This window comes from Mesoplodon bidens (genome assembly GCF_964165515.1).
Source record: "Mesoplodon bidens genome assembly, chromosome: 2".
Taxonomy (NCBI): Eukaryota; Metazoa; Chordata; class Mammalia; order Artiodactyla; family Ziphiidae; genus Mesoplodon; species Mesoplodon bidens.
In genome coordinates this window covers 73,782,483-73,847,596 of record NC_138177.1, presented here as the reverse complement: position 1 = coordinate 73,847,596, position 65,114 = coordinate 73,782,483, and the positions used below count along the sequence as shown (strand labels likewise).

Sequence of the window (65,114 nt, the reverse complement as noted above, 5' to 3'; positions counted from 1 at the left end):
TTCGGGCTCGCAGCTTTCAGCGCCTCAGTGCGTGTTTACGTACGGCGTACGTGCGTGCGAGCCACGGCTCTCGCCGCCTCTCCCCTCTCACGTGACCCGGCGCCACGTGCTCCCAGGGGCTACCTGCGCGGGACCCTGTTTCCTGCTTTGGGCCCCTCTTCCCCTGCCCTGAGTCGCTGTGAAGGTGCCGGGCGCTTGGTGGGCAGAAAAGAAAGTGGGAGAGCTGCGGACGCCGCTGTACCGTATTTATCCTGCGCTCACACGCCTGTCCTCGGCGCAGGGTCCCTGATGCTTTGCCCCCTTGGGGACACACTGAAATGATGGGCGTGTGATTGGGGAAGGAGCCAGGGACCCGGTTACAGGAGGCTTGGGTTATCGGACGTTCCGTGACCTTGGATTAACCACCTTCCCTCAGTTTCCTCATCTGTACGATGACTTTGATGAGGATAATAATGCTTGCTTTGCCTGCTCCCAAGAATTGGATGCGAGATCACGAAGGGATCGGTGGTCAATTAATGTACGACGGGTAGACGATAGCTCACTCTTCGCGCTTATCAGATTCCTTGGGTCTGGACGAAGGGGGTGGGGAGGGACGACATGGGCTTCCTCTGCCGGATCTTGAAAGGAGAGCAGCACTAGTCTAAACCATTGGTTAATGGTTGCCTGGTTAGGCAATAAGATGAAAGGAGACCACAATCCCAGTCTCAAGTCTCACCGGCTAACACCTTGTCGCAGTGGTACTGGCATTGCCGGGAGTAGGTGGCAGTGCCTCCGGGGCCTCGCTAGGTGGCACTATCACAAAGGACAAAACTGGCTGAGGTTCCTCTGCCAAGGGCTGGTGTTAGCCCGTGGTAGGGCCTGATGGATTCTACCGAGCCAACTCGGCGCTTGAGAAGCTGGCCGGATTGCCACCTTCTCCTTTCACTTGGACTGAAATGAGTTAGCCTTTGTTGGAAGCTGACTGTGCACCTCGGTTCTTTGTGCTGGGCTATTCATTTATATTGTCAGTGGCGGTTGATAAAGGCCTTTTGCTAAGCTGGGCTCGGTATTCAAAGATGATTGAGATGTGCTCCTGGTCCTCCTGGGGCTATTTATCTCCTTTGGGAAGGCTGAACAGTTAGCTACATGTCACCTCTGTGTCTCAATGTGCAAGTTGAGGGCATAAAAGGCTGTGGTAAGAATTCCCGTTAATTGAACTATATTCAGTGTCTTGTAATAACCTATAATAGAAAATAATCTGAAAAAGATAATGATATATATCTGAATCACTTTGCTGTATACCCAAAACTAACACAGTATTGTAAATCTATTAACATCAATTAAAAAAGAAAAGAATTCCCGTTTACTGAGCACTTCCTGAGTCAGGGTATCCTGCAAATATTTCTAACCCACCCCCCGCCCCCACCCCACCTCCCAGCCAGCAACACTGCAAGGGAAGCATTTTTATCCCTGTTTTACAAGAGAGGAAGAGGATTGACCGCCCAAGGATTTACAGCTAGTAAGGAGAGTTCCTGGGCATGTCTCCAAAGTCCATGCCTTACCCATCTCTGCCTTCCTCTGATGCTTTTTCCAGAAGTTTTCACATGTCCACTGACTCTAGCCCTTACCCAAGAAAACCACAAATGCAGCCATTTGGATGATCCTGAATTCCATATTTTATAAAGAGTTTTAATTACAAGAAAACAACATGATGAAACAGTCTCACAATGTTGCACAGACTCTAAGGCCCCCAGGGAGGAAACTGAAGTCGTGGTCACTGGGATGAGCTCAGTCGCTTCCTCTGCTGGTGTGTTCAGCATTTCAGCTCTCTGGCTGGGAGAGTCCTCTGGCATCTAGAAGCCTAGTGGGGAGTCATACCTGGTGTTCTGCTGAGATGTGTAGGGCAGGCACATTAGAAATGGAAAGGAAGTTATGGATATATTAATTTAATGAACACTTGTGTGCTAGGGGAACAGGAGTGAATAAAACAAAAAAATCCCTGCCCTCGGAGCTTACATTCTGTTGGGGGAAACAGACATGATAAAGGTGGAGTTGACAAAGCAAACTCATTAGAGAAGAACAAATATGTACTGAGCATTTGTGACACGTGATGCACTGGGAATGCAGCACTGAGCGAGACAGACCCAGTCTTCACCTTTTCCATGTATTCAGGCTGGGAGGAAAGTCAGATACTTCATGAGTTGTTTGTTACACATCCATCCACTTAATTGCAGTTATGGTAAGTGCCTCAAAGAACAAGACTAGAGATCTGGGAAGGCCTCCCTGAACAAGTGATATGCTAAATTCTGAAGGTAAGTAGAATTACCTAAGGGAGGAGAGACTGGACACTGTCTGAGGCAGAAGGGGTGGCATGTGCAAAGGTACTGAGGTAGGACTGTGGCAAGCTGGAGGAATGGAAAGTAGGCCTGTGTCTAGGGTGAGGAAGAGAGTGATGCAGTTAAGCTAGGCAGGGGTTAAGTCTTGGCAGATATTCAAACCCATGTTTAGGAACTTGGGCTTTATTTTAAGATGCAGGAAGATCAAAAAGTCCCTAGAATTTTGAGAGGCTCTGGATGCCTGGGTAACTAATGGTAGTAGTGCTAACAGAGGGTAAGACTTCTCAAAGGAGAGCTAAACTTTGTGGGAAAGGTGGAGAGTTATAAACACTTTGAGTGTGTGGAGGGAGGGCGACGTGGACAATCTCCCAGACATGCAGTGGGGTGTGGGTTCTGAGTTTGGGAGAGGCAGAGCCATAGGTGTTAACGAGAGAGTCAGCTACAGCTCTCCTTTGAATTAGACCCTAAAGGGGGCAGCACAGCGAGTGGAAAGAGCATAGACTGGGGAGTCAGACAGAACTGGGTTTAGATTTGAGCTTCTCTGCTTTGGTAGCTCTGTGACCCTGGGCAAGTTATTTAATTTCTGTGAAACGCAGTTTCCTTATCTGTAAAATGGGTATGACACTCTGACTTGCAGCGTGGGTCATTGTGCCCGTGTAGATGAAATGGGATATGTAAGATGATTAACACATCTTACAATGCTGGGCACATAGTACATTGCTCAGCAAATGCTAAACCCTGCAACTGCTATGATTACTGTTACTGCCACAAAGTCAAGAGGTACTCACCATTCAGTAAACATTTATGGAGCTTTGTCATGTGTCAGACACTGGTCGAGGTATGAATATACAGCAGTAGACAAACAGTATCCCAGCTCCCATGGCACTTACATTCTAAGTGCAAGGAGTTATGAATAAAATAACCAGAGGAATATCAGACTGGTAAGTAGAGGCAAGGGATTAAAGTAGGGTCATGTGTGAGAGAATGACTGGGGGTTACTTTAAGTCCAGTAGTCAGGGGAGTTCTCCCTAGGGAGGTGGGGTTTGAGCTGAGATCTGATGAAGAGAAGGCAGGCCTGGGAGGAACTGGCAAAGAGCATTCCATCAGGGAGAGCCAACCTCCAAGACCCTGAGTGAGAACAAAGGTGGCGTGGTCTAGAAGCGGAAGCTCATGATATACCGGCTGAGAGCATGGGCTTTGAACCCCAGCTCTGCCAGCTGCTAGTGGTGTGACCCTGGGTAAGTTACTTAGCCTGTCATGCTTCACTTTCAGCATCCCTAACATGGAAACCACCCTACTTCATAAGGTTGTTGGGAGGATTACGTGAGATAACACATGAAAAGTGCTCAGTCCAGTGCACACAGTAAGAGCTCATTTTTTTAAAAAATAGAGGATCAGGGCTTCCCTGGTGGCACAGTGGTTGAGAGTCGGCCTGCCGACGCAGGGGCGTCGGATTCATGCCCCGGTCCGGGAAGATCCCACATGCCACGGAGCGGCTGGGCCCGTGAGCCATGGCCGCTGAGCCTGCGCGTCCGGAGCCTGTGCTCCGCAGCAGGAGAGGCCACAACAGCGAGAGGCCCGCGTACCGCAAAAAAAACAAACAAAAAAAATAGAGGATCAGCATAGCTTGAGTCTCATGAAAGAAAAGAAAGAGGGGTAGGAGATGAGGCCAGTGAAGAATAGAGACCACAGTAAGTTGTTGGGTTTTATTCAAAGTACAGCAGGAAACCATTGAAAGATTTTAAGCAGGGAGTGGCATGATCTGATTTCAAATATTAAAAGGTCACTCTGGGGAATTCCCTGATGGTCCAGTGATTGGGACTTGGTGCTTTCACTGCCGTGGGCCCAGGTTCGATCCCTGGCGGGGGAACTAAGATCCCACAAGGTAAAAACAAACAAACAAACAAAAATCACTCTGGCTGCTCTATGGAAAATGAATTACAGAGATTTTTTTTCTTCTCCAAAAGGTCATGTCTTATCAGAGTGAACAGATGCACTTGTTTTGGGCAGAGTGTGCAGCCTTCTCCTTTAAGTTGCTCCCAGAAGCACAGCATTCTGTCACTGACCCAACAAACGCATCCTGAGCACTTGCTCTTTGCCAGGAACTGTAATAAACACTGGGAGTGCAGAGACAAGTAAGCTCAGTCCCTGTGGGGAGAGCCTGGCTTGATTCCTGGCTCCTCACATGACAGCTGCTACTCATGTTATCATTTTTGTTGTATTTCTTACCCCTGCTCTTAGGAGCAGGTGGTAATGGATGAAGTGGAGCCAGATGTAATCAACTGTAATACAATGTGACAAATGCAATAACAGGGATGAAGGAGGGTAAGGGCCTTGAAGGGTGCTAGTAGTCAGGATTAACTCCCAAGAAAGAATGTGAAAGTAGAAGTTACTTAGATGGAAATGGGGGGATGTTCTTAAAGATGTTTTTTAAAGAACTGGCCCTAAAGTTGAAGGAGGTTGGGCAGAAATGCCTAAGACAAAGGAGGAATGACTTAGGAGAAGAGGGGAAGAGGACAAGGAAGGGGCTCAGCACAGGCAAGATCGTAGAGGTGTTGGTCATGGGTGCTTTAGCCTGGGGCCCCAGGGTAACCCTAATAGTATCAATCCTTCTGGAGGTCAGTTTAGCAATAAATGATTAAATAATCAAAAAACTAAAAAAAACCTTTGACTCAGCAATTTCACTTGGAAACTATTAAAGGTATGTGCAAACATTTACCTACAATGGAATACTATGCAGCTGTTAAAAATAGTTATCAAAGAATAATTATTGGTATAGAGAGATGTTTCAGAAATAGTAAATGAAAAAGGAAGGTTACAGAGCTATTTTACAGTCTGCTCCTTTTAAAAAAGTAAATGAGGGCCTCCCTGGTGGCGCAGTGGTTGAGAGTCCGCCTGCCGATGCAGGGGATACGGGTTCGTGCCCCGGTCTGGGAGGATCCCATATGCCGCGGAGCGGCTGGGCCCGTGAGCCGTGGCCGCTGGGCCTGCGCGTCCGGAGCCTGTGCTCCGCAACGGGAGAGGCCACAACAGTGAGAGGCCCGCATACCACAAAAAGAAAAAAAAAAAAAAAAAAAAAAAAAGTAAATGAAAATACATATATTTGTACACCAAAAACATGAACAAGAATGTTCATAGTGGTATTATTTTTAATAGTCCAGAAGAGAAAACAACCCAAATTTCTATCTGGTGGAATGGATAAACAATGGTATATTTACACAGTGGAATAGTCTACAGCAGTGAAGATGAATGAACTACAACTACATTCAACAATGCCCTTGATTCTTACTAACATAATGTTGGGGAAAAAAAGAAAGCCCACAAAAGATTACGATTCCATTTAGATAAAATTCAGCAGGCAAAGTTGATCTATGCTATTAGAAGTCAGAATAGTGTTTACTTTTTTTTTGGTCATTTTTTTAAATTGTGGGAAAATACCCATAACATAAAATGTATCATTTCAACCATTTTAAAGTGTGCAATTCCGTGGCATGCAATACATTCACAAAGTTGGGTAACCATTACCTCTGTCTAGTTCCAGAACTTCAAGCAGTACCTCTTAGGCAGTCATTCCCCATTCCTCCCTCCCCACAATGACGTTATTTTCCAAGAGGAGGGAATAATGCCTGGAGGGAACAGAGTGGGGGGCTTCTGGATATTGGTAACGTTGTCTTTTTTTTTTTAATCTAGGTGGGAGTTACACGGCTGTGTTCATGTTGTGAAAATTTATCTAGCTGTACATTTATAATTTACATAATTTTTGCATGTATATTATATCTAAGTACACATAGATAAATGTGGAGATATACTGTATATATATGAAATGCTAACAGCGATTTTTTTGCTAGGAGGTAAGATTATGAATCTAGTTTGTGTTTTGCTAACTTGTGTTTTCCAATTGCTCTTTATGGATATGTATTACTCTGGTAGTAAGTTTTTAAATTTAAAATATCTTAAAGGAAAATAACATTGTAATGCCTTTCAGGAGAAAATGTTCCTTACCATCAAAGGCACTGGGAGTGTCCTGCCAAAACCTTGCCTGGTCACTATTTTGCCTGAGGGCTGATACTCCTTTATGTATCCATCACCCTGCATGGTTCTGGACCTGTCCTCTCTCCCTGGTGGATATGGAAGGGGTGTGTGTGGGAGACATGAGGGAGTGAGGAATGGTGTTCCAGTTCTCCTCGGCCACTGAGTGGTTGTGCTCAGAGGACTCACTCCCTGCCAGGCTGGAATTAAACTTGAAATAAAAGCTGGGGAATTTGAAAAGAAAAGGTAGAGGTCAAGGTGAACAGGCTGCCCTGACTGACCTGAGAGGAGCATCAGGGAGTGACCAAGGGCTTCAAGCAAGCAAATGACTTTCCAGTCTATCAATACAGAGACAAGCAACCACTCCAGAGAGAGATTTTCATAAGAGAAGACTTTCACAGCCTTCTTCAATCACCCAGCTTCCACCAAAAGATGAAAGTACCATCTACATGTAAAGCTCCCTGTCTCTCTCTTTCAGGAGTTTGAATGCCTTTTTAGCCACCTTTGTCTTATTGGCTTTCTCATCTTTCCAATCTCAATTTTCATCTCCATCCCCTCCAGGCACTCAGGCACTATGAACCTCTTTGTCCTCTGTGCTTCCAAAGCACCTTGTTTATACTCTACTAGAGCAGCCACTGCATGGTGTAACAAGTCTTTGCCACCAAATTGTGATCTCCTTAATTGCTGGGACTAGGTCTTTTTGATCACTGCTTCAACACCCATACAGTAGATACCCAACAAACGTTGATCTGAATTACTGAAGGGGGTGTCTTCTTCCCATCTTTGACCCTTTTCCCAAGTGGAGTGACTATACACATTCCTTCCCTTTTCCTTAAGGCTTTTATTCTCTACATCTTTTGTTGGTTCCAAGATTTCTTGAATTCTTAAGAGATGATTACATGTTTACACACACACATGCCCTGGAGCTTGTGGTGCAGCTTTATGGCCACTTCCATGTGCATTATGGGGCCTGTAGTCATCCCACGTCCTCTCCAGCCCTTTGCTGATACTTGTCTTGCTTTTCCGCCTCAATTCCAGGAACTAAGTACATGTAAGTAAATTGCTTTTGGCTGAGCTTTTAGAGAGGAATTTTCCTCTACATGTTAAAAGATTACAGTCCTATACCAGCCTTTTTCCTTATTTGTTGAGCCCTCACAATACACCAGACACTGTGCTGGTTCATGATCTAGCAGGATAGACAGCCACCACCTTAGATTGATTTATTTACTCATTGATCATCCTCTGGAAACATGTAGCAGGGCACCTGACCTAATCTTTGGTCAGGCATAGCTTCCTTGAGGAACTGACGTTTCTGCCACGTGTACAAAGTAAAGTAGAAAGTGGTTGAGGGGAAATGCATGATAAAAGAATCAAGGAAACTACATGTTTAAAAGGCCCTGAAGTGCGGAGGTTGGGAGGATCTTAAAGACATTGCCAAGAGGAGTGTGGGGCTGGGGGTAGTGGTCCAGAGGAGGTTGAAGAAGTGGGCAGAGATGGAATAAGACAGTGCCTTGATGTATGATAAGGCTGCTTTAGTCAGGAATCTTTTGGTTGAAAATGACAAAAATCCCCCTAAGAAAAAAGGGAAACATTTATTAGCTCAGAAGTTAAAAGTTCAGGGCTTTCAAGATCAAAGATGTCATTGAGTTTTGACACCTCTCTCTGTCTCTGTCTCATCTTCGCTTTCCTTTGTGTTAGCTTCATTCTTGGGCTGGCCTCTGTGAAATCATCCTCTGATCCCCCCTTGTCACACAGAAGCCAAAGACTGGAGAGGAAGGGAATGTGGGTGAGAAAGACTAATTGATAAGGGCCATTTACCCTTCCACTCTTGAAGGTCACCTTCTCTTCAGGAGATGTCCACATGTCCCCACCTTAGATTCCCTGGGGGAGGGCAGGAAGCTTGGCCTTCTACGTTGGTAGAGAAGGAAACAGGTGAGGGGATCCTGTTTCCAGACTCGAAAAACTGTTTGCATTCTTAAAATAGCAAACCTACAGCCCCCTGTCTCTTTCTCTAAGGGCCTAAAATGCATTTTTTTGGCTGCATCCTCAGCCTTCCCTGGAAGCAGGATCATTTGGGCTTGGTAAGAGAAAAGAAAGAAAGTGGGAACTCCAGAAACTCCTTCCGACTCCCACCCCCTCATTCTGGCCCTCGGTCCCCGGTGCTTAGTGGGTCCTGACCTGTTTGTCTTACTCGCGCTTTCTTCCGGAGTCTTTTCAGACCCCTCCAGGGTCCTGTCCCAACTCAGGGGCTTCAGAACTCCTCCACTGTCCGGTGAGCCGCCCTTCTTCCGCCTCACGTACACCCTAACTAAGCAGGACCAGCAGAAGAATACCCAACCCAGGGACCCCTTTTATTCTGAGCTCTGGCGCTTCCGCCTCCGGGGCGGAGACTCCTCCCCCTCACCGTCCCAATTGTATTCCCTGGAAGAGCAGCCGGAAAAGCCTCCTCCTGCTCAAACGGGGATAAACGAGACGCAGGTTCCTTCTCGCAACCAGCTCTCTGAGCCCTGGGAACCGCCGTGGCGGTCGGCACTGCAGCATCAAAGGCTGCGAGCACAACCTGGGCTCAGCTCCAGCTGGGCGCGGGCGGTGCGGGAGCGGCTTCAGCACCACGGACAGAGCCCCGCCCGCGGCCCTCCGGCCTGCGGCGCGCTTCGGCAGCTTTAGGCGAGCCGGCGAGCTATGCCAGAGGCATGGCCTGGCGCTCGGGCCCCATGGCGCTGCTCCTCAGCTTTGGCCTCCTTGGGCTGTGCTCAGGTAAGGACAAGTCGCCGTGCTCTGTCTCACTCAGTCTCGAAGGTGTACGGGAGGGATCCCTAAGGCGGGGAGTCTGTTAGGGGTTAGGGGAGAGACCCCCGCACTGCAGGGAGTACCTGGGAGACTGAACTGGGAGGAGGACATACCCGAAGTGATGCTGGGAAGAGAGGGCAACCTGGGCAGGGGTGGTGGAGAGGGTGTGGGCACAGAGAGGAAGGAGGGAGGGGATCCCCAGGCTATCTGGAGTGGAAGGGAGAGTCTGATTGCAGCTGAGATGCCATTTGACTTCTTGTGAAACATTATCTCAAGACAATCTACCTGGTTCAGCACCCTCCCTTGGCTCTGCATCATTTTCTGTCCCTCATATTGGACTCCTGATTTTGCTCACTCCAAAGGGGCAAGGCAGGAGGGGGAAAGAAGCAACTTCTCAACTCTCTTGTAGGGGGGACAGGAGACTCGGAAGGGAAGAAGCTCTGCCAGGCGGAGGGCCAGGGAGGAATCTCTGAGGGGGTGGGGTGCATTCGTGCAGGGTTGCAGAAGGAGATAGAGTGTGTGGTGGGGCAGGTACAAAGGGAATATACAACGAAATGAGCTTTCCATACCTGCCTGCAATCTCATGAGAGGTGGGCTCCCGTAGGTGCGCAACTTGGGACTAAATATATGCCCTGACCCAGAGCTCAGGCAGCCCACCTCTTCTACTCCAACCCAGGACCTATGGGGGGAGGGGGTCACGGCCAGTCACATGTAGAGGCACAGAGCGTTACTTGCACACATAGATGGGCATGGACTGAGGAGAAAGGCTGTATGGTGGGGCATGAATAACTGTTCCCCTTTCACCACCCTCCAGAACCTTCCTTGAATGGTAGGTATCTTCTAGGGGAAGCCATGGAGACAGAAATGTCAATTCTTTTGAAACCATCCTCTGAGACCTTGCAGGAAGAGCAGGGTCTCCACTAATCCTTGCAGAATGGGTTCTTAGTGGGGGACTGTGGGGGGCTGTCTGGGCTCCTTGGTCAGTGATCTCAGAGAGGGACTTCTCTATGAGGGGCCTCCATGGGGTAACCTAAGCATTTTGCTATATCCTTAAGGATGGGGCTGTGGGAAGCTACAGCCTCCTGTTTGGGCCTACGTTGTACCACTTGCCTAGGGAGAGTGGGATCCTGGGTGGGACCTCCTTGCCTATGTACTTACCTCTTGCCCTCTACCCATACTACCCAGGAGTCTGTGGTACAGACACAGAGGAGCGGCTGGTGGAGCATCTCCTGGATCCGTCCCGCTACAATAAGCTTATCCGCCCAGCCACCAATGGCTCTGAGCTGGTGACGGTACAGCTCATGGTATCACTGGCCCAGCTCATCAGTGTGGTGAGTGAAGGTCCCAAACTCTCTGCCCAGCTACTGAAGTCAGCATAGACAGAATGTGTTTGTGCTTATTCTTCTGGAGTTCCCAAGGCTTGGGGAGGCGGGGGAAGGAGCCTGGGTGGTGTAGTGGGACCACAGGCTTGAGGGGTGGGGGTGGGGCACTTCTCAGCAGCTTCTCTTCTTCCCTGCAGCATGAGCGGGAGCAGATCATGACCACCAATGTCTGGCTGACCCAGGTTAGCACTCTTCCTGTCCACACCCCTGGGCTTCTCTTTCCTCTTTTTTTGGGGGGGGAGGGGCATGTGCTTTTCCCTCTTTTAATGTCCTCAAGAGAGGCAGAAATTTATAGACTTTGGAGTCCTAAATAACTGTATTTGAATTTTGGTTCTTCTACTCACAGCTCTGTAACTTTGAATCTGTTAAACTCTGCAAGATCCATTTTCTCATTTGTAAAACGTAAATTCTAATATCTTGGCTTGGCTATGCAAATTAAATGAGAAGACACTTTTGCTGGGCAGAGAAGTCACTGTGGGGATGCAATGACTTTTCAAAACTTCCTCAAGCCAGATAGGCCTCCTCTTATCCCTGTCCTTGACCTTGAGCCCCTCCCAGGGCGGAGGTTGGTGCTGCCTCCCGCTCTCCCTTTCCCAGGAGTGGGAGGATTATCGCCTCACCTGGAAGCCTGAGGAATTTGACAACATGAAGAAAGTTCGGCTCCCTTCCAAACACATCTGGCTCCCAGATGTGGTCCTATACAACAAGTAGGTGACCCTGGAGGGATGGGAAGGCTGGAGGAGACCATGGGAGTACTCAGGTCTTGGGGAAAGTAAATTAGCTCATGCGGGGGGACAGAGGGACTTTTCATTGGCAAAGATAAGTCACTACCCAGACAAACAGACCCAAACCAGTGAGGTATAATGTGGACAGCCAAGGTAACTTGGGCCATGGCCAGCTCCCTCTCAGACAATTAGGACTCCCAGTGTTTGGAGCTGCAGTGGCATAAAAACGAGGATTGACAGACCCCAGTGCCTAAACTGATTCAAGAATAGGCTTTCCAGGAGGATTGGGGAGGGTCAAAGAACTTGGAGGTCCCAGTCTCCTCCAGGTTCCAGCCCCACTCCTGAAATAATCCCTCTTATCTCGAAGACCCAAAGCCACCAGTCCATAGCCACTAGGGACCATCTCCTCCTCCCATCTGCCCCTGTCCCTCTCCATTGGTTGGGGCTCCTCATTCTGGCCTCCCTGGCTCCCCTAACTTCTCCACCTTCATGTGGAGCAACCAGCTTACAGAATGCATGACAAGTAGCAGATGTGCCCCCATCTTCATCACCCTCTTCTGTCTCTGAGGCCTTCTGACCAGGACACCTCTTCTCCTCACCAACCCACCCAGATCCCCTTCTTGCTCAATTCCTGCTCCTCCTCCCTAGACCCCTGGATGGCTACCCTCTTCCCATATATCCCTTAGGCTTTCCTCTCTTCCCACTCAGGGCTGGGTTGATGGGTGGGGTGGAGGAATGCTTAGGCCAGGGCTGACTGTGCTCATCCCTTGGCAGTGCTGACGGCATGTACGAGGTGTCCTTCTATTCCAATGCCGTGGTCTCCTATGATGGCAGCATCTTCTGGCTGCCGCCTGCCATCTACAAGAGTGCATGCAAGATCGAAGTAAAGCACTTCCCATTTGACCAGCAGAACTGCACCATGAAGTTCCGCTCGTGGACCTACGACCGCACCGAGATCGACCTGGTACTCAAGAGTGACGTGGCCAGCCTGGACGACTTCACGCCCAGTGGCGAGTGGGACATCATCGCGCTGCCGGGCCGGCGCAACGAGAACCCGGACGACTCCACTTACGTGGACATCACGTACGACTTCATCATCCGTCGCAAGCCACTCTTCTACACCATCAATCTCATCATCCCCTGCGTGCTCATCACCTCACTAGCCATCCTCGTCTTCTACCTGCCCTCCGACTGTGGAGAGAAGATGACGCTGTGCATCTCCGTGCTTCTGGCGCTCACCGTCTTCCTGCTGCTCATCTCCAAGATCGTGCCGCCCACCTCCCTTGACGTGCCGCTTGTAGGCAAGTACCTCATGTTCACCATGGTGCTCGTCACCTTCTCCATCGTCACCAGTGTGTGCGTGCTCAACGTGCACCACCGCTCACCCACCACGCACACCATGGCTCCCTGGGTCAAGGTCATCTTCCTGGAGAAGCTGCCCACGCTGCTCTTCATGCAGCAGCCGCGCCACCGCTGCGCCCGTCAACGCCTGCGCCTGCGGCGGCGCCAGCGCGGGCGCGAGGGAGCCGGCGCCGTCTTCTTACGCGAAGCCCTGGGGGCAGACTCCTGCACGTGCTTCGTCAACCACGCGTCTGTGCAGGGCTTGGCTGGGGCCTTTGGCTCGGAGCCGGCGCCGGCAGCCGGCCCCGGACGCTCCGGGGGGCCGTGTGGCTGCGGCCTCCAGGAGGCGGTGGACGGCGTGCGCTTCATCGCGGACCACATGCGGAGTGAGGACGACGACCAGAGCGTGAGTGAGACGCGGGGACTCGGGCGTGGGATGCGGGCTGCAGGGCCCTCGGTACCTGCGCAGACAGACACCGAGGAGCTAACGGGAGTGCAGGATGCGGGCAGTGAGAGTCCGGCCGGGGCCTGTGGGCCTGGGCGCTGGCGTGGCCTCTTCTCTGACTTCCGGGAGGTGGCGCCGCCTAAGTTGCGGTTGGTACAGGATGACCTTGCGGCTTCCTGAGGACCAGTATCCAGAGCGAAATGCCTCAGCTGGGGCATCGTGAGTGTCGTTAGTGTTGGGAGGGTGGCCAGGAAGTGGAAGAGGCCCTTCTGGGTTTGCAGCTGGCTCGTGGCTCTGACCCCAGACCCCCTCTCTGCCGCTTGTACTCCCAAGCCCATGTTGTTAACCTGCAGCTCTTAGCACAAATGGAGATGAGTCCTTTGTGTGCCCCGCGTCGGGGGGCAAAACTGAGGGCAGTAGAAAGTGTGTATGGGAGGGGTGGCGGTGGTTAAGAGGTTCCACCAGCTGCTGGGAAGAGCACAGAGTCCCAAATCAATATCCTTTTCCTGCTCTTCTGGGTCCTCAGGGGATGCCCTTGTGAAATATTTACAGAGGTGGGGGCAGGTGGAGGCGAGGGTTTTTAAGACCCACCCTGAGCTTTCTGCACACTGGTATCTTTCTGCAGTGACTCCCAGAAGGGGAGCACTGAGCCAGGGGATGGGGGGGTGGAAGATGATGGGTTGACTTCCCCCCACTTTGGGCTGTGGCTGGCCCCATCCGGCATCAGTCTTTGGGTACCTGGCTGGTTCCAGGCTGTGGCTCAGCTGTTGCTCTGGTGACTGGCCATGTTTCCACTGGATTGCAGCCATTCCAGCTTGGGGGATGAGGAAGGGTGGGCTCCTGCACTACCGGTTTTTTTTTTTGGGGGGGATGCTTCAGAGCCTGCTGTTTCTGTTCCCTGGGAGGGCAGGAGCTGAGGCTTGAGCTAAGGAGCAAATTATGGTCCTGAAGGAAGAAGAGAGGGACCAAGTCATGAGGAAATGGGGTGGGAGCCTCAGAGGTGGCTGAGGCCAAGTGGGAGATGCCGGTGGTGCAGGGGGTTGACCAGCTGCGTCACTGCCTCCGCCTCCCCCACTGCAGTCCACTCATGTAATGTGCATTTACTGAGTTAGGTGATGAGGATGCAGTGACCTACTTGGATGCTTCACAGGCATCTCAAACTTAACATGTCCCAAACTGAGTGTTTAATCTACATCCCCACCACCAACTTGCTCCTCCTCCAATCTCCCCATCTTTTAGTAAATGACATCACCATCCACCCAATGGTTTAGACCAAAAACCTGGAGTCATCCTTGACTCCTCTCTTTCTTACGTCCCCCACCATCCAAATCATCAGAAGTCCTGTCCTGTGGAACCAACCTCCAAAGAGATTTTCAGCTTCCTTCGTTATTCACCATCTCCATGCTGCCTCCCTGGCTGGAGGCCTCTATCAGCTCTTGCCTGGACCAGGGCAGAGACTCCTAATGGTCTCCTTGATTCAGTTCTTGTGCTTCTCCATCCAAACACACAGTGTCTCCTGTGCACTTTGTGCCATCTCTCCCCTTCTCAGGTCACTGGCTTATGGGCTCAACTGTTCTAAGCCAGCTAAGCTCTTTCCTGACTCAGGACTTTTGCACAGATTGGTCCCTCTGTTTGGAATGCCCTTCTTTTTTTTTTATTACTATTATTAATTTTTGCACTACTGTTTGAGAGTAAGTTGTGGACATAGTGATCCTTTATCCCAAATACCTCAGCTTTTCTCTCCTGAGAACAGAGATATTGTCTTGCATAACCCAGGCTCAGTGATGCAATTCAGGAAATTTAGCATCAATACAATACCTTTATCTGATATAAAGTCCATACTAACATTTTTTCAGTTGTCTCCGTAATGTCCTTTGTAGCATCTCCCCCACCTCAATCCAGGATCTTGAATTCCACTTAGTTGTTCTGTCTCTTTAGTTTCCTTCAATCTGGAAGGGTTCCTCAGCTTTGTCTTTCATGGCATAAACATTTTTGAAGGGTACAGGCCAATCGAAGGTCCCTTGGTTTGGGTTTCTCTGATTGTTTCTGATTGTCTCAGCTGGCTCCTTCTCACTTATCAGATCTTAGCTTAAGGTGTCACCTCCTCAAAGAGGCCTCCCCAGATCACACCCTGAATTATATCTCCCCCTCCATTTCTTCGTCCTTTGTTTCCATATAAGCACCCACCAATGTGTAATTATTTTTGCTAATTTTGTGTCCATCTCCCTCAGTAGACTGTAAACTGCAGGATGTGTTTGTCTTGCTCTCAGTCACATCCCCAGTGCCTAGCATGGTGCCAGGTACATAGGAGGCACAAGTGTGACACGAATGAGTCATTATTTAGCTGCTGACTAAAGGAAGGTGCACAGTGCCTCTTCCCATCCCCCCCGCTGGCTGGGCTACAGAGGAACACGTGTACAAAGGTCCAGACTCAGGCCGGAGTGGAGCAGCTCTAAGTGGAGGCCAGGCCTCCTGCAGTCCCTGTGACTGGCTCCCAAACCCACAGAGGTTATTTTCTTCTGGACGGGTTTGTTTACACCTGAGATCTAGTCCTCACCCTCTGGGGCTGTTGGATGGGGCTCCCCAGGCAGTCATATAAGGAGTGAGGCCTGCAGAGGCAGCCATTCATTCACTAATTCAACACCCGTTTACCGGGAACCCTGTGTTTGAGATGCTGGGATTACAAAGATGAATCAGATCGGGTCCCTCTAGTTTAGGAGCTCATAGCTTAAGTGGCGGGAGGCGGGCAGGGAGGAAGGAGGGGACAGGCATACAAATTGAAATGACAATACAGTGCAGTAAAAATACCGTGATAGAGACGTGTACACAGTGCTGAGGGAACCCAGAGGAAACAGTGGTTCATTCTCATCAGGGGGATCAGGGAAGCCTTCATAGAAGAGGTGACATTTGATTTAGGCTTTGAAGGATGTGTAGGAGTTCACAGGTAGAGGTAGGGAGGACTGGAATTCTAGACCAAAAGGAAACCCAAAGGCACAGGGACCTGAGAAGACAGACTGGAGTTTGGTAAGGCTGGGTCAGAGGGTGGAAGATAGGTGGCTGGCTCATATTTGTCATGGGTGGGTCTTGATTTTAGACTTGGGAGTTTGGGTGGCTGCTGAAGGCAGTGGGGCCACTGGAGGCTTTTAAGCAGGCAAGACTGGGGCCATGCTTTGGAAAGGTCACTCTGGGGTCGTGGAGTGAGAGGAGTGATGTGTGGTGGAAGCTGCTTCTACCTGATCCACTCCCCTCCTGTATCATGTGATTGATACCTGGGTCTCCTTCCTCTCCTCTGTCCAGGTGAGTGAGGACTGGAAGTATGTCGCCATGGTGATCGACCGTCTGTTCCTTTGGATCTTTGTCTTCGTCTGTGTCTTTGGCACCATCGGCATGTTCCTGCAGCCTCTCTTCCAGAACTACACCACTGCCACCTTCCTCCACGCAGACCACTCGGCTCCCAGCTCCAAGTGAGGCCCGCCCCAGCTCCATGCTCCTTCACCCCTCTGTTGTACAGTAGTTTTGGGTCGAGGAGGGATGAGTGAGCTACCAGAAAGAGGGGCGCTGCCCCCACAGACCCATCTTTTCACTTCACCTGGAGCTCGCCCCCCCGCCATCACCAACCTGGAGGCTGGACCAGCTGCGTCGTGTTCTGGCTGCTCTCCTCTTCTTGTACCAACCCAGGCAATAGTGCTGCTGGTTGAGCATGAAGGCTGAGAAGTGGAGGATGGAGTGGTTGGAGGCTTCCACCCTGAGGAAAGTGTGATGGGGAAGGGGCCAAGAAGGGGACAGAATCAACGGCTGCCTCCAAGTCATGGGAAAAGGGAGGAGCACGGGGGCGAGACAGGGGCTCCGACTCTGTGCTGGGCTGGCCTGACACAATGGCAGCTCAGAAGGGAAGAGCAAGGGGAGAGAGGCCTGGGTGTGATCTGATGTCTGTCCCTGCTTAACTGGACAGCAGCTAGCTGGGTGGGCCTCACGGCAGCCAGGGGTTCCTGCCCAGAGGTTAGCCTGGAGCTGAGGTCAGAGTCCTGAGCGAGGCTTCCAGCCCAGTCCCACAGCCCCTTGCTTCTAAGGGCCCCAGAGTTCAGCCCCAGGTCCCCTTCTCCCAGTGAAGATTCTGCCTAGACTTCCTTTCTTGCTCAGGCCAGGGTGTGGGGGGCAAGGCTGGGTATTAGGGCAGCCTCGGAGTTCTGAATCTTTGGGTGACCTGCTTGGAACTTAAGGGCCAAATTCTTGAACTGTGTGAGTTCAAATTCACAGGCTGTTGCTTGGCTGCAATTTGAACCGACTGGTCATTGGAATGAGTAAACTAAGGACATTAGCTTTAAGCAGACCCAGCCCTCTTGCCCGCAGCAGAGCAGGCCAGGCAGGAGAGGGCTGCCTGTGGAGGCCAGCCCAGCAGGGTGTGAGTGGCCAGAACTCTGCCATATCAGCATGGTTCCTGCCCCCTACTTCTGTTCCTGGCTCCATCCTTCCTGCTCTGGCTCCTCCTCTTGCCCCGCCCGAGCAAACCTGAGCAGGGTTGAAGCAGAACTTCGGAAGGACAGGTCTGCTACTGCCGGTCTGCACAGCGGAGTGTACACAGAGCCCAGCCTTCGGCTTCCTGTCCTGTGGGTCCCTGGAGGGTGTATCCCGACGCTGCTCCCAGGGGCCAGCTGGAGGCCACCTTGCCTGTTAGCCCAGGAAACAGACCTCTTCAGGGATCACCTGCCCTGGCCCCCGCCACGTGACTGGCTCTGATCTGTGGTTCCAGCCTGGGCTCAGTGCTGGGCCATCGGGGTCACAGAGGGGTCCGTCTGCCAAGCGCACCTGAGGGGACTGCCCGACACACCGTGCTATTCTCTGGAGCCTGGCTGGACGCCTGCTTCTGCAGGCACCTCGGAGGTGGGGAGACAGCACAGGCACAGAGCGCCGGACAGGGAGCAGAGTCTGAATTCTGGTCCCCGCTCGGCCACTACTCTCAGCCAACCTGAGCAAGTCTGGCTAGGCCTTAGCTTCCTCATCTATAAATCGGGGATAGTAAGGCCCTCTTCATGGGGTTGTTGTGGGGCAGGAGTGATGTTTGTGAAAAAGCCCAGGGCTGTACCTGGCGTAGAGTAGATGCTTCGTGAATGTCAAGTCTGAGAGGTGGTCAGAGTCGACAGGTATGGGCTTACCTGCCTTGTCATGTCACTCTTCCTTCCAGACCCACCCATACCCTGGAGCAGATAGCCCCCGGAAACAGGGATGGGGTCTGGGGGAGCTGGAGAGGAGCAACACAGGGAAGGCTGGGGTGAGCCCAACAGGTGGGCTGCCCTCTGGAGCCTCTTCAGCAAAGGTTCGTTCCATTCCCGGGCTAAGCTCAGGCTCCGGCCTCCCTTCTGGATCGGCTCCTCCTGACACAGGTGTGTGCCCAGGCCCCCGGGTGACCTAGTCCCGTACTGGCTGTGGAGGAACGCCACTGGGACATGAAGCCAGCAGCTGTGAGAGATGTGCCTCAGCACATTTCCCCACCTGCCGGAATGGGCTGGCAGACATCTCTTCTGGGGGGTGAGTGTCTCGGCACCATGGAGACTCCCTTCTTCTAGAACAACAAATGGAGAGTTGCCTGTATTATGGTTGGACCCACCTCGGACTCATAGCCCTGAGGAAACATCCCGGAACCTGAAACAGCTAATGAAAAGGAACCCTCCCTCTGAAGGGTAGGTGCTGGCCTGAGGCCCTCCTGCCCAGCTCTCCCGGGTTCCTTGCCAGGGTCTAGGCTGCTAGGGAGGCCCCATCAGCTGTTGCTGTGGCTGAACATGCTTTCAGTACTTCCTGCAATTGGCTGTTGTCCAAATAAGTCACCAGACAGTGCCAGAGGGGCTGCTGGAGAGCAGAGGTTGTTTGCTGGCTGACCTTGTACAAGCACTTAACTCTGAATTTGCTCATCCTCATCTGTGACATGGGGATGACAGCTGGCTGAGGGCTACAGCAAGGATGGGAGGGCCTGATCGAAGGGGTTAACTGGGCAGGGTCCCTGGGGCAGTACCATTCCCTCCATCTCTGGGTGCAGCCCCTAGGGGACCACGCCAGTGGGGAGGAGGGGAGGAGGGGAGGAGGGGAGGATGGGTGGAGGAAAGAGGGCTCAGGCAAGGTGTTACCACGTGTCAGTACAGACTGAATCCTCAAGGGCGTTGGGAAGCTTTGGAGAACCAGGTCTCTTCTACTCCTGGGTCCTCCATCCTCTTCTCTTGGTGTTGTCCGGGAAGCCTCTTGGCCCCTTCCATGGGGTGGGGCAGGGCATCTCTGGAGAGAATGGGGTACCCAACTGAGCTCCGGGCCAGGACTGAAGGCCCCAGATCTGAAGAGGGAGGGAGAGATACTGGATTGGCACCCAAGCAAGGTGGGCTTGGGAGAGGGCAGTGAGGAAACAGTTGGGATCATCTCCATCAGAGATGAGAAGGCCACAGGCCATCTGAGAACCACTTTTTGTTTGAAAAAGAGGGTATGAGAGACTGCTTTTGACGGCTGGAACTGCGGCAGGAGGAAGGCAGTCTCCTGGCAGTGAGGTGTCTAATACTGGAACAGCTGGTACCAAGTTATTGCAGATTTAAAAGCAAATAAGACATGGGCAGCCCCCAGCTGGCATTTCTGTGGAGGAAGGCTATCTGTGCAGAAAGGGCAAGGCCATTTCCCTCTAAGCAAACAGGGAGGATGTGGGGCTTTGACTCTTGTTCTGCTTCTCCCAATCCCAGTATTAGCTGCTGTGCACAGTGGCCTGCTCTGGGCCAGTTGCTTCGGATACACTGTCTTTACCCCTCACTGTCCTGCAGGGAAGGGGCCCCTGTTGGCAGAAGAAAAATGAGGCACAGAGAGACCAAGAGATAGGTGGTGAGTAGTGCTGGACCTGAAACCCAACACTGATCCCAGAGTCCACGCTCTCTGTGGCCTTTGAGGCAGGGAGGAGGAGAGCTCCTTGGGAGGGAAGTGAGGGGCATTCAGCGTCTTCTCTGAATTCTCTCCCCACTCAGTTCCAGCCGTCACCCTCTGCTTGTAGGCAGAGTCGGGCTGGTGTCACAGCATCCCTCACAAGCCAACTGGTGCTGGCCAGTCGCCCACCCAGACTAGACAGAGAATAAGCAGCCACCCTTCAGTATTCATCCCAACAGGTCTCAGAGGTCAGTGTGACAGTCACATGGTTCCTAAGGGACTGTCGGTCTAGGGATCATTAGAACACCTCACTCACCCACCGGCAGTGCCCCCATCTCTCCCACACTGGCCTCGGCTGCCCCCGTCTGTGCTCCTGGAATATTTGCACTGACCTAGCCCACTCCAGGCCAGACTCATTAGGAACTCAAGATTCTCATAAAGTTGTTTCCAAAGGTGTCTTATCTCTCTGTTACATCTTGGGGGCGGAGGTGGGGACGGGGGTGGGGGGTGGGGAAATCCTCTCGGGCCAGGGTTGGTGAACAAGGGAAGAAGGGAGAATACTGGGGAAACTGGACTCATGAGAGGTTAAACACATCGCACGAATCTAAAGAAAAGATCAGTGGTAACATCAATGATTGTGATTTGTGGCTTGATAAGTCCATTCATCAGATGGAAAAGATAGGGCCAAATGGCTGTGCCTAGAGTAGACAGAGCCCAGAAATAGCTCCTGGGAAGGCCCTTTGTAAAGAAGGGGCCCTGGAGGACAGGGCAGACGTGAGGCCCGGTCTCCTGGAGGGATGGCCGGAGACTCCACGTACAGCCCCTGCACTCTGGGAAGTCAGGGCTGTGTGTGTGGAAGGCACTCCTGCTCCTGAAACATGGGTTTGACCAGGGCCCACATCCTGGAAGCAATATTAAATGGTGAGCCCCTGAGATGAAATGTAGGGTGAACAGCAACTGAAATGCTGAGCTGAAGAAAACCCCTCTTGTGCTCCCGTGGGGTAGCCTTGCTTCCCAGCCCACCCAGAGCTGGGTGGCGGGGGGACAGTCTTAATGTCATGCACTCACTGTAAGTATGGAAGAAACGGTCCATTTTCTACAAAGCCTGGATACTACATTTCCCTCCAGGTGGGACCAGATGCCTGAGAACAGGACAGAGATGCTCAAGGCTCCAGGTACCTCACGGTAGGCGGAGACACTGTCCTTCACTGTCTGTCAAAACTGTCCAGCTCACCATGTATTGTATTTCAACAGACTGTGACCGACACCCATGCAGGGTTCTGGCCCTTATTTAATGTGCCCCCCGAACGTGTCGCTGGCCCTCCTGGCCTCAGTTGTTCCATCTGTATTCTGGATGAAGAGGGAGGTTTCACTGTGACTTAGGAAGCCTCACTGTCAAATATTTCGTGTTCTCTGGTATGGTATTTTTACAAGGTCAAGGAAGAGTCTTGTAGAAATCCTGGACTAAATTGAAATCTGGAAAGTGGTGCATTCTCTTTGAAATCAAGACGAAGAAATATTCTGGATGCCATCTACGAAGTAAAAAGCAAATGGCCTGTCTCCTAAGACTGCAGCCAAGCCAGTTCTGGTCCAGGCTGCAACTTGCACCTCCCTGCAGGCAAAACAGCTGCGAGTGGAAGGCTGTAGAAACCCCTCAAGGAGAGCTGGAGTTGCGTATGTGATTTGTGGTGTGGTCTCAAGGGACGCTTTCCTACTCTGGGCCTTGAAATCTTGCGCAGCAAGTCTCTGGGGACAAGATATTTGATGGTGGGATGTGATGGGGTAGGGGGCGCTGTGGACCTGAGGAAGTAGTTAAAGGTTGTCTGATGTACTCCAACACACCAGACGCAAGCTCACCTCCCAGGCAGGCCCTTTGAAATGGCTCCTCTCTGCTGGCTGAGGGAGACCCTCTCCTCAGGTTCTGTGTCAGATGCAGCTGGTGCTGTTGCCAGAAATCCCAGGACCACGGCTCCCTCTGTCCCCACTTTCTCACCCCCCAAGAAACCAAGACTTGAGGTTTTCTAACAATTCAGATTCTTCTTTTTTTTTATTTACGAGGAATGTATATTGTTAGTCGCTTTTACCAAGGGACACATAAAAGTGGAATCATAAAACTGATGCACCCATCGTGGCACCCAAGTCTACACTTGGGCTCTTCCCCACTCTGCTCTTGGCGTTACTACCAAGACCCCAAAAACCAGCAAAATCCCTTCAACATGAGTAAAGGAAATAGCTTGAAGCAGCGACAGTTTTTACAAGTGATTATTCAAAGAATGCACAATAGCCACAGTTCAGACAAATCAACTACAAAGATTAAAAAAAAGAGAAAAAGCCGGGGAGAAGGTCTGTCTTACTAAAAACAAAGATTGGACGAAAAAGTGAAGAGAACACTCTAGGTGGGAGTTCTGCCTCTGTCCCACGTGACTCAGAGGGGCAGGGGTGGGCACGGCTGCGCAGGGCCTGACACAGGCTTGTTTCCAGCAGATGCATGGGTACAGGGAAGCCTTGCTCTCTCCCTACAACAGAAACTGAATACTGTAAGTTCGCTAGACAAGATCTTGGGGCAAGCAGGGGCTCTGACCTTTTGAGAGCGCCTGTGCTCCCGGTTAAAGAAGAGGCAGCTGAGTCTGAGCTCTGCAGGAGATTCCAATGCCCAAGACGGTCCACAGGGGCCGAGCATGCCGAGGAATCCGTAGGTGGTACCCTCTAGCCTGAAGAACTAGGGAGATGAGCTGCCTCCTGGGACAGCACTGATTTTGTGTGCCATCAGGAGACTCACAGGACTGGGGGGCAGTCCCCTTCCACCCCAGAAGATAGGCACTGTTTCCCTCCTAGTTCCTTGGGACACTTTGGTGTTCCGCAAAGATATCCTTAGTGATTTAAAGACTTACGTTTTCTCACTTTGGTCAAAAGTACAGAGAGAACGGTAGCCACAAGAATAAATGTGTGGATGCGGATGTATCCACTGCTGAAGAGGTGGGACAGACGGGGTTAACTAGTCAGTAGCTTGCGGGGTGTGGGGGAGGATGGAAAATCGTCTGAGGGCACTGGCTCGGCATGTTCACAGATAAGATAGAGGACTCATCCAGAGGAAAGAGGCAGGCTCAGGCCTGGAGGTGGCAGGGCCTCTGTACTTTTCTTGAGCATGTCTGGCTGGCTTAGGGCCAGAGCCAGACTCCACAGAGAGTCGAGGGCTCTGACAAGAATCCACAGTACCTTGAGGTGTAGACCAAGGGTCCCATCTCACAGAGTTTTAGGACAACCTGCCCTTTCACCTAGAACTACTGTTGAATGTCAACCCTAAAAGATTCCCTAGCAGGCTGGAAGACCTCAGGTCTGTGACCCGCCCACAAACAACCTTCTGAAGCTATCAGGCAAAACAAAAGCACTTGGTTAATCAATGGAAAATGACATCTGACTTTTAAATCTGTGCAATTACAGGTTATCTGTAGCTGTTAGGAATCAACATTTACATCATTCTTTTAAAACTCCCAATTTACCCATGACTTAGTCACCTTCCCTTGGTGTCACTGTCATAAGAAACATGCTGGCTGGAACAGTGATCTGACCCAACATGATTTTTTGCCCTTATTCCTGCTAGGTCCTGATTATCTGAGCAGAGATGATTTACCCTCTAGGATTTATCCTGGGTTTTTTCCTACCAGTTGGTTGGGGTCTATGGCGCTACTTCCCCCATTGGTAGGACAAATTCCTAGCAATGCTTTAGGAGGGACAGCTGGGAGCTTGGCAACATCCCAAGATACATCTGCTTCCCCAGGAAGTGGTCTGTGTCACTCCTGCAGGGCAGACTTCCCCTATTGCTCGGGCAATTCCTTTAGCCCCGTCTGGCTGTTCCCAGCCTTCCCTGCCACCTGGGGAAGGGATGCACTTCCCAAGCAGCAGCCTTCCCTGCCTCTTGGCCCCTCCCAAGCCGGCTAAAGTGCACAATCCGAAGATCACTGAGCATTATCTGCAGATTCTGATCACGCTTGGCACTGGTAACAAGCTGACTGCCGTTTTAAACTCCTGCCCTTATAAATGTTTCACCAAATTCTTTAAGTTCACCCCTCTACCCTCTTGGAGGAAAAGGTAAAACTTAACGATCATGAAGAAGGAATCTCAGAAGGGGAGGAGGGGAAGCAGAGGGGCCTCAGAATCCACAAATGAAAAATCATCAGTCCCTGGCATGATTCACACTGTTGACTGGAACCTAATCAAGACCACAAGAGGTCAGTGTAGCAAATACAAAGGGAACGGAAACAGGAAAAAACGAAGGAAGAGGAAGTGGGCGCAAAGAAGGAACAACCCCTTCTCTCTGCCCTTAGGTCTCTACCCCTCTGCTTGGGAAAAGAGAAGGGGGATGGCTAGACCTGGCCTAGTAATCCCAAAGAAAGCAGGAAAAACAGGAACCCAAAGTTCTCAGTGTTACCAATTGTGGTTCCATTTAAAAGCAAAAACAGAACAACAAAAAGGAAACCAAAAACCAAAAACCCTTGACCAACGTGATGAGGAATGCTACGACCTCTCTCTCTCACCCCAGTGTGAAACACCCTGACCCATCAGTCACCGGCTGACACTACACTGGGCAGAGGTAAAAATTCTTTTCCTCCTGGGGTTTGCTTATCCAGTTGCCATAGCCCATGTCCTTCAGGCTTTTTTTGAAGTAGTTCTTGGCTATCTCGTAGTCACGGGCAGCTTTCTTGGCTTCACCATAGGAGAGTCTAAGTAGATCCCTGCGGTACCGGAAGGAGCAGAGCTTCTTGAATAGAAGGAAAATGTTCTTTTTGGAGACCCGGGATAATTCATTCCGTGGCCTGGAGAAACGAAAGCACTCACTGTTCACCTGGGACGGAATAGGTGGAGACACTGGTGGGGAGGGGGGGCATGGGTGCATGTGGCAGCTTTTAAGCTCCGGTGTTTGGCAACACGACACTCCCTTGGGGCTCAGGCCAGGACGCCTGGCTCTGCTTTTGCTGTGCTCTCCCAGCTCCTTACCCATCCACGGTGCCTCTGGTCCCATCTAGGATCTCTAGGTCATAGCCGTCAGCCAAACACCAGTTGACGCTTGTCTCCTTGGTCTTCCCGGATTGCCTCTTGGAATCGTATACACTGACTCGGCCAACCTAGGAATTCCAGGAGCAATGGGAGAAAGATGGAAACCTTTCAGGAAAAAGCTTCTGAAGCAGGGACTCAAGACTCACAGGAAAGAGGGAGTTGTGGGGTCATGATCTTTCCCCCTTATCTAGGATTCTGTTTGGCTAAGACTCAGATGTACTAACTCGACCTCAATTCAGATGAATTCCAGACTAAAAGAAGGAAAGCCCTTGGCATTCAAGAGGAGGAAAGGGTAAGTTCTGGGGAAACGAACTAATGCTCCCCTTGCCCACACTGTATGTTTTTGCTCTGCTGATAGGATTACTTGAAAAGGAGAAAACGTCAAGGGAAAAATGGATGGGGTTATAGCACCTTGGGGTGGTTGACAATGAAGGGATGTCGGAGTCCATCCTCAAACGCACTCCCATCTCTTGTCACACGACAGCAAATGGCACGGGTCAGATGCCCTTGGCTGAAAAGGTAACCTGGGTACAAAAAAGAAACGCACACACCTGTGTTTGCACCAAATGCTGTGAAGTGGCAGAGGCATGTGGGGAGTGTGAGGGTACAGACAGAGTTGTCAAGACAGAGAATCAACTCCCTACTTAGGAAGCACCTTCTAACTGTGGCTGCCCAGGATATATAGGGATCATCAAACATTTAAGCACAATACATAAGGTTCCAGGTAAGGCCAAGGGCTGAGGAGAGCAAGGAAACTCAGACACTGCAGTTTTAAGCTGCTGTGTTTCTTTAACTCATCTTGAAAAGACTTGGCTGGCATGTCGTTACCTAGGCTCACTGCCTAAACCAATCTTCCCATCACAGCAGACCAGACACTCAGAATTCATCACTAACCACTGCATCGAGCACACTTTGAAAAAGGGAGACATCATGTTAGCACCTGGCAATGAAACATGCGGTTTGCTGGGATTTGGGCACCAAAATAACAGTCCAGTTTCAGCTCTCAAGACAGGTCCTTACCCAGTGTGACGGATTTGAGATACACAGGCTGCAGGAAGTGGGTCAACAGCGCCCCCTGCAGGCCAAGCACGTTCCAACGCAGGATCTTGTCACTACAGGACATGGTTCGGAGTCTCTCCCCCAGCCGAATGCCGTCCCACGTGGGCACAATGTCACTGGACTCCACTGGGATTGTGCCTTCTCCTGGATGAGAGACTTGGGTCAGACCCGCAGGGGCCCTTGGACCGAGCTCCTCCCTGGCGTGGTGTTTCTCCTTCTTAGACTTGGGCCAGAGGCTACGGACTCATTCGTTCTTCATATATTTTATAGCACCTACTATGTGCTGGGCACTAGGCTTGGTGCTGGGAAACAATGGTGAGCAAAACCAAATAAGATCCTTACCTTCCTAGAACGTTTATGGGGGTGAGGGGACAGAAAGGGAACGGAGCAGACACTAAACACGTAAGTCAACACACATAAGAATTCTAGATGGTTCTGAGGGAGCTATGATGGAGGACAGCCAGGGGAACCTTCTGGGACAGGACTGTCAGGCGGGCTGAGACATGAAGGAGGAGAAGGAACAGCTGAGAAAGAGTGTTTCAGACACACAGAAGAGCAAAAGCAAAGGCCCTGAGGCAGCAGGGGGTTTAGTTGTTGAGAGAGCTGACAAAGAGCCAATGTGGCTGAAGCACAGGTGAATGGCACGTTTTGCTTTTATGTGAAGTGTGGTGGGAAACCACTATAGGATGGTGGGCTTTTTGTTTTTAGTGAGCTTTACTGAGATATAATTCACCCATTTAAAGCATATACTTCAATAATTTTTAGTATATTCATGGAGTTGTGCAACCATCACCACAATCAATTTTAGAACATGTCATCACCCCCAAAAGAAACCTCCTATCCATTAGAAGTCAGTACTTCATTCCTTCTTATGGACAGATAATATCCCATTGTATGGATAGAACCCATTTTGTTTATCCATTCATCAGTTGATGGACCCTGGGGTTGTCTCCACTTTTGGGCTATTACAAACAACGTTCCTATGAACGTTCCTGTATTAGTTTTTGTGTGGATATATGTTTTCATTTCTCTTGGGGGATGTTTCTAGGAGTGAATTGCTGGGTCATATGGTAGCTCTGTGTTCACACTTTAGGGTTTTGTTTTTTTTTTTTTTTTTTTTTTGCGGTACGCGGGCCTCTCACTGTTGTGGCCTCTCCCGCTGCGGAGCACAGGCTCCGGATGCGCAGGCTCAGCGGCCATGGCTCACAGGCCCAGCCGCTCCACGGCGTGTGGGATCTTCCCGGACCGGGGCACAAACCCGTGTCCCCTGCATCGGCAGGCGGACTCTCAACCACTGCGCCACCAGGGAAGCCCTATACTTTAGGGTTTTGAGCAGCGAAGTAACATGATCTATGTTTGAGGGTCACTCTGATAACTGTAGAAGGATGGCCTGAAGGGAATAGGAGTGGATGTGAGGAGACAGTAGGAGACATTAGAGGACAATGGAGGAGGGGGAGCTGGCAGACATGGTGGAGAATCAGCAGCCAATTAGTCAGGAGGGGAGCCGGGCACTTGGCGTCCTCCTGTCAACATCTCAGGCTTGGTTCTGCATCATTTTCTTTCCATTTTCTCCAACCTTCCCTGAGGTGATCCCATCCATTTCAATGGCTATAAAGATCAACCATAGGAGGATGACTCCCAAACTTTTATTTCCAGCCATTTCTCTCCTCTGAGCTCTAAGTGGGTACTTCTGCTTCCTATTTCATTTGGAGATCTCCCCAGCTACCTAATTCAAAATGGAATCTTGATCTTCCTACAGATCTTCTCTGACCTACATCTTGCCTCTCCCTGGAAACAAGACCCTGGTACCTCAGCAACTAATGGCAAAAACTTGGCAGCTGTGCTCTGGCTCTGTGACGGGCCTGGGGCTTCGCAGAGCCTTTTGGTGGGAGAGGGAGGACGTGTCACTCACCGTTCTCTACCTTGGTGCGGAGCTTGCCTTGTTTGGGATTCTCAAAAACAGGATAGTGGCGGGAGTCTGTGCTCTCCACAGCACGGTCGCTGCAGGACTTGTCAAAGAGGGCACCATCACCACATGGGGCCGTGCTGCAATACAGGGGCATCTGTTAAAACCCACCTGTGCAGATATATCTCTCCAGTTTCCTGGGGCTCAAGAACAGCTCGATGTGCGAGAAAGTAGGCTTCTGAAGCCTACTACAGGCTGCCGGAGTGGGTAGAAGCACGTGAGTCACTCCACACTGGGGCGTGGACCTCAAACACAGAGCCAAGCATGGCCCATCGAACAAGCTCTGATTTACAGACCAGGAGAGCATTCACCCAGCTCTGGAAGCCCGGCAGGGCTGGCTCTGGTGGCAACAGAGACTGTACAGACCTGATATAGAGATGGAACGACACGGTCTTTTTTATTTGGAGCTTTTCTCCTCCCTTAGCAGGCTCAAATATACTATCCTTCGCAGTCTGGGGGTTGTACTTCATTAACTCGCTGTAGAGAAACCTACAAGAAGAAAGTGTGGTTAAGAAGACTGATTCTGGGAACAGCAGTTGCTTCTATAATCTGATCCCAAGCAAGGACAAGCCTTAACAGTGCAGACCTTTCAGGGTTTCTCAGGTTGAAAGAGTTGGTGGGAAATTCTCCATGGGAGACCTCAGCATTTCTTTTTTTTTTTTTAGGGTCAGTGTTAGTGTTAGGGGTAGGGTTAGAGGTAGGGTTAGGGTAGTTGTTAGGGCACGAGTTACTGTTAGTGTATGGGTTATGATTAGGGTATGGGTTAGGGTAAGGTGTAGGGTTGGGGTTAGTTTTAGGTTTAGGGCTAGTGTTAGGGTTAGCGAATAGGTAAAATTAGAGAACAGGTGAGCATATGGAAACGACTTAGGGTCAGGGTTCCTGTTAGGGTACAGGTTAGTGTTAGTTTAAGGATTAGGATTAGGGTACATGTTAGGGTTAGGTGTAGGGTTGGGGTTGGGTTTAGGGTTAGGTTTAGACCTAGGGTTAGGGTTAGTGAATGGTAAGGTTTAGGGTTCAGGTGTGGGTATGGAAAAGTGTTAGGGTCAGGGTAAGTGTTCGACCTCAGCATTTCTTAAAGCTAAGTTAGCCTTTCAGGTCAGTTCCATTTCTGCCAAGAGCTTCTCGCTCTGGCAGCTGCAGGGATTCTAGGGCAGAATAAACTGATTCAAGGACTATAGGAGGCTGTTGCTTCTCTCACTTCATAAATTAAAGAAAAGGTGAACTGGAGGGGAAAGCTGGCAGGGCAATGGGTTTGTTTGTAGGTCCTCAAATGGAGATGGAAGGCTTCCTCATCCCTACAGCACTGAAGATCAAGAGGTCATTGTGTGCTTTTAAAAAAGGGCTTGAAGCAGAGTTAGCAGAAAAAGAGCTCTTAAACAGCAGGCTGAGTAGGGGCATGCAGCCGGGTCACAGAAGGGATTGATTCCGTAAGACAGGTTCAAATGGACAGGTGAGGCAAAGGCTGACACTGAAGGGTCGAGGACCTGCCCGTCAGGTGGGTGTCAGAGCCACCACGCCCTGCGATCTCACTCACCTGATAAAGCCTCTCCGGGAGATGATCTCTGCGTGGCAGTCATTGACGGTTTCTCCCTTTAGGCTTAAAGAATCTCCTTTCACACAGCGATTCCCTGGGAAGGCAGTTAAAGCAAATGTGAAATTTCCAAAGGAAAACGATGATGAATAGGGTAGAGGCTGTTTGTTCTTAAAGCTTGAAGGCAGAAACAACCTAGTTTATCAGATCCTGACTCCTGTATTCTTTTCACTAGGAAATGAGAATTCATTCCCTGCTCTGAATTAACTGTAGCTAAAATGAAATACAAGAAGAGTCTTCTCTCTGCCTTAAATTCACCCACACAGGACCCCAGGAGAGAATGAGGAGGTGCTTCCAGTCACTGCGGGGGGTGGAGAGTTGGGACACATTTCAGAGCCCACTTACCTGTCCCCAAGCTGACCACGACACCCAGGTCTTGAGAGTCTTTCTTCATGATGATGGCAGCCAGGATCTTGCGGCCAAGCAAGGAGGGCTGGAAACTGTTGGTGAGAGCATTGAAGCACCGGTGGCTCAGCATGGCTATCTGGTCGTGGAAGGTGCTGCCTGTGAGAGGAAGCTGTGGGGACAGGAGGCCATGTCAGGGCCACCAAGCCTCGTCTGTGTCCACCATGTTTCAGAGTGGGCAGGGAGGTCGAGTTCTACTGGACTGGTGGGTCATCTTTCCCCCTCTCACGTCTAGTGTCCCAGTTCTAGGTTCTACTGAGGCTAATATTAAAGCCTAGGATAGTTCACATAATAGCAAGTTAAGAGCTGACTCCACCCAGACAGGAGTTAGCAGGACCCCCAAAAATGATAGCACCAAAAGTAGACGTCTTAACTGTCTTTGGCTGTGCTTCTGGGGACCTTGAGAGGAGGAGCATAGTTCTTCTGAGACTGGCCCCTGTCACTGGGGTTACCTCTGTGAAACCCATGCGCTCTGCCTTCTCGTCCTCCCCAATCAAGACGCGGAGGGCCGCATCTGCTGCTTCCTGCTTGCCTTGCTTCTTGCTGTGTGCGCAGACGGCTGGGAACCAGCGACCCCCAACTTTTGCTTGGTAAACGAACCTTGGGGATGAGAAGCAGGGAATAAAGACAAGCACCTTACCCTGACAGCTGCTCCAGAAAAGGGCTGGTTTCGCTCAAGATGCGGCCAGTCTTGCCAACACGTGGCCCCACCACTCTTGACAGCTCTGTTCCTAAGGCAGCATCTCCCAGACTTTGGATATTCATGAATCACAGTGTGATTTCGGCTAGATCCAGATATCACTTGGAGTATTACTTACTTAATATTTTTCTCTAAGTTGACTCTTTTAAAATGTAAACACGTTTTAAAAGGACACTTCATATCTCTACTGTAAATGGAAAATGAGTATCACTTGCCATAAACTGAAGGTAGCTGTAAAACTATGATAAAAATCATGTTTTAAATTCTGACAAGACACTATTGCTTGTAAAGGCTCTAGGCCTGTCTTTTATCATAGTTTAGCAAGTAATAGGGAGGGTTTAAAGAGATACTAACACCACATATGGACTTTCTTCTTAACTAAAGCAAAAATGAGAAGGGAATAACTTTCTCCCTGCTTGCATCACTTTTTTAATGCTCTGATTTTTTAAGTACCTGACTCCATTTCTTCATTCATTTCCTGATTAGCTCAAGAGGACTTAACCTGGAGAAGTCAGAGTCAAGGTCAGCCTTAGCTCAGGGAACCACACCTTGATAAGGAGTTATTTTTCGATTCCTGGAGGCCTTGCGATGGCTAAGGGGAGTGGAGTGTACCCTGGGCACCGGTGGAGCAGGGAGGCAGGCAGTGCTGCTGAGGGGCCCTGCAGTTCCCCTCCCTTCCTGGCTGGGGATTTCCACAAACACATCAGAACATGATGGAGCAAAACAGCCTGGGCAGCTACCAGACAAGGTTTCAAGAATACTAGCTTTTAACCAGATCCTAATCGGCTTTGGGGAACCCAGCTTTGGATAATCCAACTGCATACAACAAAGGTTTCGGTATCAAGATTTACCAATCAGCTCAGGCAGTGAAAGGAATCAATCTTTATGTTCAGCCATACTGAGCTTCTCATTATTCCTTGCTTATCCTAAGTAGCTGAATGCCTTTGCCTCTTTCCTTGATGATGCTGACTGGTTTGTGCAGGCCAGTGGGTTAACGTTCAGTGAAGTAAAAGGACAGTGGCATGAAAAGATGTTGAAGAGAGGGGATGGGGGCCAAACCATGTAGGATCTTGACCTGAGGGATCCAGGAGAATTTCATGAGTGTTCTATGTGTTTGAAAAGAGTATGAACTCTTATGCACAAAGATATACACATACATCCATATATACATACACATACATACAAATATATATATGTATATATATAAAATAAAGTTTGTTAATTGTGCAATTAGAATCCATTAGAGCTGCACGGTCCAGTGTGATAGCCACTGGCCACACAAGGCTATTAACTTTAACTAAAATTCAATACAACTAATAATTCAGTTCCTCAGTCACACAGCCGCATTTCAAGTGCTCAGTAACCACATATGGCAAGTGGTTAGCCTTTTTAGTGGAATGCTGGGGACAAGAGCCCAACTGGAATGAATTAAGGAAGTGAAGACAATGAAGACATTGACTACAAACAATTCTTTTGAGAGGTTTGGCTGTGAGGGGAGCAGAGAGATGACGTGGTACCTGGAGGGAGATGTGGGGTTAATGGAAGGTTTTTAGAAGATGGGCACGGGCATGTTTGTAGGCTGATGAGAATGATCCAACAGAGGGAGCAACTGATGATGAGAGAGGGAGATAACTGAAGGAGAGGACGAGAGGGAAGGGGTCCAGGGCACAGGGATGGGAGGAAGGATGCTTCCTGCACAGTGGTACAGACGTAATGTACAGACGAAGTAGGAAGGTGGATTTGGTGATGGGGAGGTAAGGTGTTTGTCATTTGGTTATTGCTAATTTCTCAATTAAGTGTGAAGTAAGGTCATCAGAGTGAGAGAGAGGGGTTTTGTGGAAATTTGAAGAAGGAGGCAAAGGTCTGAAATGATTTTCTTAAGAGTAGAAGGGAAAATGTAGTACACAAATACAGTAGGATAAATGCTGGGGACTTCCCTGGGGCTCCAGTGGTTAAGACTCTGAGCTCCCAATGCAGGGGTCACAAGTTTGATCCCTGGTTGGGGAACTAAGATCCCACATGCCGCATGGCACGGCCAAAAAAAAAAAAGCCAGAAAGAGGACAAAAGTAGGGGTGGGGGGCAAGTGATACTCCCTTACTTAAAACCCTTCAATGGCTCTCCATTGCTTCTGTGGCTGGAGCATAACATGGCCCACAAGGTCGACCCTCCAGTCTCATCTAGCATCAGGCCTCCACTGTGCTCTCTGCTCCACCCATACTGGCCTTCCTGCAGCTCTTTACCAGCTCTGTGGACTTGGGGGTACTATCTCCTTTGCCTAGAACCCTCCCTCTCTCTTGATCATCCCTAAGATCTCAGCTTAGGCTTCACTTCTCAGGGAAGCCCTCTCCCCTCTCCTTACTGAGTCAAGTCATGCTATGTAGATCCTCGCCGCATCATGCAACTCAAACTCCTTATAATACATGTCAAGTATGAGATCTTACATTTCTTTACATGATTGTTGACTGATGTCTGACTCCTGTTCTAACAAATACAATGTCCTCTGTAAATATCTGTTGAATGAATAAAGTAGGGAGACCAGGAGACTACTGCCTGGTTTAGGTGAGAGAAGACAGTGGCTTACCTGCGAGTGCTGACACTGGAGGTGGAAAGAGGAGGAAGGGATCTGGGACAGAGACTGTAGGTTCAATAAGCAGAACTTAAGGATGGTTTGGCTGAAGGGGGTGAAGGGGATAGGGGAGATGGTCCCCAGGTTTTTGGCATTTTACTTAATGTGGAGCCTACATATTCCCTATTAGGAATGCGCCGGGGTCACTTATCTTTTTAGTTGATGTTGCAAATAGGGTATTCTCTACTACATTTTCTAACTGCTTATTACTGTATACAGACAAGTTCTTGACTCTTATACATCACTTTGTAGTCCCCTGCTCTCCTGAATTCTCCTGTGTCTCTCACATTTCTTCAGTTTTCTCATGAATATTCCAGGTATATTATCATATCATCTGCAAATGATGATAACTTTACCTCCCCTTTCCTCTCTTTACACTTACTTCTTTCTCTAAACTGACTGCATTAGCTGGTAATTCCAGAATATTAAATGACAATGACAGTGGCATCCACATCTTCCTACTGACTTTAATGGGAACAGTAATAAGTAAGCTGCTGACTTTGGACTTCACACTTGTATTTTTATCATGTGAAGGATGTATTCAATAATTTCTATTTTCTTAACAGCTTGGTTTCTTAATCTGAATGGATGCTGAATTTTACTACACACCTCTTTGGAATCTCTGGAGATGATCATGTGGTGTTTCTCCTTTGACCTATTAATGTGGTAAATAATAATAATAATAATAATAATAAAAAATATCTTAATGTAGACTAGTCTTTGCACTACATTGAGATACTGTTTTTCGCATTTTAGAATGCTCAAGGTGTAGAGGAAGAGATTCTTTATACATCATTGGTGGAAGCAGAAACTGGTATAATTTCACTGGAGGAAAGTTTGGCAAAATTTACCAAAATTTTAAATGCACATATACATGTTATTCATTGCAGCCTTTTTTATAATACCAAAAGTTTGGAAACAATCCAAGTATTCACCAGTAGGGACTGGTTAAATAAATCATGATAAACGCTGTACACTGGAACACTGTATTTTGTAGTTATGTAGAAAGAATATAAAGTTACATGAAAAATTTTCTAAGATAATACTTTCATGCGTAAAAAGCAAGCTAGAAATCAATGCACATATGTATTTCTGTGTAACAAAAGGGGGAATATAACCGCTTGTATTTATATAAAGATACTCTGGAAGGATGTATAATAATGTAAAGTTACTACATGGTGTGTGTGTGTGTGTGTGTGTGTGTGTGTGTGTGTGTGTGTGTGTGTGTAAGAGCTGGGTCAAAGTGAGAATGAGCTTTTTATATTTGAATAATATTTTTTATTTTGCATAATCTATTACCTATTAAAAAAAAACCCTTAGAAACCAATGTACACAACTCATGACCCAGAAATTCCACTCCTGAAAATTTATACTACAGACAAGTTTGTACATGTAAGCAAAGACATACAATACAAGGATATTCACTGCAGGAGTGATTCTAAGAGTAAGACCAAAACCAACCTGAATGTCACCGGAAGTTAGTTAAATAAATTACGCATGGTGGGGCTTCAAACAGAAATAACATTTTCCTTCTTAAACTAGGTAATAAGTAGTTGGGTGTCCATTTTAAGAAGACCTTTTACATCTCTTGTTTGATAAAGCAATTTAAAAATTGTAAGTATCTATTCAATGAAGCATTATGTGGTAGATATATACATGCTTATTTGTAATGACCTCTAAGACACACTGGTAAGTAAAGGAGTCAAGGGGTAGAACAGAAGATTATGATATATACTTACTTTAAAAAACAAAGAGAGGGCCTCCCTGGTGGCGCAGTGGTTAAGAATCCGCCTGCCAATGCAGGGGACACGGGTTCAAGCCCTGGTCCAGGAAGATCCCACATGCCACGGAGCAACTAAGCCCATGCACCACAACTAGAGAGCGTGTGCTCTAGAGCCTACGAGCCACAACTACTGAGCCCATGTGCCATAACTACTGAAGCCTGTGTGCCTAGAGCCTGTGCTCCGCAACAAGAGAAGCCACGACAATGAGAAGCCCACGCACCACAACGAAGAGTAGCCCCCGCTCACCACAACTAGAGAAAGCCCATGCGCAGCAACGAAGACCCAACACAGCCAAAAATAAATAAATAAATTTATAAAATAAATAAATAAATAAAATAAAAAACAAAGAGAAAGGAAAACATGCTAATATGTGCATGGAAATTTCTAGAAGGACTCAAGAAACTGGTAATAGTGTATGAATCTGGTGAGGGAAACTAGAAGTCTGAGATAGAAATGAGACTTTTCGTTGCACATTTTTTCAATCAGATTGAATGCTTTTATATGTACATATAAAAATTAAAATAAGTTTAAAAAAATTAAAAAGGCTCATGCTCACTGGAAGAGTGGCTGTCTTCTCAAGATGGCTGATCTAGTGTCTTTTCGGAGGCCCTGGGGACCGGGCTCCCTCAGCATGCCCCTCCTGTCATTCACAGCTAATGCACATCCTTTCTTTCCCTGGGTTATAAGCTGTCCCCACTCTGTGACACACGGCTGTAGCCAGGACAGGAACACTCACTTGGGCTCATGAGGAGGTCCGGACTGGTCGACCAACTTGAACTCAGCAGCAAAGCCATGGGAGCGGGCATACTCCAACAGGCCGCCCACGGGGTTGGTGTTCAGGTATCTGACGAGCTCGCTAATCCTCCTGACCTTGTTGGGCATCACCGATTCCAAGTTATCAAATGATTCCGTGTTCATACTTCCGGGCTGAAGGAGAATCAGCCAGAGAAAGAGGAACCATAAACACTTAACAGAAACTCTGAGGGACTCATGGGCAATCCTAAGCCGCTCAGTTGCTAAAAATGACCTGTATCTTTTGAGAAGATGGCCCCACCTGGTCATCAGAAGATGTTGAGCTGGTCGCCTCCCCTTGCAGGGCCTTCATGGCTTCCTCTGCAGCCATCTGCTTTGCCGCCTTCTTGCTGGGGGCACTGGCAGTGGGGAAAGTATGGGTTCCCATTGCAACACAGTACTGGAACCTGACAGGAGATGAAAGGAGAGGATTAAACTAGTTTTGATGGAAGAGCTTTACCTAGCCTTTGTCAGGTTGTCATCCTTTACGACTTGTAATTTCCTTGCACACATCGCCTCTGTGCCTTGGCTCACGCAGTCACTTCTGCCTTGAAGAGCCGGTGCCTTTCACCCTCCTCCTGCCCCCAGTCTCTCTTAGCCTGGCTGACCCCTATTCAACATTTTTAAGCATCAACCTAATTTCACCTCCTCCAGGAACCCTTCTCTTGAACATGTAAGTCTGCAGAGCCTCAGAGCAGAGAGCTTCTCAGGTACGCCCAGGTCTTGCACCTTTTAGTCCCACCACCAGTAACCTCCAAGCCGTGTATCTCCCTTGTGCTTGGTCCCTGCTTTGCCCTTTGAACTCCTAATCCCAGATTCTCTGCTCCACAAGCAGCAACCATGCTCTCAAGGCCCCCGTTTTCCATATTGAAAACAGGAGTGATTGCTCAGTGAAATAATCTGCCGTCTCTGAGGAGGCAAAGAAGAAAATGGTATCTCTCTCTTTTTTGAGAAAACCTCAGCAGAGGATTACATGATACAAGAGATGTACTTGGGGTCATGGGCAGGGCCTTCTCTGGATAGGAGGCGGAATTCACAGGAGCTCCCCAACTTGTGCACACACTCAAGCAATGTAGTGACGGGGTTCTTCCCAGAAAGGAAGGATGTTGCTGAAGGGGTGGTAGTCTGGGACTCTGCAGTCTGGAGAAAATGAGAGACAAAAAAACAAAAACAAAAACAAACACAAACTGAGAAAACACTGGCTATTCCATCACAGCAGAGGGAATGGGGATGGGAGAATTTCTTTTGGTCAACTGCACGTTTGCGGCTGGCTTTCTAAAGGAAGAGGGTTGTGGGGATTTTCTAGGCCTTGCAGGAAACAGTAGTTAAATGTTCTTCGTCTCATTTCTTATCTGCCAAGAGAGGAGACTGGATTCAATAATTTTTAACGTCTCTTTCAACCCTGAAATTCTGCAATTCCAGCTAGGTTGGGAGGGGGCACTAGAAGGGGAGCTGGGTATGAGAAGAGGAAAGGTGGGCTGGTGAGGCAGGGTAGAGGGGAGAGTGGGAAGCTGACTCTGAGACAGTGGGTTGGGGAGGCTGAGATTGTTTCAAGAGGGTCAGATGACGTTCTGATACGTCACAGACTTGGAGAGTGAACTGATGTCCTCCCAGAGGGCAGGACACCTACCTTCTCTGATTCTTTCTCCGAGGAACAGTAGTATGATTCTTCTGATCTTCCACTGTCTTTGGCTTTAGCTTCCTCAAGCAGAATTGTCATGGCTTTCATAGCTGCATCCTGCTTGGCCACTTTCTTGCTGCCAGCTTCAGCTGGGGGAAACTCTCGGCCACTGATGACAACTTGGAATTTAAATCTTGATGGAAAGTGATTAGATGTGTGAACACTAGTCTAGGCCATCCCTTCTGCCCTCTCCAAAGAGATCTTCACCCTGGAATTTCCTGCTACACTACGGGGCTTGTTGACTTGTGAAGGAGATGGAGTATAGGCCAAGGGACTCCTGTCCCTTTGGAGGCTCAGCCTGTTCCTACTTTTTTGGAAACAAAGCAGCCAGTGACTCTCTCTCCAAGCTCATTAGAGCAAACATAGCCACAGGTGATAGGAAACTAGCTCAAGGGAAACTCACTATCTTTTAGCAATGAATTAAGATCAAGTCTGTACAAAAAATGATGAGCTAATCACCACTACAGTCTTGTTAGCAACCAAAGAGACTTTACCCTAAAGCAAGGGTGGTAGACTTGGCCACCTCAAGGGCAGCTCCTAAGGAAAGCGAAGGCTTCTTACAGCGCAGTCTCACACTCCCCAGACACCTACAGGGATCAGATACCTGCCCCTTTTGGGGGCCTATTTTCGTCCCCAACCGACCCTCAGAGATACACCACTCTCATGGTTTCTTTTGAGTCATCCTACAGCTCTATTTGTCTGATGCCTGAGATGAAAGGAATTTCCCCTTGTTATGCAGAGAACCAAAAAGCATTTGTTCTAGGCCCCTGGACTTAGCTTAGACCGCCTCTGTTCAAGCTTTTATATTTGTTCAGCTCTTTGCTCAATCTGGGATTTCATTTAGAAAAGTAGGTCAAATTTCTTATTTCCCGGGTCTTCTGAAATATTTGAGCATGGCATCAATGTTTCTTATAGCTGGAGTCCAAAGAAAGGTTAACCACAAAACCCACTGCTGTTCCCCAACTCTGGGAAGGGGGATGGTGGGAGAAGAAAGAGAATGACGGCCATCCAGTCTCTACCCCAGCCAGAAGCACACCAGTCCTGGCCCTGTCAGCTTCTGGACAGACGCACCCCCTCTTCTTAACAGCTCTCCTGCAATGCCATCTCAGTGTCATGAAGACAGTCAGGATAAGAAGGGTCACCACTGGGAATCCTTACCCTCAGACACCAGCCTACGGTTAATGTAAAGGTTAGTGGGATTCTCTGCTGGCCTCACTGGCGTGCGGTCACTCAGCTTCAGTGGTTTTAGCTCTCTGCTAGGTCCTGCAGCAGCTCCTGGGCCCACCTGTCTTCCTCAATCTGTCCGCTGGCTTGGAAGAGCCTATGGTGCAGGGCTGGGCCAGCTGTCTGAGTGAGGTAATTTCTGATTTCACAGCTTAGGAGCAGCAGCAAGTGCTAGCCCACCCATCTGTGCAGAGGCGGTACGTAAAATTAGAACCACCACCTTCAACAGGCAGGCAGCCGTGCACTCTACAGCATCCTTTCCCTACGGGAGCTGAGCAGGAGGGGGTGAGGAGGTGCGGTTTGGACCCGCTGCTACTTAGCAGCACAACCCACCCTTACTCTGTGTGCAGCCTGCCGCTACCCACCTGTTCCTGCACCCCCTGGGGGACTCAGCTCGGGGGGAGGGAGGATGGCACATGGAAGGGGGCGGGAAGGGCGTCAAGTCTTCATTACCTCTGGCCTTAGGAGGCAGGCATAACACTGATGCATGGCAGCTAATCAACTCCAAAGAAGCTTCATTTGAGCCAAGGCTGCCAACCTCCCCCTTACTCAGCCAAGATTTTGGCTGGGCCGAGGTCTACATTCCCTGCTCAAGATGTGGAGGAAGGGCCAGACAAGGGTGTTTCAGACCACAGGCAGAAAAAAAGAGGGAAAAGACAGGGGCCACCAACCGGCACTGCTCACGAGTCAGCAGAGACTCCATCAGGAGCAAGAGTGCCTGACCCCAACCTTAGGCACAAATCCTGGGTGGTCTCTTACCGAGGTTCATGGGGTGGTCCACTCTGCTCTATCAGGTTGAACTCACAGGTCTGACTAGCGAACTGAGCATACTCTAACAGGCCACTGATGGGGTTCTTCAGCTGGCACTCTGTCAGTTTCTTGTAGGGTGAACACCGTGGTAAGCCATGACTGTAGAAGGAGGGCATCTCCATGATGGCTCGAAACTCACCTGGTGCCGCGTGGATACTATTCAAGTCATCTGGGATGTCATCTGTGGCCCACTGGCCATTTTCAAAGTCAACATACCCTGTTTTGGAGGGGCCATTGTCATGAACAGGTGGTTTCAGTTTTATTGGTTCTGGTGTGACCTCTTGCCTAGTTTCTAACTTTACGACGGGTTCTTGCCCATTCTCCACTTTTTCTGTGGTGACCATGCTGTCTGAGGCATCTGACGCAGGTAAGTTGCAGGTGGGGAGCTCTGAGATTTTTCTGGTCTCCTGGATAGCAGCTTGAGTGGTTTCCGGAACGTTGTACGTGTTTCTCTTGATCTGTATCCTCTCCCGCTTCTTATCGGTCAAATGCCATATGGGAGGGGTCGTCCCTTGCCTGTAGACGTCCCCCTGCCTTTCCAAGTCAATCAGCACAGCAGTCACATCTCGGGCCTTGGTGAAGCCAATGTTTTTAGCCAAATTCAGGGCAGAGGAGTTGAACACATTAAACAGGTAATCGCAGATCTTTTCCTTGATCTCAGCCATGTCGAGAGGCTCAGGAAGATCTTCCAAGCCAGATGTGAGGCTTCTGTCTTCAGTTTCCAAACTGAAGTCTGAGCTTGGAGCTCCCTGGCTAGGACTGTCTGCTCTCACTACTTGGCTGGGCTGGTTCCAAGCCTGAACTGGAACTGAAAGTCTCCACAAAGGGGGCGTTCCTGCCTCCCGATGCAGCTTACCCTTCTTTTCCAGAGAGTATAAAACTCGATTGATTTCCTTCTTTTGGGCTTGGAGCTTCCTGGCCAGATCATGCGCTGTGGTGGCCTTCCCTTCCCCAAGCTCCTCCAAGAGCTCTAAGATCCTTTGTTCCTGATCCTGGCTGATAGTCAGTTCCTGGAAATGTGAGGAGAGCCTATCAACACCTCTCCATGGTCGAACCCGGCCACGTGGGGAAGGATGCTGGAACCCTCTTGGGAGCACCTGACTTCTGAGAGGCACGCCCCTGGGGACACCCCGGATCTGAAGGTACCCGCCTCTGGCAGGTGGTCCTGGAAACCTTGGCCCGAATCCAGGGAGGAACAGTGGCAGTGATGGTGCCTGCTTTCCAATTAGGGGTGCTTCTGGGAGTTGCCCCTTGAGAAACTCTATTTGCTGGAACCGGAAACTATTAGGATAAGATCCCAGCCCTGGCTGCTGGTGTCTGAGCTTGCTGTGCTCATAGCCTTGAACGGGATGGGTTTGGTATCTGTTGAGGGAACAACACCCCTGCAGAACAAGAAGATGGAAAAGAAAGTGAATTGGGACTGCAGCGGCGAGCCTGTCCCTCCCCTCTGCCTGGGGTGGGTGTGAGGGCTACACCTGATTCCTAATAAGCTGAGAAGGCAAGTGAGACATGGGCTTGTGACCTAGCTAGGGTGGCCCGCCCACCTCATAAGTACTACCTGTGGACCCGACAGAGGGAAGAGATGGAAGAGCAGGAAGCAAGACGTGTAGAGTCACAGTGCTCGCCGTTCTGGTAAACGGGTGGCGGTCTGAGAGAAGATGGCGTAGCTTGTGGCCTTCAGAACCGGGTTCTGAAGACACGCTGTGGAAGGGGCTATTGGGAAGTAGCTAAGGGGGTGTAGGAGGCTAGGGCCGAGGTATCCAGGAAGAGACGGTGCCAACTCCGCACAGCCAGGGGAGCCTGGTGGTTTGGGTAGAAGTGCCCAGTGTCCCTTCCAAGCCTGGGCACCACACTGAAGGACGAGAACCATGTGTCTTTTTTCTAAGGACAAAAGGGACCCTGGGGGTGTCAGTAAATACCTTGCTGCCCGGCCCAGGGCTTGCATATCTAGGAACAATGATTCCTTATGCTCACATTCCCCTTGTCTGAAGGCTACAGGGACCTGCAGGCAGCTGCGTCCCTTTCTTCAATAACTTCAGCCTTCTACTCCCCAACCCCTGCCCCCCGTCACAATGAGGGGATTTTAGCACTCTTGCTGGTCAAGCTCACAGCATGCTCGCTGCACATCTCCTTAGTGTGGCTCCAATGATGGCCACCTCCACCTTTCAGCCGCTGCTCCTCATTCAATCTCACTGTTACTTGAGCCGGGCTACTATCAAACCTCAAACCCTGAAAATTTTCCAGGGTCAGTGAACTTTTTCTGTAAAGGGCCGGAGGGGCATTCAACGTTAGCACAAAAGCAGCCACAGGCAAAATGTAAAACTTCCTTTACAAGACCAAGGGGAAGGCTGCACTTGGCCTGCAGGCCCGCAGTTTGCAGACTCCTGCTCTTCTCAGCCAGCAACTTCCCTGTGTTTCTACCTCCACCCCTGTAGCTGCGGGTCAGCCACTTCTGGTTTGTCTCCATTCTGGCCTCACACACCTCCTCATTCAGCCTGGATCTCATGGTCAGTTCCCTTCACCACCCAAGGCCCGCTGTCCCGTTATTCTGTTCCAAAGCTTCCAAATGGTTCTGGAGGAGGATACCGCCTCACCACGCTAATAGGGCCATATAAATTCCTCCTCATGAACTTCTGTTAGGTTTTCACAGCTGTTTGGTGGTCAGTTCCGTACAACAAACATGCGCTGACTCAATGTGGATTGAGCTGTCTTCTTTAAAAATTCTCCAATGGCTTGGCTACCACCTGTGCTGAAGCTTAAGACCTGAATTTTCAAATGCCTAGATGATCTGTCTGTCCCCTTAGATATCCTGCCATTACCTCAAACACCACACATTCTGAAACAAATTAATCTTTTTCCTCAATCCAGCCCCTTCTCCTGCTGTTCTTATTACTGTTAATGGCAGCACTCTCCTCTGAGTTATTAAGGCTGGAAACCTGAGTCATCTTTTCTGCCTGCCTGCCTTCCTCCCTCCCTCCCTCATCTCCCACACCTCATCAGGTAGTTGCCAAGTCCTATCTTGTCTACCACCTCTATCTTTTCTCTTAAACGTGTCTTTTTCCAGTTCTAGACCCTCATTACCTCTCACATGGGCTACCACAAGTGCCTCTCATCTTTCCATCCCTCTACATTCCACTGCAATGTGCCTGCTTTCCCCCTTACTACCACCTATGATAACTCACTACAGATCTCTCTAAATGCCACCTTCTTCAGGAGACTTCCGTCCCCCCCCCACCGCCCCCATGAGAGTTTTCTCTCCTTGAACTCCCATCCAGCACCTGTTACATCACTTACTTTACCTTTTATCATAGCTACTGATTTTTTTTAATGGCACATATAGATTGTAGTGTGTCTGAAAGGTGATTAAAAATATTAGGTGGGGGCTTCCCTGGTGGCGCAGTGGTTGAGGGTACGCCTGCCAATGCAGGGGACACGGGTTCGTGCCCCGGTCCGGGAGGATCCCACATGCCGCAGAGCGGCTGGGCCCGTGAGCCATGGCCGCTGAGCCTGCGCATCCGGAGCCTGTGCTCCGCAATGGGAGAGGCCACAACAGTGAGAGGCCCGCGTATCGTAAAAAAAAAAAAAAAAAAAAAAAAAAATTAGGTGCCCTAGAAATTATACTCAGCTCTCCACTCTCAATATTCCCCATGTAGTATTGATGGGGGGCTGCAGTCAACTCGACAGTAAGCCCCTGGGGGACAAGAACTACACTTCAGCTATCTTTGCATCCCTAGCACCTAAGGCAGCACCTTGAACAAAGCTGATCCTGAGCCAATGTCTGCACGAACAAGACATCGCTAGACACAAATTCCATCTCTTTTCTTCTCCTCTTGCTGCACACAACCCCCCTACCCCCACCTGGGGCTGAGGTATATGTGCGTACCGACAGTGGGTGCCTGGCTCACAGGACTCAAAAGGATACATGAATTTGTTAACAATAGTTATTTTAGGGAAAAATTAGAGGGAGATTATTAATTTTTTCTTTATACCCCCTAAAATCTCCTAAAAGCGAAACCAAGCCAAACCACCACTTGAGAACAGCCATTTGGAGGAGAGCCACTGAATGGCAGGTAAGAGCAAAGAAAGTGAGAAACCAGCCTCCGTGGTGATCATTCCTAAATCCCTCAACATCTCCACTCACCCAACTTCATGCCTATGTACTATACAAACTATGTAACAAGCCACTTAACATTCACTGCTCTGCAAAATTTCACTTTAATCTATTCTCATATATTTAGGATTAAGAGACAAGCCCCCCACCTCTTCCACATGGGCTCCAAAGGGTAATATATTGGTTTGCATAAAGAAATGCTTTTCCTGTAAGTCAGGTGTCCCTAATCCTTTTAAAGAAAGGAAAAATATATATACACATGCACACACATATGTATGCACGTGTGTACATATACTTTATGTATAAAATCGAGGTATATTTACATATAGTAAAATGTACTCTGTTTAGTGTATAATTCTATGAGTTTTGACCATATAGACTCAAAGCACACACAGCCTTATAACTACCACTCAGATCAAGATGTAGAACATTTGCATTTCCCAAAAACGTTTTCTCATGCACTTTGCAATCAATTCCTTTCCCCACACACAGCCCCTGTCAACCACTGATCTGTCTTCTCTCTAGCTTTGCTTTTTCCAGAACGTTATCTAAATGGACTCATACAGTATGCAGTCTTTTGAGTCCAGCTTCTTTTGCTTAGCATCATGAATCTGAAATTTGTCCATGTTGCTGCATATAGCAATAGTTCCTGCCCTTTTTTGCTGAGCAGTTTTCCATTATATTGATATACGAGTTTTTGGAGATAATGAATAAAGCCACTATAAACTTTCTCCTACAGGTTAAGAAGGAGCAGAGACGATAAAAGTAAAGCATGTTGTCCAAGTGGGGCTAAAGGAGGCGTGGGCAGCCATGGGGTCCTAGCAGAAAAGCAGAGGGGGACTCTCTTGACCTGGGCTCAGGCCTTGTTCCTCAGAAGGGGGGAGGGGAGTGCATTTTCCCCACAAACCCTCTTCCACGCCTTCCTTGCTCGACACAATTAATTAGCAAGATACAAATTCCTAAATTCCTAGAACATAAATTTTGCTTGGCAAGAAAACACACACACACTCTCTCTCTCTCTCTCTCTCTCACTCTCTCTCTCACACACACAATGCGCATATGTCATGCATGAAAACAGGAGCGTAGGGAGGTATAAGATGAGCCAGGGCGAGCACGTTGCAGGTGGCCCGCTCTGGGCTCTGACCCCAGCGGCTTACCTGCCTCGGGTCCATGGCACGGCCGAGGCATGTCCCGGTGTCTGCCCGCCGTGACCCTCCCGAGGGGGACCCTTCCCAAAGAGGGTCGTCGGCCTCCAAGACACAAGAGGCCCCTCTGGAACCGGGACAAGCCCAGGAAGGCAGAGAGCAGAGCTTGTGAAATGGCTCCGGTTCAATTTCACTTTCGTTTCTTCAGAAGGACCTCCCTCTTTGGAAAGTTTGGCCGAGGGGCGGGGCTTGGGCAAAGCTCGCATGAGCCGTCTGGTTTCATGCGGGTAACAAGTTTAATCCCTTCCTTGCATGAGAACTGGGCAAGATATTCTTTTTTAGGAAAACAGCTACAAAAACTGAGCTCTTTATTCCCTTCATGGCCTTCTCAGGAATACATGGGATAAAGCAAACAGAGAACAAAGCCACCCTGCGAAGCCTAGCACTGGAGAAACAGCCTGAGGTTCTGTCCTCTTACTCCCAGGTCCACACTAACGTGACCTCGTGTCTCTAATGTGGCAGTGCGGGGGGGGGGGGGGGGGGAGGGGTGGCGAACTCTTCAGATGACTAACGTCTTCACTGTGGACTTTACTCATACTCTAGCATATTAACTGACTCGACCACTTAACAGCCAGTATATAGTAGCAAGATAATGATACCAGCAACTGAACAGTAAAGGATCTACATCAGAAAACCATCCCACCTTTCAGCACCCACCATCCAGGCAAGGGTCAAATCCTTTACAGGCCTGATCTCTCTCTCTCTTTTTTTTTTTTGGACGTGCCAGTGTGCCCTGCAGTGCAAGTGCGGAGTCTTAACCGCTGGACCGCCAGGGAAGACCCACCTTATCTCCTTAATCTTCACAACACCTCTGCCAGGTAGGCATTATTCCCAAATTACAGATGTGGAAATGGAGGCTCCACTGGGACCATGCTGCTGCTAAATCCAGGTCTGACTGCGGAAAGTCACTCTACACTTGCTCAGGTTACACCATGGCTTTCCAAAAGATACCTTTTGTTATCAATGGACTTCATGATCAGGCTTATATATCTGCTCTGTTTGTCCAAGATGTCTAGGAAAAGATTCTGTAGATCAATTCTACTGCTCAACAGCTCCCCTCCCCCCTCATTTGTGAGAAATTTCTTTTTCTGTATTTAATTTCAATTTTATCCCCGCTGTGTAAATGAAAAATATTGCCTGCCATATCAGTAAACAAAGGATGTTGCAGCCACCAAGCCATCATATTACAGCCGCCACTACGGTGAGCCCTGAGGGAAACTCAGGATGAGAAAACACAGGATATATCTGGTTTTCTTTAATTAACAGTAATCTGTTGATGTTCCGACTACCTGGTCTTTGTTGCAAAAACTCCTATATATCCTGGCTCCCTCCTGTGCCTCTTTGGAGCAGTCTCTCAGAGTTATCTGAGATGCTGTGTCCTGGGCTTAAGTCCTCAGTTTTGTCCACCAAATAAAACATGACTCTCAACTTTTAGGTTGTGCATTTTTTTCAGTCGACAACTGCTTATGAGATTTACAAGGCAGTCCCTTCACAGCACTGTCTCCAGCTGATGCCCTTTCTCACTGTCCTCTCACTCCATTCACCCTAAGTGTTAGCCCCCCTCCCCAACTTCTCATTTCTAGTGTGGCATGTACTTTCCCTCTCCATGCCTTTGCGCATTCTATTCCTTTGCCTTGAATGTACTTCCTCCACTGCTTCTGGTGCAAGTCTTTCAAGATCTGCTTCAAATATTACCTCCTAGGGAAGCTTTGCCCACTCTGGGTGGGGGAGTGTGCAATTCGTGGTTCCTTATTTTGTGCTTCTCTCTTATTCAACACTTACCTCTACTAGAGCACTTTCACCATCCTCCAAAAATGCCTCATTCATTCATTTAACAGACTTTACTAAGCACCTAATGTGTGCCAGATACTGTGTAAAGCACTGAGGACATGACACAAATAAAAGTCCTGTCCCTTCAGCTAACAGTCAGCCTAGTGGAGGAGACTGATGCGTCAACGATTATCACAATGTTATGAACTACTTGTTTATGTACCTGCCTTTAGAGCTGTAAAGTCTACTCCTTGGGTCAGGGAACATCCCCACATCCCCTGCATAGTGACCTTCAGAGTTATAGTTAGTTGACTGAATAACCGACTGCTTGGTAGAAAAAACAACGGGCAAAACACTGACACGGGAATGTCACAAGAAGAAATTAAAAATAACAGCACACGTAAGAAACAGTGCTCAATCTCATCATGTTAGGGAAATGCACAGCAAAGTCTCCGTGAGTTAGTGTCCATCCGTCAAACAGGCACATTAACCATCTGATCAGAGCAGGTGGGAGCAGGGGGGAAAGCAGAGCAGCTCCTAGTCACCACAGGAAACCTGGAAAAGGTGTGAATGTACACACCCTGCAATTCAGCAATTCCACTCCTAGACCAGGATACACATACAGGAAGTTGGCAGTTGCATTATTCATAATAGCTCCCAACCTGAAACAACCCAAATGTTCATCAAAAGGAAAATGGGGGCTTCCCTGGCGGCACAGTGGTTGGGAGTCCGCCTGCCGGTGCAGGGGACCCGGGTTTGTGCCCTGGTCCGGGAGGATCCCATGTGCCGCGGAGCGGCTGGGCCCATGAGCCATGGCCGCTGAGCCTGCGCCCTGCAACGGGAGAGGCCACAACAGTGAGAGGCCCGCGTACCACAAAGAAAAAAAAAAAAAAGGAAAATGGATTAATGGTGGCATTTGCCTATGATAGAATATTATACACCAGCAAAAATGAAAGAACTATAACCACGTGCAACAAAGTGGCTAATTATCTAAACATGACACTGAGTGAAAGAAGCCATATACATACTACATTGTTCCGCTTACATAAAGTCCCAAACCAGGCAAAACAACTATAGTATACACTGCATAAAAGACAGGATGGTGGTTATCTCTAGGGAGGGAGGACGGGTTTTGCCTGGGAAGGAATGTTCTGGGTGCTGGTGATGTTCTAGTTCTTGACTTGGGTGGTGGCCACATATATGGCTCTCCAATAATTCATTAAGTCATACACTGACGCTTTATGTACCTTTCTGTATGTATGTGCTGTACTACACAATTTTAAAAGGTTGAAAACAACAGCAAACTCTCCCTGTACCAATTCCAGCTTACCTCCCCATGTTCTACTTTTCATTTAAGTATAATGAAATGAGTTACATCTTACCTCTGCTTTCTTGCCTTCAAGCTAAACAATCCCAAAGCCTTTAACCCTTCTACAAGAATGATCCAGGGACTTCCCTGGTGGTCCAGTGGTTGAGAATCTGCCTTCCCATGCAGGGGATGTGGGGTCGATCCCTGGTCTGGGAACTAAGATCCCACATGCTGCGGGGCAACTAAGCCCGCGCGCCACAACTACTGAGCCTACGCGCTCTAGAGCCCGCGCGCCACAACTAGAGAGAAGCCCGTGTGCCACAATGAAACATCCCGCATGCCACAACTAAGACCAGACACAGCCAGATAGATAGATAGATAGATAGATAAATAAATAAATACATAAAAATTAGAAAAAAAAAGAAGATCCAGAGAAGCAGTAATCACAGCTACTGCACACAGGAAGCTGCACCGCTGCTGCCTCCATGGCTTTGAATTGAACCTAGGATGCAGTGGTGAAGCAGGGAGGGGAAATATGTTTCCTAAACAGAGGTTCGGTTCATGCCTTGAAAGAACAACAACTGCTCTTGTCATTTAATCTCAGCAGCTCGAGTAACTGCAGACAGAGTTATTCATAAACATTTCATCTCCTCCCCATCAGGGATTGTTTCAGCTCCCACAGGGTTGTGAGGTGGTGACATCAGTCTTTGTGCTGTTCTATTGTAGGGGCTTGAGGAGTTGGATGAAGCTCTTTTAAAAATTAACCAAAAGTAACAGGTTGATTGCAAAAAGTTTCAGAAAATACAGATGAGCAAACACTGTCAAAGTTACCCCTAAGTCTCCATTGTTAATTCACTGGTGTCCACCCTTGCTGTTTTCCCTGTGCATAAAGCTTCCATGGACACACAGGCACAGCTCTCCTAACACTGGGGATCGCCTCCCCAGGAGCCCGTGAGTGTCTGCTGCTCAGCTGTGAAGTAACCCCAAATGCAAGATCTCCTGTGAACATACTACCTAGGGCTACTTGCTAACAATCACCTAAGTGATTAAGAGTTACCATCTAAAATTAGGTATTACAGAAAAAGCCCCCCATTCAGTGTTCTCAGAAATCTGGCTGCCACATAACACTGCCAAGCTCTGGCTCCATGTGTGCCTTCAGGGGCCTGGACTTCACCAATTATGGGGAAGGACGCATTATCATTTGGGCTACTGGGTTGGTTTTAGTTTCCAGCCCCTGCTATTCTTGCTTTTAAACTATAAATATAACTGTTAGTCTTCTTTGTAATGATTAATTTGTCTTGCGGATATTCTGCTTAACCTTACTGTGTACAGGGGTGCATATTTACAACAACAGTCTTTTTAGTCTGTAATTTCCTATAACCAGACTTTACTGCACATATGGGCTACATCCAATTGGATCATCTATCTCCCTACTGTAAAGCAGATGTCTGCAAACTCCTTCAATATTTGCTCATACAGCAGATACTGCAACAGAAATGTACTGACTGTGAATGTGTGCTACTGAACTTGCAACACATTATCAAAAAAGTAATGAATTACTGAGGTATTTTTAAGTACTAGGGCACTATTTTAGAATAGGATCTGTACAAAAATAAACTCATGTTCTTATCTTAACTCCTAGGAAATACATAACAAGCAATTCGTAGAGTTGCTAGGCATAAATTTATTGCCTTCCTTTTTTTGTTGTTGTTTCTCTTTCAATATATCATTGGGCTTTTTATTCCACTAAACAGTTACTGCCACATGAACATAATTTTCACAATTTACAGGGTCTTCCTATAATAACCCGACTTGCTTTGATAACCTATAAGGCAGAATAGCGAAGTTGCCCAACTGGCTGAGCAGTGCTCCACAGCTGTCTTTATGCTGATTTATATTCTATTGAGGTTAATGACTAGATTGGCTTTTGAAGTTACAAGAAAGCAAGAGATGCCTCAGGTACCCCCAGAAGAAACAGGTCTCCAGAAGTGGGTAAGTGCCTCTACCCAAAGTTATCCAGTAAATGAAAGAAGAAAATAGTATTTATCAACCATTAATAGGCATTGTGATAAGTATTACCATATTTAAAAAATATATTAGTAATAATGTCAAAACAATACTACTAATAATGGTTAACATGCCTGTGCTGAATTTTTTTTTTTTTTTTTTTTTTGCGGTACACGGGCCTCTCACTGTTGTGACCTCTCCCGTTGCGGAGCACAGGCTCCAGTCGCGCAGGCTCAGCGGCCATGGCTCACAGGCCCAGCCGCTCTGGGGCATGTGGGATCTTCCCAGACCGGGGCACGAACCCGTGTCCCCTGCATCGGCAGGCGGACTCTCAACCGCTGCGCCACCAGGGAAGCCCCCTGTGCTGAATATTTTACATGCAAGTTTGAACAGGGAATGTAGTTTAGTCTCATAACCACCCCCACAAGATAACTCTACATAGCTTGTGGTCTCATGCAATAAGTCCTGACACCCTGAAACCACCTCTTCCATGCTAGGTTGGTCTGGCATGCAGCACCTGACTGACGTCTAAGTTTGGCTCTGGCCAGCAAAGAGGTTCAGCTACTGGGCCACACCTGGGTTCTGCTGAGCCAGAGTCCAAAGGGGGGAACTCCCTCTCACTCTTGCCTTCTCTTCCTTCTCACCCCTAGGACCTAGCCTATGAGTGGCTGCGCTCAGTCCCAGCTTCCTGCAAGGGCAATGTCCCCATCTCCATGGCTTGTAGGAAGCAGAGGGGACAAGTGCAGTCCTGTTCTAGGCAGGCCCGAGGGCAGCCTCTGCCCCCAAGTTCTGCAGTGTTTCCTGGGGAAGTGGGCTGATTCAGCAACAGCCAATCGCAGAAAGCTGACTTGCCAAGTGGCCAATTCCCTGAATAACCGATTTACTAAACTACCAATATGCAGGCTTCACCTTTTTCTTTAAGCTCTCTAGTCTCAACTGACCAATTTTTATTCTTCCTTCACAACAGTATTAGAGGAAATGTACTCTGCCCGTCTCCCTGAAGCTGAAGAGCTGAAGATTGAGGAGGAGACCGGGGGACAGTGGGAGGGGGCAAGGTTGAGGGGCTTTTGTGGAACTGAATTTCAGCATATTGATTTTCTGAGAATTGACCTAGAGCTATTTCCAGGTGACCACAATCTTCTTCCCAAAGGGAATGAATAAGGCTTTGCTATTCCTAACATATGACTTTAAAAGCATTTCCTTCAGCATCGACAAGTTCAGAAAAATTTCCATCTACGCACACAGAGGAGAAGGTGCGTGAAGACGGTGAAGACATAGCAGAGAGAGATTTGAAGACACTGGCCTTGAAGGCTGGAGTGATAAGGCCACAAGTCAAGCAATGCAGGCAGCCACCAGACGCTGGCAGGGGCAAGGACCGATTCTCCCGTAGAGGCTCTGGAGGGAGCGCAGCCCTGCAACACCTCAACTTCCTCCCAGTGAACTGACTTCAGATTTCTAGCCTCCACAACTGTGAGAGAATAAATTTCTATGGTTTTAAGCCACCGAATCTGTGGTAATTTGTTATTGCAGCTGTAGGAAACTAATACACCATCCTCGAAAGGCTGTGCACATCAGGGAGCTCCGGGTACAGGACTAGCACAGACCTTGCTGTGCAGCCAGGGATTTCTGCATTTGGGGCTATCAAGGAAAAAGGCAGCAACAGACCAGCAGACCAGCTGGCACAGACGATGTGCACAGCCACAATTTCCACTTTTTTGTTAAACCAAACAGTATAGCCTTCTCATTACTGTCCAGCAGAACTAGAGCTTTCTGTTTTATTTGAAGAAAAGGATATTTCTGTAATATAACAAAGACTACCTATCATAAACTGACAGCCAATATCATATTTAAAATGGAATAGTTAGGCATTCCCACTAAAATAAGAAATAAAATAAGGAGGGCCATCATTACCACTGTTTTCTTATCTCCTCAATTCTGAGATGTACTCCAAACTTTTCTGATTTGGGGATGTGAATTACATGCATTTACATTATATATCGGTATATTTTGACTAGTAGCCCCTAAAAGCTATTATTAAATTGATAGCATGTTCTTACGCTCAATGGTCTTAGAATCAGAGATATGGTATTTAACACTATTTTGAAGATCCTAGCATATTCTATAACACAAAACAGAAATAAGAGATAAACTATTAAAAAAGGAAAGAAAAACATTATTTGCAGATTATAATATCATAACCCCTCTTGATCCAAGAAGATTAAATGAAAACTCTTGGACCACCATCAGTTAAGTAATATGGCTGGATGTAAGAGAAATATACAAAACACGACCCTTCCTTATATGAAAAATACTATATTCCTAACAGCAAATAAAACATTAAAAAAGAAAAGGGAAACATCTGGGAATAATCCTAAGAAATGTGAAGAGCCTACATGTGGAAAAGTACAAAACTCTGTTGAGGAATACCTGTCTTAAATAGAAGGATACACCAGCTCCAAATGTGATGGCGGAATAGTTTATGAATGCCAATTAGTGCCAAATTAAATAACAGTTTATTGCAAATTCTAATGAAGTTAGGGGCAGTAAGGAGTGGATACCTGACAAAATGATTAAAGTTCAAGTGCAAGAACAAACAGGCAAGAATAGCCAAAATATATATATATATATATATATATTTTTTTTTTTTTTTTGCGGTACGCGGGCCTCTCACCGCTGTGGCCTCTCCCGCCACGGAGCACAGGCTCTGGACATGCAGGCTCAGCGGCCATGGCTCACGGGCCCAGCCGCTACGTGGCATGTGGGATCCCCCCGGACCGGGGTACGAACCCGTGTCCCCCGCATCGGCAGGCGGACTCCCAACCACCGCGCCACCAGGGAAGCCCTAGCCAAAATATTTTTTAAAAGAGGATAGCCATACTGATTAAATCAAAGCAGTACTGGTATACTACAGGAATGGAGCTACAGCCTAATAGAGCAGAACCACTTTTCCCCCAATAGACCCAAGTGTGTGTACAGATCCAATGCATGATAGGAGCCAAAAGCAGCAGTGAGGGGAAGAAGGATTAGTCTATAGATGGAACTTGGCTAATTGATAGGCTTTTTGGAAAGAAAGATCTATTCAGAGTCTTGCCTTATATTAATACACCAAAATAAATTACAGATGGATTAAAGGATTATTTGTGAAGTATTTTAAATAAAAACACTAAAAACCAAAGTCTTTGTGTATGACTTGACCTGTTTCACAGCAATGGAAGACATCACAAAGGAGAAGACTGACATCTGTTCACTGCAGATAAATTTTTGTACTTCAAAATAGTGACGTGATGTTTGAAAATGTTCACAGAAAAAAGTTTTTAAAAAGAGACATTAATAAAAAAATTAAAATGGACAGGGAATCACAGTTACAACACATCATACACAGGACAGAGTTACTATGCATGTGTATATATAAAGCCCACATACCTAGATAAGACAGCATGTACATATGGAGTGCTCATATGGGCCAGCACTGTAGTTTATCTTTTATTTTTTATTTATTTATTTTTCTGGTTGCGCCGGGTCTTAGTTGCAGCTCACGGGCTCCTTAGTTGAGGCATGCGAACTCTTAGTTGTGGCATGCATGTGGGATCTAGTTCCCTGACCAGGGATCAAACCAAGGTCCTCTGCATTGGGAGCATGGAGTCTTAGCCACTGGACTACCAGGGAAGTCCCTGTACTTTATCTTTTAATTTTCACAACCACCTTATGAGAGACGTACACTGTTACTGTCCACATGTTACAGCATGAAAGGCTGAGGTAGACCAAAGTTGTTCGAGATAACACAGCCAGTAACAGGCTGAGCCAGGATTCAGACTCAGGCATTTTGGCTCCAGAGCGGGTGCTCTTGGCCATTACACTGCCCCCACTAACTCTGCAGTAGATAAAAAGCCAATTCCCAAAAAAGGAAGTGCAAATGCCTGTCAGATGCTTGGGGAAATATTCAGTTACACTTGTAATACGTTTTACATTTTCATTCATAAAATTAGCAATTAAAAAAAAATGACCCAGTGCCAGGTGGGGAGATTCCATGGCTACCTTCACAATCTAATCTTGGACTCTAGGAATCCCCTCTGGCCCCCTCCAAAATGTTCTCAAAGATGGTTAGGTCACCATCACCTCCCTTCTTTAACCCTTTATTGGCTACATGTTACTCTTGGGATAAAGGCCCAAGTCCATAACAAGGTCAGCTGTGCACTCCCACTCTCCAGCCAAGCCTATCCTCCCATACTTCACAAAAGGCACCTTCCATCCTGCCTGCCCAATAGCCACAGAGCACTCTTGCAGCCTCAAAAAAGCCAAGTCGTAGACTGTTTTCTCCTCCAGTCCTCTCCCTAAGCCAGACGGCATATAGAGTTTATAGTATCCGTAACCCTAGGAAGCTTCCTTCATAATCCTTATCAGTAGCTGTAGTTACACAATTGCATGATCTTTGTCTGTCTGTCCTGAGCAGTACTAGCCTTGTACCCCCCATGACCCAGCACAGTGCTTTGGCTATAAAAGGTATTCAACATATCTGTCAAAGGAATACACATTAATGATTGAATGAAATAAAGAGGAGGGAGAAAAGTAAAAAAATAAGGAAAGGAGGAGAAATAGGCATTCTACCCTATGATGGTAAGACTAAGATGCTTTTTTTTTACAAAGCAATTGGACAATGTGTGTCAGAAGTCTTAACTATGCTAATAACCTCATTTAATAATCAACAATCATTATTAATATGTAATCATATTGTTACATAATTATTAATAAGTGTAATTAATGGTCCAATCATAAAAATCTACCTTGAGGAAGATAATTTGAGATCTAGTACAGAAATTTAAGCTCCCTACAGAATTGTTTACAATAGCAAAAAACTGAAAGTAGACTTAATGTCCAAAACTAGAGACACAATCAAGTAGATTCTGGTACAGTAGTAAATTATACAATAAATAAAAGTGACATTTACAAAGAGTTAATGCCATGGAAGATGTTTAGTTCATAATAAGTGGAAAGACATAAAATTTAAATAGAGAACAATTTCGGCTTTGAAAAACAATATGCCCAAGTGGCAGATAGTGCTGAGTGCCTACCCTAGAACTCTGCCTTCCCTTCTGAGAGAACTCTGATTCTGTCCACATTCATCTGAGAAGGCCAGGCTCCCTCCCCAGACCCAGAGGGAGGACTGTGATTAGTCTAATCTAACTTGGTTTTGGCAATTCCATTCCTCTTGCCAGTGATACATGTGATACAGCTCTGGCCAACAAAACACAAAGGAAGTCTGTCAGGGGCTTTCTGTCACAAAGGTTTCTTGCTATGAATAAATGATGCCCTGAGGATGGCAGAGTAGAGGGCTGGGACAACTCTGAGTTGCTCAATCAATCTACCCTGGAACTGCCCTATCTGTGGGCTAACCAACACAATACTGCACAAAAGACACCAAAATGTTAATGATGATATCTGAGAAGTAGGGTTACCAGGGATATTCATTTTAACAGTTTCTTCAATTTTCAAGTTTTCTATAATAAAGCATCTATCACACTCAAAATAAAGGGGAAAAGTTAATAAGAAAAAGATTCATGTATTGCATGTATTGCATGAACCTTGCCCTTAAGAAGCTCAGTCTGATAATGGAAATAGCCATGTAAATAAATGATTAAGATATGCTGTGATAAAACCACAATGAGATACCACTTCATAGCTATTAGAATGGCTAAAATAAAACTAAAAAAAACCCCTCATAATATCTAATGGTGAGGATATGGAGCAAGTAGAACTCTCATACACTGTTGGTGGGAATGTAAAATGGTACAACCACTTTGGAAAACTGTTTGGCAATTTCTTCTAAGGCTAAATATGTAAACACCCTATGTATGACTCAGCCGCTATACTTCTGGGTACTTACCCAAGGAAAATGAAAAGAGATGGCTACAAAAAGACTTATACAAGAATATTTATGGAACCAGGGGTAGGGAGAAGGGGAAAGGGGGAGCTGTTTAATGGGTGCAGTTTCAGATTTGCAAAATGAAAAAGTTCTGGAGATCTGAACTTTTCACCATGTGAATATACATAATACTACTGAACTGTACACTTAAAAATGGTTAATTTGGTAAATTTTATGTGTTTTTCACCACAATTAAAAAAGAAGAAGAAAAATAAAGAATGTTCCTAGCGCTTTATTCCTGATAGCCGCAAACTGGAAACAACCCCAAAGCACACCAACTGATGAATGAATAAATGACTGATGTATATACATACAGTGGATACTGACACATGCAACATGGCTGAACCTCACTAAAAGAAGCCACACATAAAGTTCATATACATAGTTCTATTTATATGATATTTTAGAACAGGCAAAACTGATCTATGGTGACAGACATCAGAAGAGTGGTGGCCTTTGGGGACAGCAGTGACTAGAAAGGTGCACGAGGGAACTTTCTGGGGTGATGGAAATCCTTTATTTTCTTGATTTGGATGGTGATTAAATGGGTATATGTATTTGTCAAAATTTACTGAATGGTATTCAATGAATACCATAGCATATTCATTAAATATTTTTACTGTACATAATTACATCTCAAAAAGAGACTTAGGGAAATGGTGAGACTGGTGAACTGGAAGAGGCTAAATTCATCATCTTGGCTATACACCTAGACGTTGCTAACAGAATAAGAGTGCATCTTTAAACCAGATCAACAGCAACAGATAAACATCTCATGTAGCAATTTATGGAAACGCTTAAGAACATTAAAATGATGAGAATTGTACATACATTCGAACTCAGTTTTGTGGAGCAAGCTTTGATATTCTGCTAAATTTAAAAAAGGAAAAATAAATGATACATAGGCACTAATGTAAGTATCTTTAAAACAAAACATAGGTCTTCCCTGGTGGCACAGTGGTTAAGAATCTGCCTGCCAATGCAGGGGACACGGATTCAAGCCCTGGTCCGGGAAGATCCCACATGCCACGGAGCAACTAAGCCCGTGCACTACAACTACTGAGACTGCACTCTAGAGCTCACGAGCCACAACTACTGAGCCCGCGTGCCACAACTACTGAAGCCTGCGTGCCTAGAGACCGTGCTCCGCAACAAGAGAAGCCACCGTAATGAGAAGCCCGCACACCGCAGTGAAGAGTAGCCCCCCTTGCCACAACTAGAGAAAGCCCGCACATAGCAACGAAGACCCAACACAGCCAAAAATAAATAAATTATTAAATTTACAAAAAACAAAACAAAACATAGACTTTTATCTAATTAAAACTGCTTTTATTTAAAACATTGTACAATATTTTCATCAAATATCTTGTTTAAATCTGAAATAAAACTGAATATTAGCTTTTCAAAGTCATGTGTCAAAAAGCAAATCTTTAGAACACAAAATGAAGAAAAAATATTTTTAAGCTTACAAGCAAAGGAAGAAATCAAAAAGGACAAAATTTGTCTGCAGAAGAATGAAAAACAGGTTTTGTATGTTTAATGATAAAGCCAAAATTAGATGGCAAACAACCAATTGGAAGAATATTTACAGCAAATAAGAGTTTTTTGTTTGTTTTTTACAATGAGCATATACTCATATTTTTTAGAGTATTTGTATAATTTATTTAAAAAATCACTTAGACACAATAAGCGAATAGACAAAATCAGGAATTAACAATTTTTTTAAAAATGGAAATAAAAATGGTTAATATGCATATGCAAAAAAAAAAGTTCAAACTTAATCATAACAAAAATTGCAAATTAAAGTGAGACACCATTTTTCAACTAGCTAAGATTTTCCTCTTTCAGTTAAAATACCCAGTCCTGGAGAAGGCAGGGCGAGACAGAGGCACAGCGAATGGTCAGGCATTGCAGTATAAACTCATATTCACTTCTTAGGAAGCAAATGAGGACTAAGCACTACAAGAAGGTATTTCAGCTGGGTAGAAGCGGGGGCCCAGATGTTTGGGGGTGAGTGTGGGGTTAAACAATAGCCCTTTCACCTCAAGCCTCTAATTGTATGAGAACTATTTTTTGTGTGTTAAAACAAGAAACAAAAGGGTATCCTCCCTCTGCTATTTTTGTTGGGGGGGGTGGGTGTGGCATGGGTAGGTTAAAATAAGATAAGATAAGGCACAACAGTACCCAGGAAGATGAATGTGGATTTGGGCCCTCCCTGGGAGAGGGTGGAAGACCAACACCCAAGCAGCCCCTGTCCTGAAGGACAGACTGCACTCTGGGCTGCAAGTCCCCCATCCGGCTATGCCACCCACCCCGAGGCAGGGTGCTCTCCCTGGGGAGTAGTGGTGGGTGCAGCAGAAGCACATTGAAGACAGCTATGGAAAAGGAAAGGTGCAGATCAGCATGTAGAACATGGCTGCATCTGGGTGAAAATCAAACAATGACAAGATGGAGGGTATTTTATTTAATAGCTTTGACTATAAAAGCCTAAGAAAAGGTAAGGGAGGAGACACACACCAAGCTATTAGTAGTAGCTCTACCTCTGGAGGGTGAGATGAGCTGGATGGAGAGGGGTCTCATCTCTTTTATAATTTTCTAGTCTGAATTTTTTTTAGCCTCTTTTGAGTGTTTTTGTATTTAAAAAGAAAAAAAAAGTTTTAAAGTTCATTCAAACTCCAGTCAAAGAATAAGTTGTTAAGGGACTTAAAACCATGCCTGGCACATTGTAAGCGCTCAAGGGAATGTTTTAAAGATAAATACTCCGGGACTTCCCTTGTGCGCAATGGTTAAGAATCCGCCTGCCAATGCAGGGGACACGGGTTCGAGCCCTGGTCCGGGAAGATTCCCACATGCCGCGGAGCAACTAAGTCCACCAGCCACAACTACTGAAGCCCGCGCGCTCTAGGACCCGCGTGCTGCAACTACTGAAGCCCGTGCTCCTAGAGGCCATGCTCCTCAAAGGGAGAGGCCACCGCAGTGAGAAGCCCGCGCACCACAACTAGAGAAAGCCCACGTGCAGCAATGAGGACCCAGCACAGCCAAAAATAAATAAAATTAGAAAAAAAAAAGATAAATACTCTAAGGAAAAAAAAGACTCAAACTACAAAAAAAAAAAAAAAGCCTTAATATACAACCTATCACAGTTCAGAAGAGTTTGAGGGGGGTGAAGTATCTCACAGGGTGGAATTTCCAGGTGGCTGCTCCTTGGGGCCTAACCCTTCACCTCTGTAGGTTCAGATGCACATGGGGAGAGAGGTTCTGCCTTTCTGGGACGTCACCCACAGTACTTGCATTTACAGACATTTACAGTGAGAACTGTATCTATCATGCAGATTGAATCCTCATCAACACCATGGCAGCATTTTCTCCCTGTGGGCAGATTTTCATTCATTCATTTAATAAACATTTATTAAGCACATACTATGAGCCAGGCACGTCCTAGGCCCTAGAGATACAGCAGTAAATAAAATAAAAATTCCTTTCCTCATCATTTTCATGAAGCTGATGTTTTAGTGAGAAGACAGGCAGCGAACAAATATACAGTGTCAACTGGTTGTAAGTGCTAAGAAGAAAAATAATGCAGCTAAGAAGGAGGTAAGGAATACAAAGCAAAGAGCACCTCTGTCTTCAAGGGGCTCTCAGTCTAGTGGAGAACTGACTAGAAAGTAGACAGTTATCAAACAGAAATCAAATCCACAGTAGGGTTGTGCTCAGGGGATGTGACTTCCTCGTTGATGGAGGTCAAGGAAGGCTTCTAAGAAGAGAAGCATGATCTGAATCCAAAGGGAAGTCAGTCAGACAAAACAGTGTGTGTGTGTGTGTGTGTGTGTGTGTGTGTGTGTGTACATGCGTGCACGCACAAACAGCAGATGCAAAGGAGCAGAAGGGATGAAAAGAACATGATCAATGCCACAACAAAATAACAACGTGTGATGGACAAACAAAACCACGTGGATCCATTCCAGTTGGAAGGCTCTGGAAAGGCCTCAAAGAAATGGGATATAAGCACACATGTCAGCACATATGCCTATGTATACACACACACTTACAGTAATCATCTGTTGTTTTCACCTGCCTAGTACCTCTGCACTTCCCCATCCCATGTGGTTATGGAAGGAAATTTTACTCCTTCATCTCAAAAGTGGGCCTGTGACACAGATCTGTCTAAACATGACATCCCTAGGTCCTTGTCCACATGATTAGTTTACAATGCTAGAAGAGAGCTGTAAGGTCATAGGCTTGGGGCTGACAAGAGTCACCTTTTCCAGTATGTACGGAGAAAACAGCAGGAAAGAATGAGGGCAATAAACAAAAAGAAGCAGAGAAAGGCAGGGCGAAGAGAGTCCTCATGACATCATTTCAGCCTCATGATCCAGCCATGCCTGAAGCTCACATTTGGACCTCCTAGTTAAATGATCAACACTTTTTTGCTTATGTTAGTTTACATTAGGTTTCTGCCATTTGCAACTAGATTAATATACCCCCTTCTGGGGAAAGAACTTCATTCTGTGTGTGGTGGTGGTGGGGTACAGAGGGAAAGGGAGGATAAATTATGTTAAAGGGTCTCTCCCATTAAGTTTGATAAACATGATGAAATAGGTGGCTTCAAGGCATCTGGGAGGGTATAGAAGCAGCAATGAAAGCTCCTTGGGTGGAGGAACTGAGAGTTTACTTGTCACAATCTATACAGATGGGCTATATAAACCTTTCTGCATTCCTAATAATTCACCAGACAGCCCTAAGTCATCTTCAGACTGAGAACCAACACAGAATGGCTGATCAAAACCACCAAGAATATCATCTGTTTAAAACCCGTTTACCATTACCACATTAATGCACATCCGTCACAGATCTTTCTCAAATACTTAATTTTGTGACAAACTTAATATTTTGAACTCTTTATCCCTGATACCAAACCATCATCCAGTGTTCTCCAGGAAACTTAACTCAAGCAGCTGTACCCACTATGGTCCAAGTCTAACAGATGTTATAGCAAAATAAACTGCTGTATCTCAAGAGATCACTACAGAAGCCCAAAAGGGGCTCAGACCCTGTTGTTCACATAAACTCAAATCAGTTGGTCACAGATAATAATACCAGTCTTGGTCTGAAACACAGCTTCAAATCTTTAAATCCATGAATCAGAAAGACGCTCATATTACATTGTGTTACAGTATAAAAATAGCTAGCTTAACAGAAACTGTGTGTGTTAGCAATGGGTCTCCTTCTGGCAGACGTAACAATACCTCAAGATTTTTTCTTCTTTCCACAGACATTTACCAAATACCTACTGTTTGCCCACTATCCCAGCACTGTGCGCCCATGAGCCTTTCCTTTTTCTCTGGGTGAAAAGGCTAAATCTTGCTTCGCATCTGGACAATGCTGGGTAAAATGTAAAATAAAAGGTAATTTATCACTGGACAATTTGAGACGTTATTCTTACAGCAAATACCGGCCCTCTAAACTCTGCTTATGCTTCCCTTCCCCCACTACACCTCACACTGCCAGGATTCTAGTCACTGAGAAATAACAAGACCCAAACCATACATAGCCTGAGGGCCTGGGTTCAAGTTTCACCTCTGCCATTAAATAGTGTCAGGAACTTGGCTAAGCTCACCTTCTGCATCTGTAAAATGGGGATAATATTTATTATAGCACTGGGCTCCCGGAGGGATTAAAGAAATTAGTGTATGTTGAGAGCTCAGTACAGGGTCACACACATAGCATGTGCTCAATAAAGAGAAGCTATAATTAAGAGAATAAAGTGAGGCTTTTTCCAGTTCTAAAATGTTATGGTCTATTGTAGAGAGATTATGGGTTTTGAGTCTCCCCCGCCACCGCAAGTCTGCTTTATCATATCTGGCAGAATAGCAAGCACACAGAATAGCAAAACATTCCCCTGCTTTTCAAGCAGCTGTACCAAGGGGAAACCTTCAGCAAGGGAGCAAGTTCAAGTCATGGGTGCTGGGCCCTTACTAATAATAGCTAGACACTTCAAATTCTGACAACAACCCTGCAAGGTAGATATAATTATCCTCATTTTGTAGATAAGACCAAGTAGGAGTAGAAAGGTTAAATAACTCACTCACTGTCACACGGCTGGCAAACACAGACCAGACTCCCAAAAGTCATGCCCCCTTTCCACTCTGTTCCCTGCCTGCCATACAGTAAGCACACCCAGCTGTCTGTGAAATAATGAACTAACGGAAAAGATATCTCAAAATCTCTGAAACGATGAGAACGGGCCTTCTTTAGTTAAGAAACTGGCATCATCACTCGCATTTGCTCGACAATTTGTTGCTCCAACGTTCTCGGCTCCCAGTGACCTGTTCTAGCAATCCGGCCTCCCTCTCCAACAGCAGCCACTGTGTAGGCCTCTGTGTGCAAATCTTCTCCCTTAGCAGCTTAGGCTCTGTTCCTCCTCAACCGCAGGCTGGGACTCCCCGACACTGCGTTTAAAAATCAATGACAGGTGCATATGCCTCTTTGAAAGGCAAGTTTCCCAAACTCTGACACCAACACGGCACACCTGAGGCAGGCTTACCCTCTAGCGGGACCCAAGAATCAAGCTAAGCAGATGAAGGAAGGGGAGGTGACGCAACTAGGCCTCCTGCACCAAGGCCAGACCGAGGCAGAACGCAGTGGCCGTGACCCCGCAGTGGGCTCTCCACCGCGGACGCCTACGCCTTCCCTGTATAAGGCACGCCAAGGGCTGCGGATATTATCCCAGGGATGAGGCGCGGGCCTATGCAGTAGGGGAGAAGGCGCAGGAAGGCGCGGACCTGAACGAGTCCCAGGCGCCTAGCTCTCCAGTCACTCTCCCCCAGGGGAGGGAGTTGGCGAGAGGGAGACAAGGGCCTTTGGTACCCAGCTGTTCGGTTCCGGCTGGCACGAGCGCCAGAGCATCCGTGCGCAGCCTCTGCCGCCCACACCCGCGCACACCCGGGAGCACAAACACCCGCACACAAGCACTTGGCCCCCGGCGCCCGCCTCCCCGCAAGGCTGCTGAGCCCCGCCGCTGCCCCCGACCCCCGCCTCCCCACCTGGCCCTGCGGCCACACTCAGAGCCCACCCGGGCGCCCCTGCGCTCCCGCTTCCAGTCGCGCCGGACACTGGAGCGTCGGCGCGGGCCGGGCGTTCAGGCCACAGAAGGTGATAGCGGGGAAGGGAAAAGCCTCTTACCGGGTCTTGTAATTCTCCGGGACACAGCGCGACACCAGAGACTGCCAGTGGGGCCGGGACCCTTCCCCCGCCCTCCCCCACCACGTAGCCCTCTCTACCTTCAGTCGGGAATCAATGGCCTGGTCGCGGATTGGTGACATCATTGGCGCGCCGGGCGTGGGAGGGAGCACCACGTGATTCCTCCTTCTTTTGTTTGCGTCCTAGTTAAGCTAGGATTTTGTTGCTGCCTTCCTTGGGTTTTTACTGATCTGTTAATGGCGTTGTCGTAGGCACGGTGGGGAGTAGGGACTTGGGTTTGGGATGCTACATTTTTGCTCATGGCCTTGATTAAACTCTTCAGTCATTTATAACGTAGTTGGGCCGGAAGGCCTGAGACGGTATGTGGGTACCATCTTTTTTTTTTTTTTTTTTTAATGGATATCAAGTACACAGAATTAGTTAATAATACCCTATAATCAGTATTCCTTGTATGGCACGTTCAAATTAAATATATATATATATTTATTATTTATTTATTTATTTATTTTTGCGGTACGCGGGCCTCTCACTGTTGTGGCCTCTCCCGTTGCGGAGCACAGGCTCCGGACGCGCAGGCTCAGCGGCCATGGCTCACGGACCCAGCCACTCCGTGGCATGTGGGATCTTCCCGGACTGGGGCACGAACCCGTGTCCCCTGCATCGGCAGGCCGACTCTCAACCAGTGCGCCACCAGGGAAGCCCTAAATATTTTTTAAATGTTATAATGAACATCACCTTTAACTCCCCATTTTGCCACCCCAACCAAGAACTAAAATATTATCAATAATTTTAATGTACTTATGTGGTCGCCATCCTTTACCTCTGCCTTCCCCTCAGAAGTAACCTCCATCCTGACTTGTGTTTACACAACTTTTATATTGCTTTAATTTCTTTTCACAGTTATATGCATTATTAAACACTTTTTTAAATTAGTTTTGTGTGTGTGTATGTTTGAACTTTCATCTAATGTTCTGGACTTTTATTTTAACAAACACTTTCCTAAGTTACTTAGTCCGTTCAGGCTGCTATAACAAATAACAGATTTTTAAACAGAAATTTATTTCTCACAGTTCTAGAGGCTGGAAGTCAGGGTGCCAGCATGTTATAGCAAGGGCACTTTTCCTATTGGCAGAGTTCTCCTTGTATGGCAGAAGGAGCTAGGGATCTCTGTGTAGTCTCTTTTATAAGAACTCCAATCCCATTCATGAGGGCTCCACCCTCATGACTTAAGCCCCTCCCAAAGGCCCCACCTCCTAATACCATCCATTGGGCCTTAGGATTTCAACATATGAATTTAGGGGAGAACACAAATGTTGACCATAGCACTAAGATTCATTCTTCTTGTTGAGTGAAGTTGCATTTCATTCATTTTCACTACTATATAACAAATCATTTTGTGAGTGTACCATTATTTATCCATTCTCTGGCTGCTGAATATTTATGCAATTTCCAGTTGTTGGTGTCTTTTTGTTTTTGTTTTGCTTTTTCCAACTGTGCTGCTTATGAGCATTGCCTTTTGTTTCCTCTATACAAACTTTTCTCTTGGGTATAGTTACCTAGGAGTGGAATTGATGGGTTTTGGGTATGTCAGTGTTCAACTCTGTGTGATAGTGCCAAATCTTTATTCAAAGTGGTTATACCAGTTTACAATCCTAGCAATTACTGGCATCCACATCTTCCCTAATACTTGAGACTTCTTGATTTTTGCCAATGAAATGGGAGTTCAATGGTGTCTCATCCTGGCTTTATTGGCATATCCCTGAAGTTAAGCATCTCTTACCTATGTTATCTGTAGTTCTTTTTCTATGAAATGTCAGTGTAGGGCATTCAGGGGTTTCAAGGCAGATCAAGGAAAAAGGCATGACTGTGAGGTGGCAGTAGCACAGGCAAGCTTTATTTGGACAAGTTTTGACAGGTTTGCAGGCAGGGGAAGTCCCGCACAGAACCTGATAATTCAGAGACTACTTAGGGGCAGGGAGGGGA

General features: G+C 47.6%; 2 protein-coding genes across 2 annotated transcripts; one reads left to right on the top strand and one right to left on the bottom strand.

Annotated features, from left to right (window-relative positions):
- Positions 1 to 9,037: 9,037 nt before the first annotated feature.
- On the top strand, positions 9,038 to 16,495 carry CHRNB2 (cholinergic receptor nicotinic beta 2 subunit; the record flags this gene model as incomplete). Its single annotated transcript, XM_081225388.1, has 6 exons — positions 9,038 to 9,101; positions 10,320 to 10,465; positions 10,654 to 10,698; positions 11,114 to 11,223; positions 12,016 to 12,988; positions 16,325 to 16,495. The coding sequence occupies 6 exons, from the start codon at positions 9,038 to 9,040 to the stop codon at positions 16,493 to 16,495; spliced, it is 1,509 nt and encodes a 502-aa protein (XP_081081514.1).
- Positions 16,496 to 21,932: 5,437 nt separating this feature from the next.
- On the bottom strand, positions 21,933 to 63,256 carry ADAR (adenosine deaminase RNA specific; the record flags this gene model as incomplete). The annotated part of the gene is given in 16 exon segments (XM_081226236.1): positions 21,933 to 24,729; positions 24,911 to 25,038; positions 25,382 to 25,494; positions 25,991 to 26,173; positions 27,942 to 28,075; positions 28,362 to 28,484; positions 29,530 to 29,623; positions 29,932 to 30,103; positions 30,444 to 30,591; positions 35,839 to 36,029; positions 36,157 to 36,301; positions 36,886 to 37,034; positions 37,525 to 37,708; positions 39,559 to 40,991; positions 63,114 to 63,170; positions 63,173 to 63,256. Coding segments are annotated over 16 exon segments (3,576 nt in total). The 3' UTR covers positions 21,933 to 24,491.
- Positions 63,257 to 65,114: the final 1,858 nt, after the last annotated feature.